Here is a 60,948-nt window from a genome sequence, read left to right on the forward strand (position 1 = left end):
AAATAATCTCATTTAGTATCATATTTGTTAAAATATTATAATGTTATTTTTTTCCATCTATGTTGAATATGAAAAGTGAACAGCACGAGTAAGATAGGATGCATTATATCGAGAGATGGATATGGAGTGGGTCAGACATGATTTTGACCACTTCATTACGTTTTGTTTAGTAGAAAACCTTTCTTTAAAGTGAATTTCGTTTTCTATAAATTGTATCATAATTTTAATCAATTTTTCATCAACCAATTGCCTGGATTTAAAGTTTTAAGTAAGAGAAAACTTTTAAGTAAGAGAAGCAAATATAACAGACACTAATCATGGAGGCGCCCGCGCGGTCACTTGCGTTGCACGTCAGCTGGAGCGCATCTCATCCTCCTAACTTAACGAAACTCAGCGTATGCCTCACACAGACATGATAAATACATCAAATACACAAAGCTTGAAATGTCTTCAAACGAAATAATTCAAAACGAAAAGAAAAAGGCTACTCTCTGATTATGTCTATATGTGCATAATTGTGATAATTCAAATAATTGAAAATTAAATATTTAGTGGCCAAGTTTTGCTAATTTATTATATAGGCTATTATGCCTATTGCCTATATTAAGTAGGTCATATTAAGACAAGGCATATATTAGTTATTTTAGCTGTTATGAGAAAAATAAATCTAACGAAATCTAAAATCTAAATCTAATAAATCAAAAAAAAAAAAATCTAACGCCAATTCAACATGCCAGAATAAAACCTGATTTTTGAACAATGCGTAACGCCACTCGGCCTGGTGTGCCAAAACACTACATTTTAAACTTCAATGTTTAATTCAAAACAATCTCAAAACGCGTTGTGACATTTTTTTTAAAGCAGTAGCCTAGCCTATATACATTAAGGGCATTGAAACCAGGATCTTAACTAAAACGCGTTCCGAGTAATCTCTCAAAAATTATGCCACACTACTCAATGTATTATTTTTTTTTAAGGACTGCTTTTGAAATCACTATAAATTACTATGCAATTGTATCGCTCACGAGAGCTCTTCATTTATCTAATTCCTCAATAGAATAGTAAAAATATTCCGCGTCATTGCTCCTAATATCGTCTCTATTTTTAACTTTTGATTCTATTTTTTTCAGTTCAAAAATTTATTCTATCTTTGGTTCTATTCTGTTGTAGCCTAATAGGCCTATTTATATATATGAAAAATATGCCTATTAGGCTTAGGGTTTTATATTTAACCCACTTACATTTTAAAATGCGGCAATTGCTGCTGTTTTGCACAATGTCCCTTTGCGCCACCTGGCGGTCATTTCGGGAACGACTTTGAAATGCGGCTGGTTTATTTTCGCCGCGGTGATTTCGGCGCGGCGGTAATAGGCAGTTTGGTTGTCCACCATCTGTAAAAACATTAGGAATAGGTCATTTACCTTGGATTCTCTGTGTGCAGCGATAGATTCCCACATGGCTGCATGTTTTTCTCCTCTCTCACTTTGCACTCGGGCCTGTTTGGCCTCACGTTCAGTCACTGCTTTTGCAATGCTCTGTTCCTCATTCTTCCTCAGAAGATTGATTTCTTCCATCTTCTGCATGTCTAACTTCTGTATAACAGTGTCTCTGGGTCTTTGACGCTCTCTAAAGCAAACATAAAGTCAAATACAAGCCCAGTTCTGAGACAAAGCAAGCAGTGGAAAGAAGTATACTTTCTCTTCAGGCTTCCCACACTGATTTCAATAACCTTCCCAGTTAGATGTGATTCATGAATGAGCAAGCTGTAAGAATGTGGATGTCAAATGGTAGCAATCTTTTGAATTAGTTTATTTTGAATTTAGGTTTATACACTAATTTATTTACATTTGTATAAATGTTCCCAAAAGACCTTTCACAGACAAATGAAAGATTGGAACTGGTTTGCAAGCAAGTTTGAATTTGAAACTAACACTCAGAAAGAGCAGTTTCTAGTTGGTTAAATACACTGTAAACCCGAATAAAGTTGGCAAAACTCACATAATTTGAGGTAATCAGTAACATCAAATTGTTTAAGTTAAGAAATTGAATGTTTAAGTAAGCAGAGCTTGCAGATTTTTGTTTTGTAATCATACATTTTAATTGCTCTTAACTTAAAATATTTGAGTAAGATCATTCATACACAACTTAAAATTGTCATGTAATCTTCAGTGTTTTTAGTAGTGGAAACTTGGCTAGATTTAACCAGCTAATTCAACAAGTGCTACCTTGCTAATTGGTGACACGATGCTTTGACAGCATCAGCATATCATAGCACTTGTGGAATGAGTACAGCAACTTAAAACATTTAACACACACTGTTCTCAAAGCAAGCTCATGCTCCACTCGTCACCAGCCATGATGGCGACTCAAAAAACCCAACATAACAGAAACTCTTCTAAACTAGCATAGCAAAACATTAAACACTACTAAATCTCCCACAAAAAATCCCAGCCTAGTTTCAGTTAAATTTAAGTTTGTCAAAATTAAAAGAAACAAGTACATAGAACTCAAAACAACAAAACAATTCAACGTACTTAAAATGTGTCAGTTTTGTGAACTCAAAAGAAAAAAGAAAGTTTTAAATACTCGTAACATTTTAAGTATCTTTTGTTAATTTGATGGAACTAATTTGTATAATTTGAGTTGGCCCTACTCAATACAATGAATTATTTTGAGCGTTAGGGTTTACTGTGTTGTGAAGCTAAAAATAAAAAATACAAATATTAGATGAGACATTAGATGAAAAACTTAAACCTTAAAGGAGAACTCGGTAACTCTAGCGAACTCTAGTCACTTCTTCGCTGATTTTCCCTTTTGTTGTCGTGTGTTTTCCCCACGAGCTCCCCCTACAGCTGTGGGAGGGCGTATATTTCACAACACAGTCGTAAATAACTCCCTTGCGGCGCCTCCTCCCCCTCTCTACCGCTGCTCATGTGCGTGTGTTTTGATCGGAGCAAGCCAACTGTATCGTGTGGAGCTAGGTCTACCGAGGTGGGTAATCTGGTAATACATCATACATGCGTGTGTGTTTATGTCGAATTGCCGTAAAGCAATTTGTGTTTCGCGCTCGTTCTCGTTCTAGTTCTCGCTTCTCACGAGACTTCCCATTTCTATCTTGCCGGGACGGTAGTGCCCAAGTTGCAAGGTTGGTTTTCCGCCTGGGAACGCTGGGGGGAGCAGGGAAAGTCACCAGTATCACCAGAACAGGTTGTTTAACCATCCAACAGGGTTTATGCAGGAATCATAGAGATGAATTTACTACCTTTTACTACCTCCACAATATTTTTTACTACCAACACGACATCAAGCAGCAGCCCTTTTTTTGGGGGTGTGGGAGGGGTATGCAAAGCACCACTTACTACTTACTATAAGGTATAAGTGTGACACTGTCACACCCATCATACATATTAGTTTTATCCTTGCCACACGCAAAACTTTTGGCTATATTGGAGTCAGTGAACATGTTTTCGAACAATTCCCCAATGCCCTCATTCGAATTATATTAATGATGGTTGGCTGCGATGTTCAGGCACCAGAGAACCCTGAGGGCTGATGTTTGTGACGGTAAGGTCTGCTGTCTGGCTATCGCTGCCGTGGTGGTGCAGGTGGCACTGGTTTACGACAGCTGACCTCAAATTAGGGCTGGGCGATATGGACCAAAAGTCATATCCCGATATATTTAGGCTGAATATCGATATACGATATATATCCCGATATTTTTTCCGCAAACTGAGGGCAAATGTTCAGTCAAAGTCAAAGCCAAATATGACATATCACAAGTAGTTTTATTGAAACCAGCTATTTCAGTGAACAGTTGCAAAATCAAATGAATAAATAATAAACAGGTTTCTTCACCTTAGGGCTGCACGATTATGACAAAAATCATAATTGCTGATTATTCCCTTGGAATTGGAATTGTGATTTATTAATTATGATTATCAAAGTTTACATTGAATATATATAAACAAATTTTGTGTAAACATGTTATAATTTGCCTATATATACACATACATACATATACACACACACACACACATATACATATATATATATGAATATATATATATATATATATATATATATACATATATATATATGAATATATATATATATATATATATATATATATATAAAAACACACAAGTACTGTCCCCCTTTACTTAACATAAATTGTAAGAATATGACTAATAGTAAACTAGTATTAATAAATAAACATTAGGCCTATGCTAAAGCTATTAAATAGCAGTCCCAAACTAGTTTTTGTTAATATAATGTTGGTATGAGCCACTACAGTCATTTAAAAATATAAAAAAATAACACAAAGAAAAATAAATTGGTATTTTGGGGTTAATATGGAAACGACAGTTGCCATGGTGAATACACAATATTAACAATAACTGTTAATGAAACATGGAAACTGCTCCTGGTGAATAGAATGAAAATCATACCTGCATTACTTTTAATTCGTGTAATTTACAACGTAACGGCGTTGCATGCTCGTAGTTTCTTTTGCACTTTATATACAGTGAGGCGATACACAGCGCGCGCCGCCGCATTTGCGTGTTCAATTGAAGAGTGTGCGCTACGAGGATAACGGCTGACAGGACAAGAAAGTCCGTGTTTCTGAGGTGAAAAACTTTATTTCAGCGTACACTTATGTCACTGCCTGGTAGTTCCTATTGTGCTGGGTTTTCTGAAGTAGTCATGATTCGCCTCTCATAACATAACGCTCTAAACACGCAGGCAGAGTGGAAAAGGAGGGGCGGGGACGCGGGGAGCAAGGATCACAGCGCAAGTTTGAACTATATCGATATATGCGATATGGTCTAATTCCATATCGCATTTCAAAAATATATCGAAAAATGGAAACTCATATATTGAGGTGGTGATGAAAAATTTACCGCCAAGCTAAGGTACCAGCTTGAACCGCCCAACGTACACATCGCGTGACGTCATTCCGTTCACTCAGGTCCGATCTTTCTTTTCCCTGTCTTTGGGTCCGACTCAAAATAAAAATAAATTCATGGAAGTTTAGTAAGGAAATAGGCCTGCACACGTAAGTTACCCTAAATGAAAACCATATAGACCCAGTTAGATGGGGCTTCGAAAATTTACTACCTCGTCAGATGACGTTTACTACTTTTTACTGGCCTTAATTTGGCAAAATTTAATTTACTACCTTTTACTACCTTTTACAACCCCGCGGAAACCCTGATCCAAATGATTTCTAGACAGTTTTATTAAGTTAAAAAAGTTACCAAGTTCTGCTTTAAACTTACAAATGTTGCCTTGGCAACTAACTGAAATAACATTTCAATTTGTAAGTTGAAGTACTAAAATTACTAAAACTAAAACTGAAATAAATATAAAATAAAGCTCAAAAGAAAAAGACGAAAAAAACGAATAAAAAAAAAATGACAGAAGCACATACTCACAATTCCTAAAACTTAAACAGAAAACATAACAATAAAAGGTCATTCAAACCATTGCTAAATACTGTATACTATAAATAATACTAAAATAACAGCCCATGATCTCTAGAGATTCACAGTTTTTAAGTAACAAAAATGCCTAAAATGCGCCCAAAGTTATTTTATCTGTTGTCTAGCATTTAATATATCAAGTTTAGTATGGATTGGAAGTGTTTAACATAAATAATCAGCATGCTGTGTGTTTTATACGTGCTAGCCCTCATACATGTAAAATTTAGCAGGAAGCAAAATAAAGAAGTTAATTTCTGGCACTAATGAGAATCCTGTAATCTCCAGCACAGGACGCATTTGTCTGATGTAGAGTACCTGAGTATTCCCTCCTGCTTCTCCTTCCACACTCTCTTCTCTTCCTCTCTCTGGCTGGTGATCTGCTTTTTTCTCTCCTCCTCTTCCTCCTGCCTCCGAGCCTCCGCTGCTCTCTTCAGCTCTCTTTCGGTCAGAAGGTCCTGATGGAAGACAGAAGAAGGGATTTCTAAACCGCATCTGATTCAGTCTGCTTTCACAGTGTGAATGTTGTCCAACAACCGCCTTACCCGAAAAGCTTTCGTCGAGCTCCTCTTCTCTTCGTGTTTCTTGCGCTCTTTCATGGCCCGTTCCATCAGAGCACACTCTCTAATTCGCTCTATTTCTACAGCCTCCCTCCTGATCTCCTGCCTCTTCTGCTCTTTCTTCATCTCATGATCCTGACACCTAATAAAGCGGGAGACGTCAGACACCTTGTGCTTTAAGGGAATTCCCAGCTGACAGGGAATGTTGTCAGAACCTCAAAGTTACGAACAAACGGTCTTCTAGTAACGTTAATAGAATGTTCGTTCAAAGTTATCAAAGTTAATCATGTCCTCAAAACATTCACACAAAAACATTATTTATACATCATTCCTGGAGTGTTTTTTTCTTTAATGAATTGCTTTAGTTGGACAATCGTCTAACATTTCTTGAATGTTACTAATTATTTCAGCGCGTTCAGAGAACATTCACAAGCAGTGTTCGGGGTATCGCATTACTTTATCAGATTACTTTTTTCAAGTGACGAGTTACTTTACATTTACATTACTTTTAAATTTACCACAAAATATCCGAGTCACTCTTTCAAATAAGTAACACAGGTTTTCCCATTTCCGGACGGATAGCTCTCCTGTCCCCATGTTGGGAGAGATCGGCAGTAAGTGCAGAGGCGTTTGTGTGTGAACATGAGGGTTATTGCATCTCACTTGCACAAAAACATATTCAGCATTCCTCAAAATGAATAAAAAACTCAGAATATGGTAATATCTATCTATTAGGGCTGTGCCATATCATACCGTCCACGATAATACCGGTATATTTTTTTACATGATAAAAAAGTGTCATATCGCGATATCAATAGCGACGCGATGACGTATGGCGCATTTCCCTTGCGACAACAACACCTGTCTGAAAGTAAGTCAGCAGTAAATGAATCAACACAGATTATAAAGTCAAATCAATCATTTTAAAACTATCTGAGAGACACAATTTCACAAACAGCTTGAGTGTTCAGCGGTGCTGCGTCATCTTCTCTCTCTCTCTCTCTCTAAATGGGTTGAACAAGGCAAACGTCAAGCGCGCTGCAGGCGCCGATACTAGACTCTTGCATTTAAGAGTCGGGACATGACGGAATTGGCACAATCGGGCCAGCATTGTATCCTAACAAAAGTTTATAATTTTAACGTCTTTTTAAGTCTTATCAGTTTAAACATTCAAGCGATTTTAAACTATCCAGTACTCGCGCGCTCTCTGAGAGATGGTTTTCTCTGCGTGCATACATAGGCCTACAGTAAAGCCGCCTCACAAACAGCTCGCGAGTAACAAAAGTTATTTTTCGCGGATTATATGTGTCAAAATTCCGGTATTGGTTAGTATACTCGTAAACACAGACGGTTATGTATAAAACTCATGTGACAGTGTGACAGGCATGAAAACAGTAATGGATCCATGCACTATAGCTCTAAAAGTGACAATATGTGTCTGACTGTCATTAATGTTGTCGTCAAAACAACAAAACATAGCATTAATTATAAGGAATCAGAATTAATAGCAGCATATGTATTTAATTTAGTCAGGACTCAGGACTAAAAGACATTTAGGACTAAAAGACTATCAGATTTATTTTACATTTGATTAGTTTATTCAGTTTCTGTAGTAGTTTTTCTGAATACTAGTGTTATACCTACCCAAAAACTTTTGTCTTTATTTGCATCTTTATTATTTTGTGTACATTTTTGTTACTTTTTTCAATTTAATTCAAAGATTGAAATCAAGCTTCCATGTGTTGTGTAAACTCTTAACAACAAAATTACCACATTGTAAAAATGTAATGAATGAGCAAACATTTAGGTGAGATAAATGTAACAAGAACATTTCCCCCCCCAAAAAAACCCTATATTGTCATAAATATCATTATCGCAAATGTTCTTGAAATATCGTGATACAATTTTGAGGCTATATCGCCCATCCCTACTATCTATAAATTACAGAAACGTTGGTCTGTCTGTCTGTATGTCTGTCTGTCTGTCTGTATGTCTGTCTGTCTGTCAGTATGTCTGTCTGTCTGTCTGTCAGTATGTCTGTCTGTCTGTCTGTCAGTATGTCTGTCTGTCTGTCAGTATGTCTGTCTGTCAGTCTGTCAGTATGTCTGTCTGTCAGTATGTCTGTCTGTCTGTCTGTCTGTCAGTATGTATGTCTGTCAGTATGTCTGTCTGTCTGTCTGTCTGTCAGTATGTATGTCTGTCAGTATGTCTGTCTGTCTGTCAGTATGTTTGTCTGTCTGTCTGTCAGTATGTCTGTCTGTCTGTCAGTATGTCTGTCTGTCTGTCTGTCTGTCAATCAGTCTGTCAGTATGTCTGTCTGTCTGTCTGTCTGTCAGTATGTCTGTCAGTATGTCTGTCTGTCAGTATGTCTGTCTGTCTGTATGTCTGTCTGTCAGTATGTCTGTCTGTCTGTCTGTCTGTCAGTATGTCTGTCTGTCTGTCTGTCTGTCAGTATGTCTGTCAGTATGTCTGTCTGTCTGTCTGTCAGTATGTCTGTCAGTATGTCTGTCTGTCTGTCTGTCAGTATGTCTGTCAGTATGTCTGTCTGTCTGTCTGTATGTCAGTATATCTGTCTGTCTGTCTGTCTGTCTGTCTGTATGTCTGTCTGTCAGTATGTCTGTCTGTCAGTCTGTCAGTATGTCTTTCAGTATGTCTGTCTGTCTGTATGTCTGTCAGTATGTCTGTCAGTATGTCTGTCTGTCAGTATGTCTGTCTGTCTGTCTGTCTGTCAGTATGTCTGTCTGTCTGTCTGTCTGTCTGTCAGTATGTCTGTATGTCTGTCTGTCTGTATGTCAGTCTGTCAGTTTGTCTGTCTGTCTGTCAGTATGTCTGTCTGTCTGTCTGTCAGTATGTCTGTCTGTCTGTCAGTATGTCTGTCTGTCTGTCAGTATGTCTGTCTGTCTGTCAGTATGTCTGTCTGTCAGTATGTCTGTCAGTATGTCTGTCTGTCTGTATGTCTGTATGTCAGTATATCTGTCTGTCTGTCTGTCTGTCTGTCTGTATGTCTGTCTGTCTGTATGTCTGTCTGTCAGTCTGTCAGTATGTCTTTCAGTATGTCTGTCTGTCTGTATGTCTGTCAGTATGTCTGTCAGTATGTCTGTCTGTCAGTATGTCTGTCTGTCTGTCTGTCAGTATGTCTGTCTGTCTGTCTGTCAGTATGTCTGTCTGTCTGTCAGTATGTCTGTCTGTCTGTCTGTCTGTCAGTATGTCTGTCTGTCTGTCTGTCAGTATGTCTGTCTGTCAGTATGTCAGTCTGTCAGTATGTCTGTCTGTCAGTATGTCAGTCTGTCAGTATGTCTGTCTGTCAGTATGTCTGTCAGTATGTCTGTCTGTCTGTCTGTCAGTATGTCTGTCTGTCTGTATGTCTGTCTGTCAGTATGTCTGTCAGTATGTCTGTCAGTATGTCTGTCAGTATGTCTGTCTGTCTGTCTGTATGTCTGTATGTATGTCAGTATATCTGTCTGTCTGTCTGTCTGTCAGTATGTCTGTCTGTATGTCTGTCAGTATGTCTTTCAGTATGTCTGTCTGTCTGTCAGTATGTCTGTCAGTATGTCTGTCTGTCAGTATGTCTGTCTGTCTGTCTGTCTGTCAGTATGTCTGTCTGTCTGTCTGTCTGTCAGTATGTCTGTATGTCTGTCTGTCTGTATGTCAGTCTGTCAGTTTGTCTGTCTGTCTGTCAGTATGTCTGTCTGTCTGTCTGTCAGTATGTCTGTCTGTCTGTCAGTATGTCTGTCTGTCTGTCAGTATGTCTGTCTGTCTGTCAGTATGTCTGTCTGTCTGTCTGTCAGTATGTCTGTCTGTCTGTCTGTCAGTATGTCTGTCTGTCAGTATGTCAGTCTGTCAGTATGTCTGTCTGTCAGTATGTCAGTCTGTCAGTATGTCTGTCTGTCAGTATGTCTGTCTGTCTGTCTGTCAGTATGTCTGTCTGTCAGTATGTCTGTCTGTCTGTCAGTATGTCTGTCTGTCTGTCTGTCAGTATGTCTGTCTGTCAGTATGTCTGTCAGTATGTCTGTCAGTCTGTCTGTCTGTCTGTCTGTCTGTCTGTCTGTCTGTCTGTCTGTCTGTCTGTCTGTCTGTCTGTCTGTCTGTCTGTCTGTCTGTCTGTCTGTCTGTCAGTATGTCTGTCAGTATGTCTGTCTGTCTGTCTGTCTTTCGCATATCTCTCGAACCGTTAGTGCGATGGACTTCTAACTCGACAGGTGCCTCGCTATGGGCACGAGTAAGTGCACAAAAAACTTGTGACTGGCCTAACCAGTCGAGAACCACTGCATTAGAGCACAGGCAAAGTTATCATTACCTATCCATATAGCAATGTTTATTATGGAAATATATTACAGTAATCAGTATTGTTACATAACAAATTGTGCTGCAATAAAGAAGGTCTAATTTAACACTGTTTATCCTCCAGAACAGAGAGTGTAGAATGGCCAAAAGGTTTGGGCAAAATCCGTTAGATGTATTTCTTTAAAAAAAAAAGCCTAAATTGAAAGATGAGGAAGACGGATATGAGGACAAGGAGGAGAGCAACTGAGAGGAAGGGTTAGAGATCACATGAGATGACAAAAGAATGTCTGCATTTGGAAGTTTAGGCTGTATAGTGGATATAATGAGTTGCATTTGTGGGTGTTCTTACAGCTCACCCCGGACCGCACTCATGTTCTAACCCTGGTTACGGCCTCGTCATCAATTACTTTTAAAAGGAACTTTCCCATAATGTTTGGAGAATTCCCAAATGAAATGAAAAATAAATAAAAAACATTTTAAAGGTTGTCGACACTTTGAATGTTTAGAGAACATTCGAAAATAACATTTATATGTTAATTGGAACGCTAGCAAAAGGTTGTTCGAGCATGTTGTTGTCAGCTGTGTGTGCACTGAAGCATAGATGACTTCTCCTTACTGTAGTCTCCAGCTCTCCGAGACGGCCAGGCGGTCTCGTCTCCTACACAGGGCGTTCTGCTGATCCCGCTGGACCGCCTGCTCTTCCCTGCGAGCCCTTTCAGCAAAGAACTCTCTGTCTGCTTCTCTGCTGGCCTTCAGCCTCATGCGCTTCAGCTCGACCTGAGCCTCCCTATCCTTCTGGACCTCCGTCAGCATCAGAGCGCTCTATAAAACAAGAGGATCGTTTCTACAACACTTCACCACAGAAGAAGATTTGTGATCTGATACCGTAAGACACGCACATGGAAGGCTCTCACTCGGTCGGTCTGGTAGAACTGCAGGGTTTGAGCTCTCTTGATGGCCTCCTCTCGTCTCTGGGCCTGGTGTTCTGCTTCTTGCAGGTCCAGCTGTTTCCTCCTCTCTTCGATCAGCGCCTCTCGCATGGCTTTCGCCTCTAGCTTTTTACTTTTCTTGAGAAGTAAGATCGACACTGAAGCGTTCGGCGATTTGCACTAACTGCTCCTTTGTACAACTCTCAAGCAAAGCTTCTGACGGACACGCAAAGAAATCTTCGACCACCGAAGACATTTTGTTCGTATATGTATACGCTAGGGGTGGGCGATATGACCTAAAATTAATATCACGGTATTTTTCATCTTTTGAACGGTGACGGTATAATATCACGGTATAACTTTTTTTTGGTACATTTTGGGAGGAGTAGCCTGTCCTGTCTCTCTTTAGTATGTGAATAAAGTTAATATTTTTATAATATAATAAGTAAATGGTAGGTATCCTTATCAAAAAGAGACATGGGAGAGTATTATGCATTCTCAACATTTATTTTGCAAAAAACCTAAAGATCTTACTTAACAGTGTACAACAAAACAAAAATTAGCAGTGTAATAACACAAGAACAGTGTAATAATGTAATTGCCCTTGAGCCAAAAAGTTTGCCCACCCCTGCTATATAGGCTACAGGCCCGACCTTTCTTCACGATGTTTCACCAGTCGTTTAATGGCCACTCCGCTTTTACCTACCACGTGCAAGGCTGATACAAATGTGTTTTACTTTTTTATTTACAACAAGATATATAGTATAAGGACAGGTATTCAGACCACAACTGAACGTTTGAAGAAAATTTAATGCCTTATTATTTAGAATTAGATATTATTGATGTAAATTAGGGCTGTCAACTTTAGTCGTTTAGTCGACTAATCGGTCGATGCCGTCTTGGTCGACTGACATTCTCATTGGTCGACCAGTCGCATAATTATTATTTTTTTTTTTTCACCAATAAAGAAATTTTCATTGATTTACTCCTTGATATTTATTCCTTTATAAGCAGTTATATATTACTGTATTCTAAATATAATTAGCCTATGTTTTATCCACAACTTTAAATGCTTTAATTTAGGCTATTTTGTAACAGCGCCACAGTTTAGCGCACCACGTAGAACACTCGGGAACCGCACCTGTGGCTGGCTGCACTGCTGCTTCGCGCTCAGTAAGGAATATAGGTAGTAATCTCTATGTGTCTGTCCGTCCGTTTGCATTTTGATTATTTCGAGAACCGTTCATCCAATCGACTTCACAAGGGAGTGCAGTGTCGCATTTGGTGCAATATAGACAGACACGTGAGACGCGACACGTTCAGAATTAATAGTAAACTACAGAACAGCGCAAGCGGGAAGCGGCGCACCTCACGCGAGCAGGGCTTAGGCTATATTCTCCGAGAACGGACACTGCACTAGTGATATAAAACGCACACAGTCTGTTAATTAAGCAATACTTTTAAGGTAGTCTAATATTTTTCTGACTAACAAATTACTGACACAGTAAAGGGTAGATTTAAATAAAGAAAAACGAAATTTAAATAAAGAAAAACGAAATTTAAATAAAGAAAAACGAAATTTAAATAGGCCTAAAGAAAAACTAAATTTAAATAAAGAAAAAACGAAATTTAAATAAAGAAAAACGAAATTTAAATAGGCCTAAAGAAAAACTAAATTTAAATAAAGAAAAAACGAAATTTAAATAAAGAAAAATGAAATTTAAATAAAGAAAAAAACGAAATTTAAATACAGAAAAAATGAAATTTAAATAAAGAAAAACGGAATTTAAATAAAGAAAAACGAAATTTAAATAAAGAAAAAACAAAATTTAAATAAAGAAAAACGAAATTGAAATAAAGAAAAAACAAAATTTAAATAAAGAAAAACGAAATTTAAATAAAGAAAAAACGGAATTTAAATAAAGAAAAACGAAATTAAGTTTGCCTAAATTAAAAACGAGATTAATTTAGATTGATAATAACGGGTAAAAAGTCTAATACATTTTGTTTATTCTATTTTCCACAATGTCAAAGCAACAGCAGCAATACAAGCTCAGGCATGCACTTCGGTTCATACAAACTCCGCTGTTCTGCGCTCTAGCCAGAGAACACTCTTGTTGCAGGAACACTCAGGCGTCGGTTCTATTTCTAGCATGAACGCGTTTTCCGCGTGGCTCGAGCCGCGCCTGAGACGCGTGTCTCACGCAGGCAGTGTGTAAACTCCAACCTTTTAACATGGGAGCCGAAATAAAAACAGACACCCAACGCAGCTGAGACTCTCACGCCAGCAGCCAGTGTGTCGCCGGCCTTATTCAAGCGCGAATGAGAACCGTTTCGCGGGGGATCCCAGGTGTCAATAAAACAAAAACAAAAACGTTTTTTCGTTGTTGTTTTATAAATGCTCTGACAATTGTTTAATAAATGTTCAATCAAAATGCAAAACATCGCGTCTTTTTTTTATTTTTATTTTTATTTTTTTTAGTCGACTAATCGTTGTGCAGGACAGGACTTTGGTCGACTAAGCATTTCTTTGGTTGACTACAGCCCTAATGTAAATGCAGCCGTTCAAGGAACATAATTGATTTATTACGGTATTGACGGTATTAGAAAATCCATGTCGTGGCGCAATGTCACACCGGTGATGACTATGACACCGGTGTACCGCCCACCCCTAGTATACGCGCAATAACACAAACGAAACTACTACACGTGAGACGCTGTTTACCCGAAATACAACTCCCATAAGCCACTACTTCAAAAAGGAACTACGTCACCATATTACGCAACCTATGCTCATTCACAAAAACTCCCGAAGACTTCCCACAAGTCAAAACACAGTGTAAGCGCCAGAATAAACCGCACTATACACACGAACACAATGATTTACCTTTACTTATTTTTGTTGAATGGATTTACCGTTTACAATATGAGAAAACTCCAGCTCCTAACTCAGAAAACACTAACTAAATCCTACCTGGTCTTCAGAGATGTACCGGGCTCGGGGCGGCATTAAACGCTGAGCTCCGCGACAATCAGTCAGACTGAAGGTCCGGAAGCGTACCCCCTACAGAGAGTGAATCTCCACCCAGGATAACCTCCAAAAACAAGAAAGGCAAAATAACAAAACAAAACAACAAACAGTGCTCCGTCGGAAGGGTTGTATTCACAATCCAGCTGGAAACACTCTAACTAACCAGAGTTCTCATTTATAAAGGTAACCATTCACAAAAACATACACACATACAACCCATACTTACCAACGTTTCCTACCCCCATAGGATCGCGGACGAGACACCCAATTTATGTTACGGCCAGCTCGTTCTCCACCGTACATAAAATATACAAGTACACTTCAGTAATGACTTGCAAGATTTTATTAGTCTTCAAACAAACAGATAACTTAATATAACGAAGTCTAGGGTTCAAAATCAAAGGGGAAAAATCATAATCCAGATGGGGAGGAGAAAAGGTTGGTATGGGCTGTAGACAAAATAAAGGTTCGCAACAAGTGACTTCTCCAGAGGCTGTCAATCCCCTGGACGAAGTAAAGAAGAGTGGTGGAGGCCAATGTTTTATCCTCTCCTTGATTAAGTGGTGAACAGGGAACAGGTGTGTGCAATCTCCTGCGCTCTCATGGAAGAACAACGCCACCAGCAGGCGAGCAAGTAAAACGCAGGGTCGTAACATGCGGTCCCGAGGACTTTTCTATCGCTTCAGAGGTGTGTGTGTGTGTGTGTGTGTGTGTGTGTGTGTAACGTTATGTGTGTGTGTGTCTAAAATGTAACCCTGACCGTTTTACTTGCCTTTTGTTAAATAATCACTCGTTATTAAAATTTAGATATTTCGATAATACCTCAATTGTATGGAACGTATGCTTAATTTGTGCAAATTTCTGTCACTGTCCATCTGTATTATGTGGGTTTAGGGGGCGCGTAGATCTAGGCTATGTACGGAAAGTTCAGGGCTCCAGACTAACTTTTTTATTTGGGTGCACCTAAATTTTTCCTCGGATGTATCACCTTTAACGCCACAATTTTAAGGTCACCTTTTTATCACGCTCTATACCGTATTTTCCGCACTATAAGGCGCACTTAAAAGCCTTTATTTTTTTCAAAAAACGACAGTGCGCCTTATAATCCGGAGCGCCTTATATATGGATCTGGCGCCTTATGTTAACGTCTGTTAAACAACCGCTGACTTAAACCTTGTTTATACTTTCGCCTGACACCGGAGCGCGAGCCTCCGCTGACTGCGCGCGCACCTCCCCAAACAGACGAGGCATTTATACTTGACGCAACTGTTTTGTTTTAGACTGAACACCAGACCATACAACTGATTTAGACGCGCAAACTGGGTGCCGGTGTGATGAGATGTACTACTAATATCCGTCTGCTCGGGCAGATTCGGCTCAAAGTCATGCATCTTCGGATTCAGAGGCGCGCGCGCTGTTAAGCCGAATCTGCCTGAGCAGACGGATATTATTTTTTTTATTAACTTCGCGCTCATGCGGACGCGTCGAGTATAAACAAGGTATCTTGGTTTACATTTGGACTTTGGATGTGATCTTAGGCTTGAAAAGGTTGGTGACCACTGCATAACGCAAATCCAGTCAAACGTTTGACTGCAGTATCTTCTATTCTATATGCGCCTTATAATCCGGTGCGCCCTATATATGAAAACAGTTCTAAAATAGGCCATTCATTGAAGGTGCGCCTTATAATCCGGTGCGCCTTATAGTGCGGAAAATACGGTACACATTCCTATATATTATGTAAATGAATTTAAACAAGAAGGTGTAAGTAAAAACTTTTATTTATTTTTTGAAGCACAATTATTAACGGTATTCCTACTCTTACCGATACTGCTTATCGATACAGTACTTTAACTGTATTCTTATGGTTCTTTTTGTTTTATATATAATAAACAAAGATAAACAATAGATAAACAAAAGATAAACAATTAAACAAAGATACACTTTATATAGGCCTACACAGTGCTTTAATTTCAGGAAGGCCTACTACTGTTCAGGCATGGTCTAAAAAGAAATCTAATAAAGTAATAAAATGTAAAATAACACTGTAAAATTTATCATAAATAGATTAATGCTTATTAACCCTCTGGGGTCTGAGGTGTTTTTGGGGTCCTTGAGATGTTCTGACACGCCCTGACATTTGTGCTTTTTTCAGTTGCTTATAAACATATTAATGGCAAAAAAAAATTACACACTATTTAGCACAAACAGGGCTACCATAATATGTGAGCAACAAGAATGTACATGTCTGCATTTTTGAGAGAATAATGTTTATGCGTGGTTATTGAAAAAACTAAAAACTAAAGTTTCTGAAATAAGGCCATAAAACACATACTAAATATGTGCCAATAAGACTTTTGTCTAATAGATGTCATCGCCTAGTGTTTTTTCTTCAAAATGATGTGAAAATCACCCTGCCTAATCCTTCACATAACACAATACATTGATTTGAATTTTGCAAAGCACTTTCTGTTTGGAAAGGCAATATGCGGAGTGGGCGTCACCGATCATGCATATTTAGCGGTTCACACCTCAGGAGACAATGGGGCCTGCATACTTAATTAGCCATTCATTCAGGTGAGTCACTGAGCCACAAGAATGCAAGAGCAACAGTTGGAAGCATCTCAATTCTTTTTTATTTTTCCACATATTGTGCTTGCAATTTGGCCTATAATATCCAAGGAAAACATGTCTAGTAATTGTGCAGTTAATTCTCATACTGTATTTTCAGTTTTGGAATATTTATCCTCTCCCCAAATTTGTCACTAATAAAACACAATAAAAATTATTTAAAGAAAAGGCTTATATTTACCTTTTAATAGTTTGTTTACATCTACCTTGTAAATATATTTTTTTATTAAAAAGGTTACAATTACAACAACAATTCAAGTGTAATCTTTCTTTGTAAAAACTAAAGTATACATTTTATCATACATATTTCAAAGTTAAAAAGGTTACAACAACAATAATTACAATTTCAACAATATTTCAAGTGTACTCTTTTTTTGTAAAAAAAAAAAGATTATAGGCCTACATTTTATCTATGTATTCATTACTTTGAATATAGCCAACATTGGAACAGCTAACATCTTAGTTGATGACTTTATTTTTGACAAAAATAGTAGGCTATTTTATATATAGAAATTGCTAAACAAAAGCTTATTTGATGTGGCAGTATATTCTACAGTAAAAACTGTACCCAAATCTAAACAAAATGTTGTCTTTCATATTTCGCCTGACTGTAACGTTGTTTTCATGAAATATTAGTGCATATTGTTAATTTGCCGTTTAATACGTTGCTTATACAAATAGCCTACATTTTATTTAAACATATTTCAGTTGATTTTTACTCATCTCAGTATAGCAATACAGTTTGCTAAAACAACATAATTCATTCACACACGCGATTTAAATTTAACTTCTGGCAAAGATGAAGTTGATGATTGACTCGCGATCTTCGCAGTAGGCTAGTGAACGCACCGGAGAAATGCACATTTATTAGGCTACATAGTTTTTTTTGTTTTGGATGGTTTTGTTTAGAACCAGCTTTCTGTAAATATATTTAAATTTTTTTAGACATGTGAGGCGAGTAGGCTACGGGTTCATGATGATCTCCAGTTCAGACCTTATGTTGTGATTGCTAGCCTATATTTACTTTAAATCCAGGAAATTTGTTAATGAAAAAATTATTAAAATTAAGATACAATTGATACAAAACGAAATTCGTTTTAAAGAAAGGATTTGTACTTTCTGTTTTGAGGTCTCTGTGAATGTTTTAAAGTCTTTTAGTGCTTAGAGCGCTCGCGTCCATAATGGAGAACTGTCACGTAATATTGTTTTTTTCCTCATAAATGCGAACACGAAAAATAAAAGACAAAAGACTTTAAAGTAAAACTTACTCCGAAATTGTGTCCTCGGCGGAATTCGCTCTTCAATATGCTGCCGTTCGTCGTCTGTTACAATCTTCCTCTGAGGAAACAACCCGGTATCGTGCATTCTTCCTCGCTGTCCAGAATCATCTGAAGGGCGTCTTTATTACCGGAGAAGCGTGCCATACTCAAAACGCGATGAACTATCAGTAAGTCTGATAGAAACTGTGTTTTTATGGCATTGATGCGATGCATACTAGATCACCTAAACTATTTACATGTGAATCGCGCCGGGGGCGGGGCGGCCGCAGCTGATTATAAAGATAATGAGGCAGAAGGAAAAACGGTACTTCTCCTTGCTTTCAAACGGATTACATGAGTTGAAAACATTTGTGTTTTATATAAATTACTTCATTTAAAAGAAGAGATTTCAAGCTTCATAAAGACATAACTCACATGCCTGTGTGAGAAGTATTCGCTGAGTTATGATTCATTTTCGGATGCGTTTCAGAATGGACTACACGGACAGAGAGAAGGCAGAACCTAGCTTCCAGTTTATTTTTCTTTATTTGGCAAAAAGCACCACACTTTGTTTTTATTGTGAGTATACACAAAAATAATACACATTTAACAGAATCGATTGATGTATGAAACTCCTATGGAAAATCAAAGTCAACAGAGTATTTATGAGTTTCTTTTACACTGATAAAAAAAAAGCGAGCTGGTATCGCCGGCGATACCGCCGACCTCAGGGGGTTAAAGCTGAAGTTATTCTTTCGAGAGCTGTGAGTGATTTTTCTCTTGTTGTTTGATTTGCAGTAATGGCGCAATCGTCAGCATGTTTATTAGACTGCGGCCCCTTTAAGACCGGGTGCAGATCTAATAGGCTACTGATGCACCATATTCTCCCAACTATTTCCATAACTACGTAGCCTGACGTCGTCATACTCAGATTCTAGACAGAATGTGAGTCTGAAACTGCTCCATAGAGATTTGATTATGGGGTGTGTCTCAACCGAACCAGGAAAAAAAAAAACTCTGCACTCAATTGGATAGACCTACAACCAATCAGAGCAACGGAGTAAATGACGCATGTTCTTCATTCATATTTTCAACCAACAAAATGTCGCGGCTCTCTGTTCCTCTTTTAAAATGAATGCGCTGCCGATATCTTCTATAACAGACGCGATGGCGGAATCTACACACGATGTTTCATAAACAAAGTTCGGGAGGAGCTCGTACAAATAATCAATCCAATATCAACTTGTCATCAAACAATACCATGTCTAACGTTACCCTATCTATCAGCATGAGGAAGCATATTCACTCTGTCAACTTACCTAACACTCCTTGACAGTTTTTCAGCATCCCTCCACCACCCCGAATCCTCACTCTTGTCTTGTTCTCTCACAACCAGGAATACGGGGGAGCATGGCTACCGAGCCCACAGCCCTCTCCTCGGACAGCACGTCATATACGCATTTATTCTATCGACTTATTTGTGTGAAATCTTATATACGCATTTATTCTATCTGAAATGTGAACTCGTGAAATCTCAATTCTCCAGCAGCAGTCGTCTTTGTTGTAAACTAATTCAAATCAAGCGCTCTTTGGTGACGTGGATGATTACGTTACCGTTGCTCATCTGTCCATCATTGTATAAAGCCCGCCCTGACAATTTTATTGGTCCGAACAATTTTTGTTCGGGCATAATAGCTCCTCAACGGAGCGAGTCCAGACCGAACTTCCCGACCAAAAAAATTTGTGGGCGGGGTTCGGGCTGGCACCCAGGCTAATAACTACGTCCATTTAAGACATAAACTGTTTTTAGTGAATCTCAAAGCCGGTAATTTTGACACGCTTTTGTGTACAATTGATCGTTTAGACGCGCACAATCTGCACATGAAACCGAAAGTATAATTTGCTTGTCTCGGACTGTTTCGGAGCGCGCGCCGCCATGCGAACAACATCTCTTGCGCAGATTTTTGTGTTTTTAATAGCTCGTCCCGCAATTTAGCAACAGTAGCTAGACTGCATTTACAACAATCACCGATCATGCTGATTCTGATTCTGAGTTTTAGGGAGAAATGACAGCGTAATGCTGCGAAGGGAAGAAGTTGCGCGTAGTTAGATAGTTTTTAATGGTTTTACCTCAATATATTATTTTTTATAATCTTTGGAAGCCGAAATTTAAAATAAAATCAGACTAATATAACAGACCTTAAGTGTAACCAGGCTACGTTTGAATGTTTAATTCTGTCCTCCGTCGTCACTCATTAAGCAGGGCTGTCGTGTTGTGCGAGCTGTGGCATCGCGTGAGAGAAGAGTGTGAGTTCCGTCAAAGGAGAACAAACGCCAACAAACGTTCGTGGAGAGGCAGCGGATGCGAGGACGTTAGGTGCACCGGTGCGACCTAGGAAAAATGTTAGTCGCACACTTACAAAATTTGGTCGCATATGCGCATATGTGCATTTATATGTTTTAAATACAATTATAAGGTGTCAGTGTATTTCATTAGACTTTAACTTTGCCAGCTATAAAAAAATCTAGCATTTCCTCTCGTTTTACCACTGATTTTTAGTGACAGTCGATATGCATGCATGGGCCACTGGCGATGACAGTTCCCCCCCCTCCCCTCTCCCCTGCCGTGCCACACCACACCCACTCCCCGCCCTTCTTCTCACAGCCACCACGCCCAATTAAGTTGCATTTTTCAAAAAGATTGTGAGCTAGACTTGAGCTGAAAGAGGGGGGTGTCATGACCCTTTAAGCGCAACGGAGCAACTGTGTCTAAAGTGCTGGAAAAGAGAGAGTTAAACGTTTCTGTTGTAATATCGAGTTCTGCTAAGCTATCTGGGATACTGAGATGATGAAACTGATCAGGAAGATTATTAATAAAGCAATCTTTAGTGGCAGAAGTGATAGGTCAAACATATTTGTAACACGGAGTCTGCTTTGCAGCTTTGGCTAAATGAAGTTTACACGAGACTAGATAATGATCTGAGATGTCATCGCTCTGCTGCAGAATTTCAACGGCATCAACATTGATTCTGTGTGATAATATTAGATTTAGACTAGAGTATGATTACGACAATGAGTAGGTCCTGACACGTGTTGTCTAACTCCAATAGAGTTCTGAATGTCTTTAAATGCCAATCCCAATGCATCTTTTTCATTATCTACATGTATATTAAAATCACCAACAATTATGACTTTATCTGCAGCCAAAACTAACTCTGATAGAAAGTCAGCAAATTCTTTGATAAAGTCTGTATGGTGCCCTGGTGGCCTGTATACAGTAGCCAGCACAAATCTCAAACGTGATTTTTCATTTACACTATATATTGCTATATTAAGCACCAACACTTCAAAAGAATTATATTTGAAACTAGACTTCTTAGTAATTCTAAAAATATTACTATAAATTACAGCAACACCTCCCCCTTTGCCTTTCAGATGAGGTTCATGTTTATAACTGTAATCTTGCGGGGTGGACTCATTTAAAGTAATGTAATCGTTTGGTTTTAGCCAGGTTTCTGTCAAACACAGCACATCTAGATTATAGTCTGTAATCATATCATTAACAATAAGTGCTTTTGAAGTAAGGGATCTAATATTCAGCAACCCAAGCTTTATCATTTGCTCATTTGTATTATATCTGTTTTTTATTTGTTTGAACATCCAATTAAATTTTTACCCTTAGATGGGTTTAGGAGTTTTTTGTATGTCCTAATTCGGGGAACAGACACAGTCTCTATATGATGATATCTAAAACTAACTCTGATAGAAAGTCAGCAAATTCTTTGATAAGCAGAGAATCGAAAATAGCCTTACCTTGAGTCAAATAGTAAAGTGACCAACAGGAGAACTGGATATTAAGAAGAAAATACTTGCGTGCTCTTGCCGTTTCCACGAAGTGACCGCTTGTTCTTCAGGAGAGGGGAGACGTCTCTCTCGGCCTTCTGGGCTGTTTCGAGGACTTGTTTGGCATATTTCTGGAACTGGTTTTCCTCCTCAGCCATGAGAGCGATGTTCTTCACCACCAAGTCTTCCTGTTCTTTTCTCGTACGGAGATCACTTGCACGTTTTTCAGCCTTTACAAAACCAGTGTTGCATTAGAGAGAAATTATGACTTCAATGCATAAAATAAAACATATTAAAATAATACCCACCATTTGTTGTCTGTAGCTGTCTTGCAGTGCTTTTCCTTTAGCTTTAGCTTTTTGAGCTTTAAGTTGTTCCTTTTCCCTGAAGAGTTTATCTGCTTCCTTCAGTGCATTCAGCGTCTCCAGAGATTTCTGTTTTTCATCCTCTGCCTTTTGTTGCAGCTCTCGCCTCTGATATAGAGTTGAGAAAAATGTTTAATTCAATAAATGCATTTCAAATGTATAAATGCATTTCATAACAGTGTGATGCTCTAACCCAGCATCACTGTGGTAAAATGAAGCCATAAGGCCCAGCACAGCCGTGTGTTACAGTGGAGCGGCTGAGGGGCGATGTGAGGCACGACGCGGAGCGCAGATTTAAACATGTTTACATGTATACAGATGGTGGACAACCAGAATGAGACTTTTACCGCCGCCGTTCCCGCGGCGGCAAAATTGGGATGTGTATTTGCTGCCTTTTACCGCTGAGTGGCGCTGTAATCACAGACTTTGAAAAGTGTCAGTTTATTCTCTTTATGACGTAATCTGCCGCGGCAGTAATCTGAGCTGAGGCCACAGATAAATTCAAGATAAATATTGTGGTTAAACGAATTCAAATGCATTAAATTTAAACAAAGTAGACACGTTAAAATTGTGTGCCCAGTTTTTCTATAATTTAGAAAGGCTATGTCAATAGGTTACTTGTCATTTACTTACATAAAATTAAAACATTTTCAGGACTTGCAGTTACTAACCGATGTTAGTCGGCTTAAGCATTCTTTGTTATATTCAGAATTAAATAGGCTTACATGTTGTTATGATTATCAATTGAATTATTTAATAAATAATCAACCACAATGCCTATTACTGCCGCAGCAAAAATAAACCAGTCCAATTTCAAAGTCGTTCGCGAAATGACTAGGCTATACCGGGTGGCGCAAGTGACAGGGCAAAACAGCAGCAACTGCGGCATTTTAAAAGGTAAGTTTCCTATCTGTTTATTTTAAAAAAAAAATTGAAAAAAAAGAAACATGGCGCAAGATCTTGTAAAAAAAAAAAAAAAAAAACTTTTTTCATTATTTGAACAAAAATGAGACTGATTGAATATGTAAAAATATAAACAAACAAAGCAGAGAATAAAACAAACTTTTAGGGAAAAAATATAGGCCTATTATGCTACAACAGAATTGGTTAATTTGCAGAATTTTAACAAGCAAAATATGTAAAAATACATTTAAAACAAAATAAAACAAAACAAATCCGTGGCCGAATTCAAATCGGTTCAAATCCCGAACAAACAGTAGTAGACCTAGGCTATTCAGACGATAGCTCTGTGGTCAATGCATTAACAATAGCCTCTCGGAGCTTCAAACGATCTGAGATCGAATCTCAGTGTAGCCGACAGTGTTTATGTTTTTCCGTTCTTGATGCTTAAATATGCATCTGTTTATTAAAGTCAATCGTCTTGTTTAATCATCAATTGTACATTACAACATAAATTTGCAACATTCCAGTTGTGCCGCTGCAAAGACGACACTGATGAAGGAAGAGGAAGACTATCAGCCGATTGCACCAGAAAATGAAGATGATGAAGCTCGTCTTTAATCTGCTAAATTATTTTTTTTGTGTGTGTGAATCATTCACGAGATTGAGATGACTGACAGTGATACCCGGCCATAGCAACGGAAGACATTTTTCAAAACAGATCGAACAAATCAGAAAAATACTTTCAATACAGTATTACTTTCAATTAAAAAATAAACAATGAAAATGAAAATGTAAAAGAAAAAGAAAATTAATTAAGTTTGAAAACCCATCGCACATTTCAAGGTATGAATAAAGTGTCGGGACAGTTTATTTATTTAAACAGGGTTGCATCGATAGAGTTTATTCCCTTTGTGATGCAAAATAAGAAACACAGAATCTTATTCTTGCAACATTTTAAATTTCTATTGTCAAAGAAATTGCAGCTAAATAAAAAAATTAAAACGGTACAAAACGAAAAAAGTTCAAAGCAACATAAATTAAGAACAGGCGTTTTTCTTTGCCTCTCTCGCGCTGGATATTTTTTTACTAAGTTTGGTCTCCCTCACTGCGCGCGGCGGGTCTTTCTCGAAATTAAGCATTAATAATACAGCTGATAATACTGTATATGTCGCTGTGTGTCATCCACACAAATCACGAAAGAAAAAATTTGTTAATTTAATTTTTAGAGGATTTTTTTTTAACTCAAACATTAACACTGAAATAAATGAAACTAAATTATTGTAATTTTTTTGGCACACCACGACGAGTGGCGCTATGCATTGTTCTAAAGCCAGGTTTTATTCTGGCATGTTGAATTAGTGTTGGACAAACGCGGCGGCGCGTTCATTTGAATGAAGAGCGTTTGAGCGAACACACACTGGAACGTTAGGCCATGTCGCAACGAGTGAATCGTGGCCGAGTGGTTGAACTTACGTTATGATCATATAGATGACACGGGTTCGAATCCCGAACTAACTTGGACTACTGATATTTTTATATTAGCCTATTAATGCGTTTAAACGACAAACAATAAAATCAGAACCATTATTCTGTTGCGTTCATGGTTTCAGTGGCAGTAACAAATAGCTTTTGTTCCTTCAAAGATACAACATGCCTTGCTGAATTCACCTTACAATAAAACGAGGTGGGTCGCGAATTAAAGAGCTCTGTATCTGCTAAATTGAAATTGTGTGTGGAAACCCTTTAAATACAATCAATAAAACTACAATATATAATTTAATAAGATATAGGGCCTACTGTACATAGGCTATGGACTTTTGGAGATTTTGAGATTAATCCTTAAAAGAATTTAGCCTTTGCCTGCTCATCAGGCTGGCTCCGACACTCTCCATATGAAAGACGGAACATTAACACCTCTGTCCTGCACCCCCACGATAAAGCAACTATTGCCTTCTCCAAACCCCCCACAGGCTAGCTGAGTTTGCAAAACAAAACAAAGAGTTTGCCACTCGTCGTGGTGTGCCAAAACACTTAATTATAAACTTCAATATTTCATTCAAAACAATCTCAAAACGTTTTGTGACATTTTGAAAAGCCATGGATGCATTACTGCCACTGAGAACGCAACAGAATACTGGTTCTGATTTTATCGTTTGTCGTTTAAACGCATTAATGCATTAATAGGCTAATATAAAAATATCAGTAGTCCAAGTTAGTTCGGGATTCGAACCCGTGTCATCTATATGATCGTATCGTAAGTTCAACCACTCGGCCACGATTCACTCGTTGCGACATGGCCTAACGTTCCAGTGTGTGTTCGCTCAAACGCTCTTCATTCAAATGAACGCGCCGCCGCGTTTGTCCAACACTAATTCAACATGCCAGAATAAAACCTGGCTTTAGAACAATGCATAGCGCCACTCGTCGTGGTGTGCCAAAAAAATTACAATAATTTAGTTTCATTTATTTCAGTGTTAATGTTTGAGTTAAAAAAAATCCTCTACAAATTAAATTAACACAAAGTCGGCTATAAGAATCCTTTATAGGCTACGTAAAAAAGCAAAGGGCTTACAGTCTTAACATTTAGGCTACTTTGCTTAAATTCGATACATTTATTTTCAGTAGGGCCTAATAAATTTGTAGGGATGTAATTTCAGTATGCTTTACCAACGCTATGTATTCAATTAAAGTTCCAAGAGGTCTGGTCTCTATATTTCCTTCCCAGCTGACACTAATATGCAAGTGCACAGCAAAATTCTATTCTAAAAAAAAGAAAGTCTATAGGCCTACTATACTGTTGTAGCCATTAAATAATCTCATTTAGTATCATATTTGTTAAAATATTATAATGTTATTTTTTTCCATCTATGTTGAATATGAAAAGTGAACAGCACGAGTAAGATAGGATGCATTATATCGAGAGATGGATATGGAGTGGGTCAGACATGATTTTGACCACTTCATTACGTTTTGTTTAGTAGAAAACCTTTCTTTAAAGTGAATTTCGTTTTCTATAAATTGTATCATAATTTTAATAAATTTTTCATCAACCAATTGCCTGGATTTAAAGTTTTAAGTAAGAGAAAACTTTTAAGTAAGAGAAGCAAATATAACAGACACTAATCATGGAGGCGCCCGCGCGGTCACTTGCGTTGCACGTCAGCTGGAGCGCATCTCATCCTCCTAACTTAACGAAACTCAGCGTATGCCTCACACAGACATGATAAATACATCAAATACACAAAGCTTGAAATGTCTTCAAACGAAATAATTCAAAACGAAAAGAAAAAGGCTACTCTCTGATTATGTCTATATGTGCATAATTGTGATAATTCAAATAATTGAAAATTAAATATTTAGTGGCCAAGTTTTGCTAATTTATTATATAGGCTATTATGCCTATTGCCTATATTAAGTAGGTCATATTAAGACAAGGCATATATTAGTTATTTTAGCTGTTATGAGAAAAATAAATCTAACGAAATCTAAAATCTAAATCTAATAAATCTAAAAAAAAAAAATCTAACGCCAATTCAACATGCCAGAATAAAACCTGATTTTTGAACAATGCGTAACGCCACTCGGCCTGGTGTGCCAAAACACTACATTTTAAACTTCAATGTTTAATTCAAAACAATCTCAAAACGCGTTGTGACATTTTTTTAAAGCAGTAGCCTAGCCTATATACATTAAGGGCATTGAAACCAGGATCTTAACTAAAACGCGTTCCGAGTAATCTCTCAAAAATTATGCCACACTACTCAATGTATTTTTTTTTTTAAGGACTGCTTTTGAAATCACTATAAATTACTATGCAATTGTATCGCTCACGAGAGCTCTTCATTTATCTAATTCCTCAATAGAATAGTAAAAATATTCCGCGTCATTGCTCCTAATATCGTCTCTATTTTTAACTTTTGATTCTATTTTTTCAGTTCAAAAATTTATTCTATCTTTGGTTCTATTCTGTTGTAGCCTAATAGGCCTATTTATATATATGAAAAATATGCCTATTAGGCTTAGGGTTTTATATTTAACCCACTTACATTTTAAAATGCGGCAATTGCTGCTGTTTTGCACAATGTCCCTTTGCGCCACCTGGCGGTCATTTCGGGAACGACTTTGAAATGCGGCTGGTTTATTTTCGCCGCGGTGATTTCGGCGCGGCGGTAATAGGCAGTTTGGTTGTCCACCATCTGTAAAAACATTAGGAATAGGTCATTTACCTTGGATTCTCTGTGTGCAGCGATAGATTCCCACATGGCTGCATGTTTTTCTCCTCTCTCACTTTGCACTCGGGCCTGTTTGGCCTCACGTTCAGTCACTGCTTTTGCAATGCTCTGTTCCTCATTCTTCCTCAGAAGATTGATTTCTTCCATCTTCTGCATGTCTAACTTCTGTATAACAGTGTCTCTGGGTCTTTGACGCTCTCTAAAGCAAACATAAAGTCAAATACAAGCCCAGTTCTGAGACAAAGCAAGCAGTGGAAAGAAGTATACTTTCTCTTCAGGCTTCCCACACTGATTTCAATAACCTTCCCAGTTAGATGTGATTCATGAATGAGCAAGCTGTAAGAATGTGGATGTCAAATGGTAGCAATCTTTTGAATTAGTTTATTTTGAATTTAGGTTTATACACTAATTTATTTACATTTGTATAAATGTTCCCAAAAGACCTTTCACAGACAAATGAAAGATTGGAACTGGTTTGCAAGCAAGTTTGAATTTGAAACTAACACTCAGAAAGAGCAGTTTCTAGTTGGTTAAATACACTGTAAACCCGAATAAAGTTGGCAAAACTCACATAATTTGAGGTAATCAGTAACATCAAATTGTTTAAGTTAAGAAATTGAATGTTTAAGTAAGCAGAGCTTGCAGATTTTTGTTTTGTAATCATACATTTGAATTGCTCTTAACTTAAAATATTTGAGTAAGATCATTCATACACAACTTAAAATTGTCATGTAATCTTCAGTGTTTTTAGTAGTGGAAACTTGGCTAGATTTAACCAGCTAATTCAACAAGTGCTACCTTGCTAATTGGTGACACGATGCTTTGACAGCATCAGCATATCATAGCACTTGTGGAATGAGTACAGCAACTTAAAACATTTAACACACACTGTTCTCAAAGCAAGCTCATGCTCCACTCGTCACCAGCCATGATGGCGACTCAAAAAACCCAACATAACAGAAACTCTTCTAAACTAGCATAGCAAAACATTAAACACTACTAAATCTCCCACAAAAAATCCCAGCCTAGTTTCAGTTAAATTTAAGTTTGTCAAAATTAAAAGAAACAAGTACATAGAACTCAAAACAACGAAACAATTCAACGTACTTAAAATGTGTCAGTTTTGTGAACTCAAAAGAAAAAAGAAAGTTTTAAATACTCGTAACATTTTAAGTATCTTTTGTTAATTTGATGGAACTAATTTGTATAATTTGAGTTGGCCCTACTCAATACAATGAATTATTTTGAGCGTTAGGGTTTACTGTGTTATGAAGCTAAAAATAAAAAATACAAATATTAGATGAGACATTAGATGAAAAACTTAAACCTTAAAGGAGAACTCGGTAACTCTAGCGAACTCTAGTCACTTCTTCGCTGATTTTCCCTTTTGTTGTCGTGTGTTTTCCCCACGAGCTCCCCCTACAGCTGTGGGAGGGCGTATATTTCACAACACAGTCGTAAATAACTCCCTTGCGGCGCCTCCTCCCCCTCTCTACCGCTGCTCATGTGCGTGTGTTTTGATCGGAGCAAGCCAACTGTATCGTGTGGAGCTAGGTCTACCGAGGTGGGTAATCTGGTAATACATCATACATGCGTGTTTGTTTATGTCGAATTGCCGTAAAGCAATTTGTGTTTCGCGCTCGTTCTCGTTCTAGTTCTCGCTTCTCACGAGACTTCCAATTTCTATCTTGCCGGGACGGTAGTGCCCAAGTTGCAAGGTTGGTTTTCCGCCTGGGAACGCTGGGGGGAGCGGGGAAAGTCACCAGTATCACCAGAACAGGTTGTTTAACCATCCAAATGATTTCTAGACAGTTTTATTAAGTTAAAAAAGTTACCAAGTTCTCCTTTAAACTTAAAAATGTTGCCTTGGCAACTAACTGAAATAACATTTCAATTTGTAAGTTGAAGTACTAAAATTACTAAAACTAAAACTGAAATAAATATAAAATAAAGCTCAAAAGAAAAAGACGAAAAAACGAATAAAAAAAATGACAGAAGCACATACTCACAATTCCTAAAACTTAAACAGAAAATATAACAATAAAAGGTCATTCAAACCATTGCTAAATACTGTATACTATAAATAATACAAAAATAACAGCCCATGATCTCTAGAGATTCACAGTTTTTAAGTAACAAAAATGCCTAAAATGCGCCCAAAGTTATTTTATCTGTTGTCTAGCATTTAATATATCAAGTTTAGTATGGATTGGAAGTGTTTAACATAAATAATCAGCATGCTGTGTGTTTTATACGTGCTAGCCCTCATACATGTAAAATTTAGCAGGAAGCAAAATAAAGAAGTTAATTTCTGGCACTAATGAGAATCCTGTAATCTCCAGCACAGGACGCATTTGTCTGATGTAGAGTACCTGAGTATTCCCTCCTGCTTCTCCTTCCACACTCTCTTCTCTTCCTCTCTCTGGCTGGTGATCTGCTTTTTTCTCTCCTCCTCTTCCTCCTGCCTCCGAGCCTCCGCTGCTCTCTTCAGCTCTCTTTCGGTCAGAAGGTCCTGATGGAAGACAGAAGAAGGGATTTCTAAACCACATCTGATTCAGTCTGCTTTCACAGTGTGAATGTTGTCCAACAACCGCCTTACCCGAAAAGCTTTCGTCGAGCTCCTCTTCTCTTCGTGTTTCTTGCGCTCTTTCATGGCCCGTTCCATCAGAGCACACTCTCTAATTCGCTCTATTTCTACAGCCTCCCTCCTGATCTCCTGCCTCTTCTGCTCTTTCTTCATCTCATGATCCTGACACCTAATAAAGCGGGAGACGTCAGACACCTTGTGCTTTAAGGGAATTCCCAGCTGACAGGGAATGTTCTCAGAACCTCAAAGTTACGAACAAACGGTCTTCTAGTAACGTTAATAGAATGTTCGTTCAAAGTTATCAAAGTTAATCATGTCCTCAAAACATTAACACAAAAACATTATTTATACATCATTCCTGGAGTGTTTTTTTCTTTAATGAATTGCTTTAGTTGGACAATCGTCTAACATTTCTTGAATGTTACTAATTATTTCAGCGCGTTCAGAGAACATTCACAAGCAGTGTTCGGGGTATCGCATTACTTTATCAGATTACTTTTTTCAAGTGACGAGTTACTTTACATTTACATTACTTTTAAATTTACCACAAAATATCCGAGTCACTCTTTCAAATAAGTAACACAGGTTTTCCCATTTCCGGACGGATAGCTCTCCTGTCCCCATGTTGGGAGAGATCGGCAGTAAGTGCAGAGGCGTTTGTGTGTGAACATGAGGGTTATTGCATCTCACTTGCACAAAAACATATTCAGCATTCCTCAAAATGAATAAAAAACTCAGAATATGGTAATATCTATCTATAAATTACAGAAACGTCAGTCTGTCTGTCTGTATGTCTGTCTGTCTGTCTGTCAGTATGTCTGTCAGTATGTCTGTCTGTCTGTCTGTCAGTATGTCTGTCTGTCTGTCTGTCTGTCTGTCTGTCTGTCAGTATGTCTGTCTGTCTGTCTGTCTGTCTGTCAGTATGTCTGTCTGTCTGTCTGTCTGTCAGTATGTCTGTCTGTCTGTCTGTCTGTCAGTATGTCTGTCTGTCTGTCTGTATGTCTGTCTGTCTGTTTGTCTGTCTGTCAGTATGTCTGTCTGTCTGTCTGTATGTCTGTCTGTCTGTTTGTCTGTCTGTCAGTATGTCTGTCTGTCTGTCTGTCTGTCTGTCTGTCTGTCTGTCAGTATGTCTGTCTGTCTGTCTGTCTGTCAGTATGTCTGTCTGTCTGTCAGTATGTCTGTCTGTCTGTATGTCTGTCTGTCTGTCAGTATGTTTGTCTGTCTGTCTGTCTGTATGTCTGTCTGTCTGTCAGTATGTCTGTCTGTCTGTCTGTCAGTATGTCTGTCTGTCTGTCAGTATGTCTGTCTGTCTGTCTGTCTGTCTGTCTGTCAGTATGTCTGTCTGTCAGTATGTCTGTCTGTCTGTCTGTCTGTATGTCTGTCTGTCTGTCTGTCTGTCAGTATGTCTGTCTGTCTGTCTGTCAGTATGTCTGTCTGTCTGTCTGTCTGTCTGTCTGTCTGTCAGTATGTCTGTCTGTCTGTCAGTATGTCTGTCTGTCTGTCAGTATGTCTGTCTGTCTGTCAGTATGTCTGTCTGTCTGTCAGTCTGTTTGTCTGTCTGTCAGTATGTCTGTCTGTCTGTCAGTATGTCTGTCTGTCTGTCAGTATGTCTGTCTGTCTGTCAGTATGTCTGTCTGTCTGTCAGTATGTCTGTCTGTCTGTCTGTCTGTCTGTCAGTATGTCTGTCTGTCAGTATGTCTGTCTGTCTGTCTGTCAGTATGTCTGTCTGTCTGTCAGTCTGTCAGTATGTCTGTCTGTCTGTCTGTCTGTCAGTATGTCTGTCTGTCTGTCTGTCTGTCAGTATGTCTGTCTGTCTGTCTGTCTGTCTGTCTGTCTGTCTGTCTGTCTGTCTGTCAGTATGTCTGTCTGTCAGTATGTCTGTCTGTCTGTCTGTCTGTCTGTCAGTATGTTTGTCTGTCTGTCTGTCTGTCAGTATGTCTCTCTGTCTGTCAGTATGTCTGTCTGTCTGTCAGTATGTCTGTCTGTCTGTCTGTCTGTCTGTCAGTATGTCTGTCTGTCTGTATGTCTGTCTGTCTGTCAGTATGTCTGTCTGTCTGTCTGTCTGTCTGTCTGTCTGTCTGTCAGTATGTCTGTCTGTCAGTATGTCTGTCTGTCAGTATGTCTGTCTGTCTGTCTGTCAGTCAGTATGTCTGTCTGTCTGTCTGTCAGTATGTCTGTCTGTCAGTATGTCTGTCTGTCAGTCTGTCTGTCTGTCTGTCTGTCTGTCTGTCTGTCTGTCTGTCAGTATGTCTGTCTGTCTGTCAGTATGTCTGTCAGTATGTCTGTCTGTCTGTCAGTATGTCTGTCTGTCTGTCTGTCAGTATGTCTGTCTGTCTGTCTGTCAGTATGTCTGTCAGTATGTCAGTATGTCTGTCTGTCTGTCTGTCTGTCAGTATGTCTGTCTGTCTGTCTGTCAGTCTGTCTGTCTGTCTGTCTGTCTGTCTGTCTGTCTGTCTGTCTGTCAGTATGTCTGTCTGTCTGTCTGTCTGTCTGTCAGTATGTCTGTCTGTCTGTCTGTCTGTCAGTATGTCTGTCTGTCAGTCTGTCAGTATGTCTGTCTGTCTGTCTGTCTGTCTGTCTGTCTGTCTGTCTGTCTGTCAGTATGTCTGTCTGTCTGTCTGTCTGTCTGTCTGTCTGTCTGTCTTTCGCATATCTCTCGAACCGTTAGTGCGATGGACTTCTAACTCGACAGGTGCCTCGCTATGGGCACGAGTAAGTGCACAAAAAACTTGTGACTGGCCTAACCAGTCGAGAACCACTGCATTAGAGCACAGGCAAAGTTATCATTACCTATCCATATAGCAATGTTTATTATGGAAATATATTACAGTAATCAGTATTGTTACATAACAAATTGTGCTGCAATAAAGAAGGTCTAATTTAACACTGTTTATCCTCCAGAACAGAGAGTGTAGAATGGCCAAAAGGTTTGGGCAAAATCCATTAGATGTATTTCTTTAAAAAAAAAGCCTAAATTGAAAGATGAGGAAGACGGATATGAGGACAAGGAGGAGAGCAACTGAGAGGAAGGGTTAGAGATCACATGAGATGACAAAAGAATGTCTGCATTTGGAAGTTTAGGCTGTATAGTGGATATGATGAGTTGCATTTGTGGGTGTTCTTACAGCTCACCCCGGACCGCACTCATGTTCTAACCCTGGTTACGGCCTCGTCATCAATTACTTTTAAAAGGAACTTTCCCATAATGTTTGGAGAATTCCCAAATGAAATGAAAAATAAATAAAAAACATTTTAAAGGTTGTCGACACTTTGAATGTTTAGAGAACATTCGAAAATAACATTTATGGGCCATTCTACAGAATTGGTGCAAACTGCTGTCCCTCATCCAAAAAACACATTTGAAAAGCATTTAATTATTAAAATCTTAGATGTTTACTAAGATCCTTCAATTATCTATTGAAACCCACAATAATATTTAAGATATCAGTAAGCTTTATATATATAAAATCATAATTTATGGGCTACTTTCAATTAGGAGGTGGCTGTCCCAAACCCTAACCCCTAAATTTCAACTTGTGAAAATGATATTGAAAAAAATTTAGCAAATTTTTCCATTCTTGTTTTAAAAAAAATGTTTTTGTTTTTTTAAAAAAAATGAAGTTAAAAAAAAAAAATTATTTAATATTTTATTTTTAAATCATGAAACTTTATCAAAAAAAAACATGTCCCGCATTTTCATGTCACTACCAAAACAGTGAATGTTGTAGTCCATTGGCTGAGACTGATTTTAACCACACTCCTACATTTTTGATCAGGAAATATTCCTGTGTCCCTCTCTCTCATGTGCTATATGGTGAGTAGATTGATCCCATCATTTTGAGGTAAATGTGTTCTAAAGTCTAAAAATCTGTGTGTAACTTTAAGGAATGTCACTACCAAACTCATTTTTTCTGCTATTGAGAATTTTTTTTTGGATGTTATTCCATAAAATTTAGTTGTTATATGTGTTCAACTGTTCTGACCAGTGATTGCTAACCATGTGCTGATTAGCATCTTCGAGCTAGGCTCAAAAGTATCTAAAATTGTCACTACCAAAACAGTCACAACCGAAACATTTTCTTGAAGTTTCGGTTGTGACATTATTGTTTTGGTAGTGACAAAAGGGAACACATAATCCTTTATTTGGAGGAATAAACTACATTTTAGTACAGTTATGCAAATAATTACTACTGTAGTATGTTTTAGTAGTGTTTTAGTATGCAATATTCTGTTAAAATTCTGTAATGTGATGAGGTTACAATTACTTAAGGTTGCAGTCCATGATACTAGCTTAGGTGTAAGGTTGTTGTCAGTAATGTTAATTTATATGATTAACTTGACAGGGAGAATGACATAAAACACCAACATGCCTAAAAAAAATAGAAAAACTACAACAGAGAGACAGAGAGAATACAAACAAAGGTTGAGGGAAGACCCAGTGAAGTACGAGGAATACTTAAGGAAAGAAAGAGAAAGAAATAAGAAACGAAGGGAAGAAGGAAAGTTGAAGAGTATCAGTGAATTACCTGACAGGGAGCAAAGAGATGTCAGAAAAGCATGGAGGAAAAGACACAGGATGATGGTGAAAAGACAAAAAGAGGTGGAGACATTTTGCAGGGCTTCCACACCACCTAGCACTTCCAGTGAGGGTGATCAGACACCAGTACACACACACACACACACACACACACACACACACACACACACACACACACACACACACACACACACACACACACACACAGTTCAGTGGTTCTGGAGATTTATCTGAATGAGGAAAATTATTCTGAAATTAATGTTTTATGTACACACACACACACACACACACACACACACACACACACACAGTTCAGTGGTTCTGGAGATTTATCTGAATGACTCAAACAAAATGTTGAAAATGTGCAAATAAAACAAAGTGGTTCTGAGTCTACATTGTAAGTTGTTGTTTTTTTGGGAAGAAAAATCTAGGAGCATACCTCTTCTCACTTGCACCTCAAGACCCAAAGTATAGAATAGCTCTAGGTGTTCTTATAAGATATTTACTGTCAGATGTGTGTCTGCTATATGTACTGACTGCATATGTGCATCATAGTTATTTATTTATATTAACATAAAATGTGGACAGTCTGATTCAGCCATGGCAAACTAATTATTGTGGTCACTACCAAAACATTACTGTCACTACCAAAAATGTGCAGTCACTACCGTAACATGGGATGTTTTGTCAAAAATAAAGTATATTGAATTATCAACTAAGATGTTATGATAGTGTTTGGTTCAATGCATATTCAAACTAATGAATCCTTAACTTTGAAATCAGTACGATAAACTTTATGCCTTCTACAAAGAAAGATTGGGTTCAAAATACAACAAATCTCATAAATCACACTTAAAATATTATTAAAATTATAATCTTTATTGATTTAACCAGTACAAATATTTTTTAAAAATAGAAAAAATATATATTTATAAGGTAGATGTAAACAAAATCTTAATAGGTCATTATAAGCCTTCTTAATAAATTATTTAATATTGTGTTTCGGTAGTGACAAATTTGGGGAGAAGGAAAATATTCCAGCATTTTCTGAAAATACAATATGAGAATTAACTGCACAATTACTAGAAAAGCGTACCTTGGATATTATACAATTTGCATACATGCAAAATTTGTGGGAAAAACAAAAAAATTTCAAGATGTTTCCAACTCTGACTTTGCACCAATTCTGTAGAATGGCCCTTATATGTTAATTGGAACGCTAGCAAAAGGTTGTTCGAGCATGTTGTTGTCAGCTGTGTGTGCACTGAAGCATAGATGACTTCTCCTTACTGTAGTCTCCAGCTCTCCGAGACGGCCAGGCGGTCTCGTCTCCTACACAGGGCGTTCTGCTGATCCCGCTGGACCGCCTGCTCTTCCCTGCGAGCCCTTTCAGCAAAGAACTCTCTGTCTGCTTCTCTGCTGGCCTTCAGCCTCATGCGCTTCAGCTCGACCTGAGCCTCCCTATCCTTCTGGACCTCCGTCAGCATCAGAGCGCTCTATAAAACAAGAGGATCGTTTCTACAACACTTCACCACAGAAGAAGATTTGTGATCTGATACCGTAAGACACGCACATGGAAGGCTCTCACTCGGTCGGTCTGGTAGAACTGCAGGGTTTGAGCTCTCTTGATGGCCTCCTCTCGTCTCTGGGCCTGGTGTTCTGCTTCTTGCAGGTCCAGCTGTTTCCTCCTCTCTTCGATCAGCGCCTCTCGCATGGCTTTCGCCTCTAGCTTTTTACTTTTCTTGAGAAGTAAGATCGACACTGAAGCGTTCGGCGATTTGCACTAACTGCTCCTTTGTACAACTCTCAAGCAAAGCTTCTGACGGACACGCAAAGAAATCTTCGACCACCGAAGACATTTTGTTCGTATATGTATACGCGCAATAACACAAACGACACTACTACACATGAGACGCTGTTTACCCGAAATACAACTCCCATAAGCCACTACTTCAAAAAGGAACTACGTCACCATATTACGCAACCTATGCTCATTCACAAAAACTCCCGAAGACTTCCCACAAGTCAAAACACAGTGTAAGCGCCAGAATAAACCGCACTATACACACGAACACAATGATTTACCTTTACTTATTTTTGTTGAATGGATTTACCGTTTACAATATGAGAAAACTCCAGCTCCTAACTCAGAAAACACTAACTAAATCCTACCTGGTCTTCAGAGATGTACCGGGCTCGGGGCGGCATTAAACGCTGAGCTCCGCGACAATCAGTCAGACTGAAGGTCCGGAAGCGTACCCCCTACAGAGAGTGAATCTCCACCCAGGATAACCTCCAAAAACAAGAAAGGCAAAATAACAAAACAAAACAACAAACAGTGCTCCGTCGGAAGGGTTGTATTCACAATCCAGCTGGAAACACTCTAACTAACCAGAGTTCTCATTTATAAAGGTAACCATTCACAAAAACATACACACATACAACCCATACTTACCAACGTTTCCTACCCCCATAGGATCGCGGACGAGACACCCAATTTATGTTACGGCCAGCTCGTTCTCCACCGTACATAAAATATACAAGTACACTTCAGTAATGACTTGCAAGATTTTATTAGTCTTCAAACAAACAGATAACTTAATATAACGAAGTCTAGGGTTCAAAATCAAAGGGGAAAAATCATAATCCAGATGGGGAGGAGAAAAGGTTGGTATGGGCTGTAGACAAAATAAAGGTTCGCAACAAGTGACTTCTCCAGAGGCTGTCAATCCCCTGGACGAAGTAAAGAAGAGTGGTGGAGGCCAATGTTTTATCCTCTCCTTGATTAAGTGGTGAACAGGGAACAGGTGTGTGCAATCTCCTGCGCTCTCATGGAAGAACAACGCCACCAGCAGGCGAGCAAGTAAAACGCAGGGTCGTAACATGCGGTCCCCGAGGACTTTTCTATCGCTTCAGAGGTGTGTGTGTGTGTGTGTGTGTGTGTGTGTGTGTGTGTGTGTGTGTGTAACGTTATGTGTGTGTGTGTCTAAAATGTGACCCTGACCGTTTTACTTGCCTTTTGTTAAATAATCACTCGTTATTAAAATTTAGATATTTCGATAATACCTCAATTGTATGGAACGTATGCTTAATTTGTGCAAATTTCTGTCACTGTCCATCTGTATTATGTGGGTTTAGGGGGCGCGTAGATCTAGGCTATGTACGGAACGTTTGTTTGTTTTTTTAAGCGAATTTTTATTTTATTTTCAAATATATGCATTTATAGTGTGTATATAAACAAATATATATTTTATAATGACATAATTATATATATACATGTGCATTTATATGTTTTAAATACAATTATAAGGTGTCAGTGTATTTCATTAGACTTTAACTTTGCCAGCTATAAAAAAATCTAGCATTTCCTCTCGTTTTACCACTGATTTTTAGTGACAGTCGATATGCATGCATGGGCCACTGGCGATGACAGTTCCCCCCCCTCCCCTCTCCCCTGCCGTGCCACACCACACCCACTCCCCGCCCTTCTTCTCACAGCCACCACGCCCAATTAAGTTGCATTTTTCAAAAAGATTGTGAGCTAGACTTGAGCTGAAAGAGGGGGGTGTCATGACCCTTTAAGCGCAACGGAGCAACTGTGTCTAAAGTGCTGGAAAAGAGAGAGTTAAAAGTTTCTGTCGTAATATCGAGTTCTGCTAAGCTATCTGGGATGCTGAGATGATGAAACTGATCAGGAAGATTATTAATAAAGCAATCTTTAGTGGCAGAAGTGATAGGTCAAACATATTTGTAACACGGAGTCTGCTTTGCAGCTTTGGCTAAATGAAGTTTACACGAGACTAGATAATGATCTGAGATGTCATCGCTCTGCTGCAGAATTTCAACGGCATCAACATTGATTCTGTGTGATAATATTAGATTTAGACTAGAGTATGATTACGACAATGAGTAGGTCCTGACACGTGTTGTCTAACTCCAATAGAGTTCTGAATGTCTTCAAATGCCAATCCCAATGCATCTTTTTCATTATCTACATGTATATTAAAATCACCAACAATTATGACTTTATCTGCAGCCAAAACTAACTCTGATAGAAAGTCAGCAAATTCTTTGATAAGCAGAGAATCGAAAATAGCCTTACCTTGAGTCAAATAGTAAAGTGACCAACAGGAGAACTGGATATTAAGAAGAAAATACTTGCGTGCTCTTGCCGTTTCCATGAAGTGACCGCTTGTTCTTCAGGAGAGGGGAGACGTCTCTCTCGGCCTTCTGGGCTGTTTCGATGACTTGTTTGGCATATTTCTGGAACTGGTTTTCCTCCTCAGCCATGAGAGCGATGTTCTTCGCCACCAAGTCTTCCTGTTCTTTTCTCGTACGGAGATCACTTGCACGTTTTTCAGCCTTTACAAAACCAGTGTTGCATTAGAGAGAAATTATGACTTCAATGCATAAAATAAAACATATTAAAATAATACCCACCATTTGTTGTATGTAGCTGTCTTGCAGTGCTTTTCCTTTAGCTTTAGCTTTTTGAGCTTTAAGTTGTTCCTTTTCCCTGAAGAGTTTATCTGCTTCCTTCAGTGCATTCAGCGTCTCCAGAGATTTCTGTTTTTCATCCTCTGCCTTTTGTTGCAGCTCTCGCCTCTGATATAGAGTTGAGAAAAATGTTTAATTCAATAAATGCATTTCAAATGATATATAAACAGTGTGATGCTCTAACCCAGCATCACTGTGGTAAAATGAAGCCATAAGGCCCAGCACAGCCGTGTGTTACAGTGGAGCGGCTGAGGGGCGATGTGAGGCACGACGCGGAGCGCAGATTTAAACAGGTTTACATGTATAAAAACATTAGGAATAGGTCATTTACCTTGGATTCTCTGTGTGCAGCGATAGATTCCCACATGGCTGCATGTTTTTCTCCTCTCTCACTTTGCACTCGGGCCTGTTTGGCCTCACGTTCAGTCACTGCTTTTGCAATGCTCTGTTCCTCATTCTTCCTCAGAAGATTGATTTCTTCCATCTTCTGCATGTCTAACTTCTGTATAACAGTGTCTCTGGGTCTTTGACGCTCTCTAAAGCAAACATAAAGTCAAATACAAGCCCAGTTCTGAGACAAAGCAAGCAGTGGAAAGAAGTATACTGTCTCTTCAGGCTTCCCACACTGATTTCAATAACCTTCCCAGTTAGATGTGATTCATGAATGAGCAAGCTGTAAGAATGTGGATGTCAAATGGTAGCAATCTTTTGAATTAGTTTATTTTGAATTTAGGTTTATACACTAATTTATTTACATTTGTATAAATGTTCCCAAAAGACCTTTCACAGACAAATGAAAGATTGGAACTGGTTTGCAAGCAAGTTTGAATTTGAAACTAACACTCAGAAAGAGCAGTTTCTAGTTGGTTAAATACACTGTAAACCCGAATAAAGTTGGCAAAACTCACATAATTTGAGGTAATCAGTAACATCAAATTGTTTAAGTTAAGAAATTGAATGTTTAAGTAAGCAGAGCTTGCAGATTTTTGTTTTGTAATCATACATTTTAATTGCTCTTAACTTAAAATATTTGAGTAAGATCATTCATACACAACTTAAAATTGTCATGTAATCTTCAGTGTTTTTAGTAGTGGAAACTTGGCTAGATTTAACCAGCTAATTCAACAAGTGCTACCTTGCTAATTGGTGACACGATGCTTTGACAGCATCAGCATATCATAGCACTTGTGGAATGAGTACAGCAACTTAAAACATTTAACACACACTGTTCTCAAAGCAAGCTCATGCTCCACTCGTCACCAGCCATGATGGCGACTCAAAAAACCCAACATAACAGAAACTCTTCTAAACTAGCATAGCAAAACATTAAACACTACTAAATCTCCCACAAAAAATCCCAGCCTAGTTTCAGTTAAATTTAAGTTTGTCAAAATTAAAAGAAACAAGTACATAGACCTCAAAACAACAAAACAATTCAACGTACTTAAAATGTGTCAGTTTTGTGAACTCAAAAGAAAAAAGAAAGTTTTAAATACTCGTAACATTTTAACCCTCTAGCCGCCACAGTCGAGTTTACTCGACAAGATGCGGCACTGAATAAAACGGCCGATTTTGTCAAACAGGGTGTCAAATTTCGTTCGACCTCCCCTCCACTAGTTAGCATACATGTCATACTTCATCCCCGCCTTAAAAAAATGTCATGTTTCTATACAAAATCTTCGAGCTAGAGCGCATTGAATCAGTGCGAACAAAAGCGGAGCTAGTGTGCGAGTGAGCCATTTTATCAGATCAATATTGTCAACGTCAGCGAGTATTTGCATTAGATTATTATTATTATTATCATCTAATGGCATCAATAAAGCTTACCCGCAATGAAGTGTTGGGTGTTCTATTCGCGGACCCTGATTCTGAAGGGGAATAACGTTATCTGCCTTCAGAAAATGACGGTGATTCTGAAAGTGAAAGTATAGCCCTACACCAAGCACAAACGGTGAATCATTTGCCCAATATATATGGTCCTTTGCCCAATGTCAGTGGTGGGAACAATGTTTCCCGGGGTCGGAGTGTTCATTGCGAAGTTAGCAGGCGTGTTAGTGTTGTGGGGAACGAGGCGGGAGATGTTTACCGCGCTCGCCATGGTGACCGCGTGCCTCTCCGCAATCGCGGCGACAGTATTGTGGTGGAGGCTTTGTCTAATGCCACTGGGTATGTTAGACGAGGTCGAAGTATTCATAGGACAGTTAGGGGGCAACGTGGAGGCAGGGTGGGGAGTCGCAATGACAAAGACAGTAGTCCGAGCTGTGCACACTCGGCGCGCGCGCGAGACAGATCTGGCCGCGCCCGCGCTGCTCGTAGCAGGAGCAGAGGCGGTGTGACACGGAGCAGAGGGGCTATTAGTCTATCGCAAGACCACACCATGAAACACTACAAGAAATGTCACCTGGATGGATAGGGAGTCATTATCTCTACAGCAAAAGCTCTGCAACATAAATTCTTTTTTTTTTTTTTTTGTCTGCCATTTATTAGTAATGATTTACACTGTTGATTTACTATCTATTTCCCTGACCATTTTAGTGTACAATATGTGTTCTTTTTTGTGTGTTCATGTCCTTATGATGTGTGCGTCTATGTCAGCTAAAACAACAACAACCAAAAAAAAAAAAAACACACACACACACAAAAAAAAAAACTAACATTGTCTCTCGTCTTGTCTCGTCATCTCACTCATGATCTGTGGCATGCCATGGCGAGTGAGCTTTTGAACTAAACAGGTTTTGTCTACTTGTGTTTGTGTGTCATATGAATAATATGTGCACCATACATGGAATCAGAGTGCCTACTGTATGTAGTAAATGGAAAATCTCTACAGCAAAAGGCCAATCGCTACATGCATTCAGTTTGTTTCTATTATTAGTAATGATTTACACAGTTTGTTCACTACTTACTATTTACCTGAGCATTCAGTATTGTGCAATATAGCATACAGAAGGTGAGGGACATTTTTGGGGGAAAGAAGTGCTGCATTTTATCTTTTAAACATGTGACTTTTCATGAAAATTCTATAATCCAAGATGGCCGCCACTATATGACGTCATAATATGCAAATTAGATGGGAAAATGTAATTCCTACATAAACTTTGGGTCATCCTTAATATTTCTCTAATTTACAGAAAGTCTCTATCTTTTATCACTTTTAATATATAGCCTTTTGAAATTAAGATGTCAAAATCGAACGTTTTAGGAAAAAACCTCTGGCGCCTAAAGGGTTAAGTATCTTTTGTTAATTTGATGGAACTAATTTGTATAATTTGAGTTGGCCCTACTCAATACAATGAATTATTTTGAGCGTTAGGGTTTACTGTGTTATGAAGCTAAAAATAAAAAATACAAATATTAGATGAGACATTAGATGAAAAACTTAAACTTAAACCTTAAAGGAGAACTCGGTAACTCTAGCGAACTCTAGTCACTTCTTCGCTGATTTTCCCTTTTGTTGTCGTGTGTTTTCCCCACGAGCTCCCCCTACAGCTGTGGGAGGGCGTATATTTCACAACACAGTCGTAAATAACTCCCTTGCGGCGCCTCCTCCCCCTCTCTACCGCTGCTCATGTGCGTGTGTTTTGATCGGAGCAAGCCAACTGTATCGTGTGGAGCTAGGTCTACCGAGGTGGGTAATCTGGTAATACATCATACATGCGTGTGTGTTTATGTCGAATTGACGTAAAGCAATTTGTGTTTCGCGCTCGTTCTCGTTCTAGTTCTCGCTTCTCACGAGACTTCCCATTTCTATCTTGCCGGGACGGTAGTGCCCAAGTTGCAAGGTTGGTTTTCCGCCTGGGAACGCTGGGGGGAGCGGGGAAAGTCACCAGTATCACCAGAACAGGTTGTTTAACCATCCAAATGATTTCTAGACAGTTTTATTAAGTTAAAAAAGTTACCAAGTTCTCCTTTAAACTTAAAAATGTTGCCTTGGCAACTAACTGAAATAACATTTCAATTTGTAAGTTGAAGTACTAAAATTACTAAAACTAAAACTGAAATAAATATAAAATAAAGCTCAAAAGAAAAAGACGAAAAAACGAATAAAAAAAATGACAGAAGCACATACTCACAATTCCTAAAACTTAAACAGAAAATATAACAATAAAAGGTAAATCAAACCATTGCTAAATACTGTATACTATAAATAATACTAAAATAACAGCCCATGATCTCTAGAGATTCACAGTTTTTAAGTAACAAAAATGCCTAAAATGCGCCCAAAGTTATTTCATCTGTTGTCTAGCATTTAATATATCAAGTTTAGTCTGGATTGGAAGTGTTTAACATAAATAATCAGCATGCTGTGTGTTTTATACGTGCTAGCCCTCATACATGTAAAATTTAGCAGGAAGCAAAATAAAGAAGTTAATTTCTGGCACTAATGAGAATCCTGTAATCTCCAGCACAGGACGCATTTGTCTGATGTAGAGTACCTGAGTATTCCCTCCTGCTTCTCCTTCCACACTCTCTTCTCTTCCTCTCTCTGGCTGGTGATCTGCTTTTTTCTCTCCTCCTCTTCCTCCTGCCTCCGAGCCTCCGCTGCTCTCTTCAGCTCCTTTTCGGTCAGAAGGTCCTGATGGAAGACAGAAGAAGGGATTTCTAAACCACATCTGATTCAGTCTGCTTTCACAGTGTGAATGTTGTCCAACAACCGCCTTACCCGAAAAGCTTTCGTCGAGCTCCTCTTCTCTTCGTGTTTCTTGCGCTCTTTCATGGCCCGTTCCATCAGAGCACACTCTCTAATTCGCTCTATTTCTACAGCCTCCCTCCTGATCTCCTGCCTCTTCTGCTCTTTCTTCATCTCATGATCCTGACACCTAATAAAGCGGGAGACGTCAGACACCTTGTGCTTTAAGGGAATTCCCAGCTGACAGGGAATGTTGTCAGAACCTCAAAGTTACGAACAAACGGTCTTCTAGTAACGTTAATAGAATGTTCGTTCAAAGTTATCAAAGTTAATCATGTCCTCAAAACATTCACACAAAAACATTATTTATACATCATTCCTGGAGTGTTTTTTTCTTTAATGAATTGTTTTAGTTGGACAATCGTCTAACATTTCTTGAATGTTACTAATTATTTCAGCGCGTTCAGAGAACATTCACAAGCAGTGTTCGGGGTATCGCATTACTTTATCAGATTACTTTTTTCAAGTGACGAGTTACTTTACATTTACATTACTTTTAAATTTACCACAAAATATCCGAGTCACTCTTTCAAATAAGTAACACAGGTTTTCCCATTTCCGGACGGATAGCTCTCCTGTCCCCATGTTGGGAGAGATCGGCAGTAAGTGCAGAGGCGTTTGTGTGTGAACATGAGGGTTATTGCATCTCACTTGCACAAAAACATATTCAGCATTCCTCAAAATGAATAAAAAACTCAGAATATGGTAATATCTATCTATAAATTACAGAAACGTCAGTCTGTCTGTCTGTCTGTCAGTATGTCTGTCTGTCTGTCAGTATGTCAGTATGTCTGTCTGTCTGTCTGTCTGTCAGTATGTCTGTCTGTCAGTATGTCTGTCTGTCTGTCAGTATGTCAGTATGTCTGTCAGTATGTCAGTATGTCTGTCTGTCTGTCTGTCAGTATGTCAGTCTGTCAGTATGTCAGTATGTATGTCTGTCAGTATGTCTGTCTGTCTGTCAGTATGTCTGTCTGTCTGTCAGTATGTCTGTCTGTCTGTCAGTATGTCTGTCTGTCAATCAGTCTATCAGTCTGTCAGTATGTCTGTCAGTATGTCTGTCAGTATGTCTGTCTGTCTGTATGTCTGTCTGTCATTATGTCTGTATGTCTGTATGTCTGTCTGTATGTCAGTCTGTCAGTATGTCTGTCTGTCTGTCAGTATGTCTGTCTGTCAGTATGTCAGTCTGTCTGTCTGTCTGTCAGTATGTCAGTATGTATGTCTGTCAGTATGTCAGTATGTCTGTCTGTCTGTCAGTATGTCTGTCTGTCAGTATGTCTGTCTGTCAATCAGTCTATCAGTCTGTCAGTATGTCTGTCAGTATGTCTGTCTGTCTGTCTGTCTGTCATTATGTCTGTCTGTCTGTCTGTCTGTCTGTCTGTCTGTCTGTCAGTATGTATGTCTGTCTGTCTGTCAGTATGTCTGTCTGTCAGTATGTCTGTCTGTCTGTATGTCTGTCTGTCTGTCTGTCTGTCAGTATGTCTGTCTGTCTGTCTGTCAGTATGTCTGTCTGTCAGTATGTCTGTCTGTCTGTCTGTCAGTATGTCTGTCAGTATGTCTGTCTGTCAGTATGTCTGTCAGTATGTCTGTCTGTCAGTATGTCTGTCTGTCAGTATGTCTGTCAGTATGTCTGTCAGTCAGTATGTCTGTCAGTATGTCTGTCTGTCAGTATGTCTGTCTGTCAGTATGTCTGTCTGTCAGTATGTCTGTCAGTATGTCTGTCTGTCAGTATGTCTGTCTGTCTGTCTGTCTGTCAGTATGTCTGTCTGTCTGTCTGTCTGTCTGTCTGTCTGTCTGTCTGTCTGTCTGTCTGTCTGTCAGTATGTCTGTCTGTCTGTCAGTATGTCTGTCAGTATGTCTGTCTGTCTGTCTGTCTGTCTGTCTGTCTGTCAGTATGTCTGTCTGTCTGTCTGTCAGTATGTCTGTCTGTCTGTCTGTCAGTATGTCTGTCTGTCTGTCAGTATGTCTGTCTGTCTGTCAGTATGTCTGTCTGTCTGTCTGTCTGTCTGTCTGTGTCAGTATGTCTGTCAGTATGTCTGTCTGTCAGTATGTCTGTCAGTATGTCAGTCAGTATGTCTGTCTGTCTGTCTGTCAGTATGTCTGTCTGTCTGTCTGTCTGTCTGTCTGTCTGTCTGTATGTCTGTCTGTCTGTCTGTCTGTCTGTCTGTCAGTATGTCTGTCTGTCTGTCTGTCTGTCAGTATGTCTGTCTGTCTGTCTGTCTGTCAGTCAGTATGTCTGTCTGTCTGTCTGTCTGTCTGTCTGTCTGTCAGTATGTCTGTCTGTCAGTATGTCTGTCAGTATGTCAGTCAGTATGTCTGTCTGTCTGTCTGTCTGTCAGTATGTCTGTCTGTCTGTCTGTCTGTCAGTATGTCTGTCTGTCTGTCTGTCTGTCAGTATGTCTGTCTGTCTGTCAGTATGTCTGTCAGTATGTCTGTCTGTCAGTATGTCTGTCTGTCTGTCAGTATGTCTGTCTGTCTGTCTGTCTGTCAGTATGTCTGTCTGTCTGTCAGTATGTCTGTCTGTCTGTCTGTCTGTCTGTCTGTCTGTCAGTATGTCTGTCAGTCAGTATGTCTGTCTGTCTGTCTGTCTGTCAGTATGTCTGTCTGTCTGTCAGTATGTCTGTCTGTCTGTCTGTCTGTCTGTCTTTCGCATATCTCTCGAACCGTTAGTGCGATGGATTTCTAACTCGACAGGTGCCTCACTATGGGCACGAGTAAGAGCACAAAAAACTTGTGACTGGCCTAACGAGTCGAGAACCACTGCATTAGAGCACAGGCAAAGTTATCATTACCTATCATATAGCAATATTTATTATGGAAATATATTACAGTAATCAGTATTGTTACATAACAAATTGTGCTGCAATAAAGAAGGTCTAATTTAACACTGTTTATCCTCCAGAACAGACAGAACAGAGAGTGTAGAATGGCCAAAAGGTTTGGGAAAAATCCGGATATGAGGACAAGGAGGAGAGCAACTGAGAGGAAGGGTTAGAGATCACATGAGATGACAAAAGAATGTCTGCATTTGGAAGTTTAGGCTGTATAGTGGATATAATGAGTTGCATTTGTGGGTGTTCTTACAGCTCACCCCGGACCGCACTCATGTTCTAACCCTGGTTACGGCCTCGTCATCAATTACTTTTAAAAGGAACTTTCCCATAATGTTTGGAGAATTCCCAAATGAAATGAAAAATAAATAAAAAACATTTTAAAGGTTGTCGACACTTTGAATGTTTAGAGAACATTCGAAAATAACATTTATATGTTAATTGGAACGCTAGCAAAAGGTTGTTCGAGCATGTTGTTGTCAGCTGTGTGTGCACTGAAGCATAGATGACTTCTCCTTACTGTAGTCTCCAGCTCTCCGAGACGGCCAGGCGGTCTCGTCTCCTACACAGGGCGTTCTGCTGATCCCGCTGGACCGCCTGCTCTTCCCTGCGAGCCCTTTCAGCAAAGAACTCTCTGTCTGCTTCTCTGCTGGCCTTCAGCCTCATGCGCTTCAGCTCGACCTGAGCCTCCCTATCCTTCTGGACCTCCGTCAGCATCAGAGCGCTCTATAAAACAAGAGGATCGTTTCTACAACACTTCACCACAGAAGAAGATTTGTGATCTGATACCGTAAGACACGCACATGGAAGGCTCTCACTCGGTCGGTCTGGTAGAACTGCAGGGTTTGAGCTCTCTTGATGGCCTCCTCTCGTCTCTGGGCCTGGTGTTCTGCTTCTTGCAGGTCCAGCTGTTTCCTCCTCTCTTCGATCAGCGCCTCTCGCATGGCTTTCGCCTCGAGCTTTTTATGCCGTTGTCCCTGTAAGGATGAAATCAGATTTGTTTGTTGTACTTTGTTACTGTACACATCAAGTCTCATATTAACCCTCAGAGACACAGGTATAGTTTTTTTTTCAAATGAATATCACATCAAGATGACATTCAAATTACAATTTAACATTATACTAAATTGTAACAAACTTAATATTATAATAGGGGCACAGACACGAGAAGTATAAACAAGGCTATATAATTAAAATAAAAAACAAAGTATCTGCTCAAAAGAATAAACAATGGTAACATTTGTTTGTATTGTGTATGTTCTTTTAGGTGTAGTTTGTGTTTTAGTTCTGTTCCCGTTAGCTTCCCAGTGTGTTTGACTAATCATTCCTCTCACCTGTTGTACAGTTAATCAGCTCTTTTGTGTGCTATGTGTATCTAAGCCCTCAGTCTGAGGTCGTTCCCTGTCCAGGATAGTCCGGATTGAGTGTAATGATTCTGTTTCTCCTGCATGTTCCCATCGGTGATTAAAGCACTCTTAGTTTATCTCTGACTCGAGCGTGTGGAACTCCATGTGACAGTCGTATAGTAAGTTCACCATTAGTTAAGCTAACCTAACCCTAACCCTAACCCTAACGACGGCTAACAGGAACTAACAATGAAAAATAATTCTAAAACATTTATTGATCTTAGTTAATGTTAATTTTATTAATACATTTTTTAAATCAAAAGTTGTCAGTCTGTTAATATTTAATAGACCTGAGCTAACATGAACTAACAATAAACAGCTGTATTTTAATGATTAACATTAACAAGGATGTAAGATATACTGTAACAAATGTGAATCTCAAATTAGTTTTACTTAATGCATTAACCAATATTGTAAAGTGTAACCTGAAAACATTCTAAACACAAACGGCATACAAAATAAACAGGAGTATTAACAAAATATTATAATACATTATACATACGAGCTAAAAAAGCCAATTTTTTAATAAATGATTCTTATTTCTTAATAAAGACTTATAGAAAGGCCTATTTTCTTCCTTAAAAGTGTTTAGTGTTTAGGTTAGATTGTGTGCACGATTTACTGATTCGCTCCCTCGATTTAGCCTAACGTTACTATTTCTGTCTTCCTGCGTGTCATGTAATTAAGAGAGCTAACTTAATGCAGTAATCCCAGTGCTCCCACTCACCTCGATGGTGTTGGGCCAGTGTGCGACGGCCTCTTTAGAGCGCATGTGCAGCGCCTCCCGCTGTTCAGCTGCTGTTAGGACACTTCTGCTCTGGGGATCCACACCGTTCACACTGTCCTGCACGCGCTGCCATTTCACTTCCGGACAACACTAACCCTTGACGAAGGTCTGCTTCGGGTTTCTCCATCTCCAGACTGCCAGCTGTATGCATTCGACAACATATTTCCAAGTTATTAAAAAAGCTCTAATTATTATACATTATTTTCAGATGTTTTTTTTTTTATAACAGTTTTTATACAAACACAAAACAAACAAAGTTGCACAAAATGTATACAAAAAGTATGTTGTACATAAAATAAACAAATCTTCTGATCTCAGAATGACCACATGATTTACCCTGATCTCAGAATGACCACATGATTTACCCTGATCTCAGAATGACCACATGATTTACCCTGATCTCAGAATGACCACATGATATACCCTGATCTCAGAATGACCACATGATATACCCTGATCTCAGAATGACCACATGATATACCCTGATCTCAGAATGACCACATGATTTACCCTGATCTCTGTGTAACACATCGAACAGGGTCTCTGAGGTGCTTTAGCCAGTGTGTAACACGTCGAACAGGGTCTATGAGGTGGTTTAGCCAGTGTGTAACACATCGAACAGGGTCTCTAAAGTGCTTTAGCCAGTGTGTAACACGTCGAACAGGGTCTCTGAGGTGCTTTAGCCAGTGTGTAACACATCGAACAGGGTCTCTGAGGTGCTTTAGCCAGTGTGTAACACGTCGAACAGGGTCTATGAGGTGCTTTAGCCAGTGTGTAACACGTCGAACAGGGTCTCTAAAGTGCTTTAGCCAGTGTGTAACACATCGAACAGGGTCTCTGAGGTGCTTTAGCCAGTGTGTAACACATCGAACAGGGTCTCTGAGGGGTTTTAGCCAGTGTGTAACACACCGAACAGGGTCTCTGAGGGGCTTTAGCCAGTGTGTAACACGTCGAACAGGGTCTCTGAGGTGGTTTAGCCAAACGCCAGTGTGTAACACGTCGAACAGGGTCTCTGAGGGGCTTTAGCCAGTGTGTAACACATCGAACAGGGTCTCTGAGGGGTTTTAGCCAGTGTGTAACACATCGAACAGGGTCTCTGAGGTGGTTTAGCCAGTGTGTAACACATCGAACAGGGTCTCTGAGGTGGTTTAGCCAGTGTGTAACACATCGAACAGGGTCTCTGAAGTGCTTTAGCCAGTGTGAAACACATCGAACAGGGTCTCTGAGGGGTTTTAGCCAGTGTGTAACACATCGAACAGGGTCTCTGAGGGGCTTTAGCCAGTGTGTAACACATCGAACAGGGTCTCTGAGGTGGTTTAGCCAGTGTGAAACACATCGAACAGGGTCTCTGAGGGGTTTTAGCCAGTGTGTAACACATCGAACAGGGTCTCTGAGGGGTTTTAGCCAGTGTGTAACACATCGAACAGGGTCTCTGAGGGGCTTTAGCCAGTGTGTAACACATCGAACAGGGTCTCTGAGGGGTTTTAGCCAGTGTGTAACACATCGAACAGGGTCTCTGAGGGGCTTTAGCCAGTGTGTAACACATCGAACAGGGTCTCTGAGGTGGTTTAGCCAGTGTGAAACACATCGAACAGGGTCTCTGAGGGGTTTTAGCCAGTGTGTAACACATCGAACAGGGTCTCTGAGGGGCTTTAGCCAGTGTGTAACACATCGAACAGGGTCTCTGAGGGGCTTTAGCCAGTGTGTAACACATCGAACAGGGTCTCTGAGGTGCTTTAGCCAGTGTGTAACACACCGAACAGGGTCTCTGAGGGGCTTTAGCCAGTGTGTAACACATCGAACAGGGTCTCTGAGGTGCTTTAGCCAGTGTGTAACACATCGAACAGGGTCTCTGAGGTGCTTTAGCCAGTGTGTAACACATCGAACAGGGTCTCTGAGGGGCTTTAGCCAGTGTGTAACACATCGAACAGGGTCTCTGAGGGGCTTTAGCCAGTGTGTAACACGTCGAACAGGGTCTCTGAGGGGCTTTAGCCAGTGTGTAACACGTCGAACAGGGTCTCTGAGGGGTTTTAGCCAGTGTGTAACACATCGAACAGGGTCTCTGAGGTGCTTTAGCCAGTGTGTAACACATCGAACAGGGTCTCTGAGGTGCTTTAGCCAGTGTGTAACACATCGAACAGGGTCTCTGAGGTGCTTTAGCCAGTGTGTAACACATCGAACAGGGTCTCTGAGGGGCTTTAGCCAGTGTGTAACACATCGAACAGGGTCTCTGAGGTGCTTTAGCCAGTGTGTAACACATCGAACAGGGTCTCTGAGGGGCTTTAGCCAGTGTGTAACACATCGAACAGGGTCTCTGAGGGGTTTTAGCCAATGTGTAACACATCGAACAGGGTCTCTGAGGTGCTTTAGCCAGTGTGTAACACATCGAACAGGGTCTCTGAGGTGCTTTAGCCAGTGTGTAACACATCGAACAGGGTCTCTGAGGGGTTTTAGCCAATGTGTAACACATCGAACAGGGTCTCTGAGGTGCTTTAGCCAGTGTGTAACACATCGAACAGGGTCTCTGAGGTGCTTTAGCCAGTGTGTAACACATCGAACAGGGTCTCTGAGGTGCTTTAGCCAGTGTGTAACACATCGAACAGGGTCTCTGAGGGGCTTTAGCCAGTGTGTAACACATCGAACAGGGTCTCTGAGGTGCTTTAGCCAGTGTGTAACACATCGAACAGGGTCTCTGAGGGGCTTTAGCCAGTGTGTAACACATCGAACAGGGTCTCTGAGGTGCTTTAGCCAGTGTGTAACACATCGAACAGGGTCTCTGAGGTGCTTTAGCCAGTGTGTAACACATCGAACAGGGTCTCTGAGGGGCTTTAGCCAGTGTGTAACACATCGAACAGGGTCTCTGAGGTGCTTTAGCCAGTGTGTAACACACCGAACAGGGTCTCTCAGGGGTTTTAGCCAGTGTGTAACACGTCGAACAGGGTCTCTGAGGTGCTTTAGCCAGTGTGTAACACATCGAACAGGGTCTCTGAGGTGCTTTAGCCAGTGTGTAACACGTCGAACAGGGTCTCTGAGGCGCTTTAGCCAGTGTGTAACACACCGAACAGGGTCTCTGAAGGGCTTTAGCCAGTGTGTAACACATCGAACAGGGTCTCTGAGGTGCTTTAGTCAAACGCCAGTGTGTAACACGTCGAACAGGGTCTCTGTTTCATCAGAGCACACTCTCTAATTCGCTCTATTTCTACAGCCTCCCTCCTGATCTCCTGCCTCTTCTGCTCTTTCTTCATCTCATGATCCTGACACCTAATAAAGCGGGAGACGTCAGACACCTTGTGCTTTAAGGGAATTCCCAGCTGACAGGGAATGTTCTCAGAACCTGTCTGTCTGTCTGTCTGTCTGTCAGTATGTCTGTCTGTCTGTCAGTATGTCTGTATGTCTGTCAGTATGTCTGTCTGTCTGTCAGTATGTCTGTCAGTATGTCTGTCTGTCTGTCTGTCTGTCTGTCAGTATGTCAGTATGTCTGTCAGTATGTCTGTCTGTCTGTCAGTATGTCTGTCTGTCTGTCAGTATGTCAGTATGTCTGTCTGTCTGTCAGTATGTCAGTATGTCTGTCTGTCAGTATGTCTGTCTGTCTGTATGTTTGCTTATAGCCCCCCAGCTCAGCCGCCATGTGTTGGAGTTAACCCCGGTGAACGAGAGGGTCGCTTCCCTACGCCTTCGGGTCGGGGATAGGTCTCTCACTGTCGTTTGTGCTTACGGGCCGAACGGCAGTGCAGAGTACCCGGCCTTCTTGGAGTCTCTGGGAGGGGTGCTGGAAAGTGCTCCGACTGGGGACTCCATCGTTTTACTGGGGAACTTCAACGCCCACGTGGGCAGCGACAGTGACACCTGGAGGGGCGTGATTGGGAGGAACGGCCCCCCTGACCTGAACCCGAGTGGTGTTCTGTTATTGGACTTCTGTGCTAGTTACAGCTTGTCCATAACGAACACCATGTTCAAGCATAAGGGTGTCCATCAGTGCACATGACACCAGGACACCCTAGGCCGGAGGTCGATGATCGACTTTGTGGTCGTTTCATCCGACCTCCGGTCGTATGTCTTGGACACTCGGGTGAAGAGAGGGGCGGAGCTGTCAACTGATCACCACCTGGTGGTGAGTTGGATCCGATGGCGGGGGAGGGAGCTGGACAGACTCGGCAGACCCAAACGTACTGTGAGGGTCTGTTGGGAACATTTGGCCGAATCTCCTGTCAGAGAGATCTTCAACTCCCACCTCCGGCAGAGCTTCGACCAGATCCCGAGGGAGTCTGGAGATATTGAGTCCGAGTGGACCATGTTCTCCACCTCCATTGTCAACGCGGCCACTCGGAGCTGTGGCCGTAAGGTCTCCGGTGCCTGTCGAGGCGGCAATCCCCGAACTTGGCTAGATTTAACCAGCTAATTCAACAAGTGCTACCTTCCTAATTTGTGACACGATGCTTTGACAGCATCAGCATATCATAGCACTTGTGGAATGAGTACAGCAACTTAAAACATTTAACACACACTGTTCTCAAAGCAAGCTCATGCTCCACTCGTCACCAGCCATGATGGCGACTCAAAAAACCCAACATAACAGAAACTCTTCTAAACTAGCATAGCAAAACATTAAACACTACTAAATCTCCCACAAAAAATCCCAGCCTAGTTTCAGTTAAATTTGTCAAAATTAAAAACAAGTACATAGAACTCAAAACAACGAAACAATTCAACGTACTTAAAATGTGTCAGTTTTGTGAACTCAAAAGAAAAAAGAAAGTTTTAAATACTCGTAACATTTTAAGTATCTTTTGTTAATTTGATGGAACTAATTTGTATAATTTGAGTTGGCCCTACTCAATACAATGAATTATTTTGAGCGTTAGGGTTTACTGTGTTATGAAGCTAAAAATAAAAAATACAAATATTAGATGAGACATTAGATGAAAAACTTAAACTTAAACCTTAAAGGAGAACTCGGTAACTCTAGCGAACTCTAGTCACTTCTTCGCTGATTTTCCCTTTTGTTGTCGTGTGTTTTCCCCACGAGCTCCCCCTACAGCTGTGGGAGGGCGTATATTTCACAACACAGTCGTAAATAACTCCCTTGCGGCGCCTCCTCCCCCTCTCTACCGCTGCTCATGTGCGTGTGTTTTGATCGGAGCAAGCCAACTGTATCGTGTGGAGCTAGGTCTACCGAGGTGGGTAATCTGGTAATACATCATACATGCGTGTGTGTTTATGTCGAATTGCCGTAAAGCAATTTGTGTTTCGCGCTCGTTCTCGTTCTAGTTCTCGCTTCTCACGAGACTTCCCATTTCTATCTTGCCGGGACGGTAGTGCCCAAGTTGCAAGGTTGGTTTTCCGCCTGGGAACGCTGGGGGGAGCGGGGAAAGTCACCAGTATCACCAGAACAGGTTGTTTAACCATCCAAATGATTTCTAGACAGTTTTATTAAGTTAAAAAAGTTACCAAGTTCTCCTTTAAACTTAAAAATGTTGCCTTGGCAACTAACTGAAATAACATTTCAATTTGTAAGTTGAAGTACTAAAATTACTAAAACTAAAATAAATATAAAATAAAGCTCAAAAGAAAAAGACGAAAAAAACGAATAAAAAAAATGACAGAAGCACATACTCACAATTCCTAAAACTTAAACAGAAAATATAACAATAAAAGGTCATTCAAACCATTGCTAAATACTGTATACTATAAATAATACTAAAATAACAGCCCATGATCTCTAGAGATTCACAGTTTTTAAGTAACAAAAATGCCTAAAATGCACCCAAAGTTATTTTATCTGTTGTCAGAATCAGAATCAGAAAGAGCTTTATTGCCAAGTATGCTTGCGCATACGAGGAATTTGTCTTGGTGACAGTAGCTTCCAGTACACATACAATATAAAGTGACAAGACAAGTAACATAGGTATAAATAAAAAAAAAATAGAAAAAAATAAAATAAAATAAAAATAAAAAGATTATAAATTATAAATATATATAAAGTTATAAGGTGCTATAATGAAATGTCTGAGGGAAGTATTGCACATGTTTGTTCCACAGTAGCGGAACATTTAAGTGTTCATGAGGTAGATGGCCTGGGGAAAGAAACTTTTCCTGTGTCTGGTTGTTTTTGTGCTCGGTGCTCTGTAGCGTCGACCAGACGGTAACAGTTCAAACAGAAAGTGTGCTGGGTGTGACGGGTCCAGAGTGATTTTGCGAGCCCTTTTACTCACTCTGGATGAGTGCAGTACTTTGAGTGTGGGAAGGGTAGTGCCAGTGATTCGCTCAGCAGTCCGAACTATCCGCTGTAGTCTACGGAGGTCGGTTTTGGTAGCAGAGCCGAACCAGACGGTGATGGAAGTGCAGAGGATGGACTGGATGACAGCTGAGTAGAACTGTACGAGCAGCTCCTGTGGCAGGTTGAATTTCCTCAGCTGACGCAGGAAGTACAGTCTCTGTTGGGCTTTCTTCACAATAGAGTCTATGTGAGTGTCCCACTTCAGATCCTGAGAGATGGTGGTGCCCAGGAACCTGAATGACTCTACTGCAGTCACAGTGCTGTCCATGATGGTGAGTGAAGGGAGTGCAGGGGGGTTTCTCCTGAAGTCCACGATCATCTCCACTGTTTTGAGCGTGTTCAGCTCCAGGTTGTTATAACTGCACCAAAGAGCCAGCTGCTCCACCTCCTGTCTGTACGCAGACTCGTCACCGTTCCGGATGAGTCCGATAACAGTAGTGTCGTCCGCAAACTTCAGGAGCTTGACAGAGGTGTCTTTAGAGGTGCAGTCATTTGTGTACAGGGAGAAGAGCAGTGGTGAGAGAACACATCCCTGTGGAGCACCGGTGCTGATGGTGCAGCTGTCGGACGGGATTTTGCCCATTCTGACTAGCTGTTGTCTGTCTGTCAGAAAGCTTGTGATCCATTGACAGACGGAGCTAGGGACAGAGAGCTGGGTCAGTTTGGTCTGGAGCAGTGATGGGACGATGGTGTTGAAGGCAGAACTAAAGTCCACGAACAGAATCCTTGCATAGGTCCCTGGTTTGTCCAGATGTTGTAGGGTGTAATGCAGTCCCATATTGACCGCATCATCCACAGACCGGTTTGCTCTGTAGGCAAACTGCAGGGGGTCCAGCAAGGGTCCAGTGATGTCCTTCAGATATGTTAACACCAGTCTTTCGAATGACTTCATGGCCACAGATGTTAAGGCAACAGGTCTGTAGTCATTGAGTCCTGTGATCTTTGGTTTCTTCGGGATTGGGATGATGGTGGAGCGTTTAAAGCAGAAAGGGACTTTGCACTGCTCCAGTGATCTGTTGAAGATCAGTGAGAAGATAGAGGCCAGCTGGTCAGCGCAGGTTTTCAGACAGGCTGGTGAAACACCGTCTGGGCCTGGTGCTTTCCTTCTCTTCTGTTTCCTGAAGATCTGACGCACATTATCCTCACTGATCTGAAGTGCAGGGGGGGAGGGGAGGGGGATGGCTGGAGGTGTTGATGGCTGTGTAGAGAGATGGTCAGGGCGGGTATGGGGTGTCTGATCGGGGGTCTCAAATCTACAGTAAAAGACATTCAGCTCGTTCGCAAGATGCTTATTGCTGTCGATGCTGGGGGATGGTGTCTTGTAGTTGGTAATGTCTTTCAGGCCTTTCCACACTGATGCAGGGTCGTTGGAGGAAAACTGGTTTTCGAAGCTTTTTGGCATAGCTCTTCTTAGCCACTTCAATCTCCTTTGTCAATGTGTTCCTGGCCTGATTATACAAGATCCTATCCCCACTCCTGTAGGCATCTTCTTTGACCTGACGAAGCTGTCTGAGTTTTGGTGTGAACCATGGTTTATCATTGTTGAATGATAAGTAAGTCCTGGTAGGGATGCATAAATCCTCACAGAAACTGATGTATGATGTTACAGTCTCTGTGAGCTCGTCCAGATCGCTGGCAGCAGCTTCAAAAACACTCCAGTCAGTGCATTCAAAACAGGCTTGTAAGACCTGCTCTGTGTCGTTGGTCCATCTCTTTACAGTCCTTATTACTGGCTTAGCAGTTTTAAGTTTTTGCCTGTAAGTTGGTAGAAGATGAACCAGGCAGTGATCGGAAAGTCTGCATTTAATATATCAAGTTTAGTCTGGATTGGAAGTGTTTAACATAAATAATCAGCATGCTGTGTGTTTTATACGTGCTAGCCCTCATACATGTAAAATTTAGCAGGAAGCAAAATAAAGAAGTTAATTTCTGGCACTAATGAGAATCCTGTAATCTCCAGCACAGGACGCATTTGTCTGATGTAGAGTACCTGAGTATTCCCTCCTGCTTCTCCTTCCACACTCTCTTCTCTTCCTCTCTCTGGCTGGTGATCTGCTTTTTTCTCTCCTCCTCTTCCTCCTGCCTCCGAGCCTCCGCTGCTCTCTTCAGCTCTCTTTCGGTCAGAAGGTCCTGATGGAAGACAGAAGAAGGGATTTCTAAACCACATCTGATTCAGTCTGCTTTCACAGTGTGAATGTTGTCCAACAACCGCCTTACCCGAAAAGCTTTCGTCGAGCTCCTCTTCTCTTCGTGTTTCTTGCGCTCTTTCATGGCCCGTTCCATCAGAGCACACTCTCTAATTCGCTCTATTTCTACAGCCTCCCTCCTGATCTCCTGCCTCTTCTGCTCTTTCTTCATCTCATGATCCTGACACCTAATAAAGCGGGAGACGTCAGACACCTTGTGCTTTAAGGGAATTCCCAGCTGACAGGGAATGTTGTCAGAACCTCAAAGTTATGAACAAACGGTCTTCTAGTAACGTTAATAGAATGTTCGTTCAAAGTTATCAAAGTTAATCATGTCCTCAAAACATTCACACAAAAACATTATTTATACATCATTCCTGGAGTGTTTTTTTCTTTAATGAATTGTTTTAGTTGGACAATCGTCTAACATTTCTTGAATGTTACTAATTATTTCAGCGCGTTCAGAGAACATTCACAAGCAGTGTTCGGGGTATCGCATTACTTTATCAGATTACTTTTTTCAAGTGACGAGTTACTTTACATTTACATTACTTTTAAATTTACCACAAAATATCCGAGTCACTCTTTCAAATAAGTAACAGGTTTTCCCATTTCCGGACGGATAGCTCTCCTGTCCCCATGTTGGGAGAGATCGGCAGTAAGTGCAGAGGCGTTTGTGTGTGAACATGAGGGTTATTGCATCTAGCTTGCACAAAAACATATTCAGCATTCCTCAAAATGAATAAAAAACTCAGAATATGGTAATATCTATCTATAAATTACAGAAACGTTAGTCTGTCTGTCTGTATGTCTGTCTGTCTGTCTGTCTGTCTGTCAGTATGTCTGTCTGTCTGTCAGTATGTCAGTATGTCTGTATGTCTGTCTGTATGTCAGTATGTCAGTATGTCTGTATGTCTGTCAGTATGTCTGTCAGTATGTCTGTCTGTATGTCAGTATGTCAGTATGTCTGTATGTCTGTCAGTATGTCTGTCAGTATGTCTGTCTGTCTGTCTGTCAGTATGTCTGTCTGTCTGTATGTCTGTATGTCTGTCAGTATGTCAGTATGTCTGTCAGTATGTCAGTATGTCTGTCTGTCTGTCTGTCAGTATGTCTGTCTGTCAGTATGTCTGTCTGTCTGTCTGTCAGTATGTCTGTCTGTCAGTATGTCTGTCTGTCAGTATGTCTGTCTGTCAGTATGTCTGTCTGTCAGTATGTCTGTCTGTCTGTCTGTCAGTATGTCTGTCAGTATGTCAGTATGTCTGTCTGTCAGTATGTCTGTCTGTCTGTCTATCTGTCTGTCTGTCTGTCAGTATGTCTGTCTGTCTGTATGTCTGTCTGTCAGTATGTCTGTCTGTCAGTATGTCTGTCTGTCAGTCTGTCTGTCAGTATGTCTGTCAGTATGTCAGTATGTCTGTCTGTCAGTATGTCTGTCTGTCAGTATGTCTGTCTGTCTATCTGTCTGTCTGTCTGTATGTCTGTCTGTCAGTATGTCTGTCTGTCTGTCTGTCTGTCAGTATGTCTGTCTGTCAGTATGTCTGTCTGTCTGTCTGTCAGTATGTCTGTCTGTCAGTATGTCTGTCTGTCAGTATGTCTGTCTGTCTGTCTGTCAGTATGTCTGTCTGTCTGTCAGTATGTCTGTCTGTCTGTCTGTCAGTATGTCTGTCTGTCTGTCTGTCTGTCAGTATGTCTGTCTGTCTGTCTGTCAGTATATCTGTCTGTCTGTCTGTCTGTCAGTATGTCTCTGTCAGTATGTCTGTCTGTCTGTCAGTCTGTCAGTATGTCTGTCTGTCTGTCAGTATGTCTGTCTGTCTGTCTGTCTGTCAGTATGTCTGTCTGTCTGTCTGTCTGTCTGTCAGTATGTATGTCTGTCTGTCTGTCTGTCTGTCAGTATGTATGTCTGTCTGTCTGTCTGTCTGTCTGTCAGTATGTCTGTCTGTCAGTATGTCAGTATGTCTGTCTGTCTGTCTGTCTGTCAGTATATCTGTCTGTCTGTCAGTATGTCTGTCTGTCTGTCTGTCTGTCAGTATGTCTGTCTGTCTGTCTGTCAGTATGTCTGTCTGTCTGTCTGTCTTTCGCATATCTCTCGAACCGTTAGTCTGATGGACTTCTAACTCGACAGGTGCCTCGCTATGGGCACGAGTAAGTGCACAAAAAACTTGTGACTGGCCTAACCAGTCGAGAACCACTGCATTAGAGCACAGGCAAAGTTATCATTACCTATCCATATAGCAATGTTTATTATGGAAATATATTACAGTAATCAGTATTGTTACATAACAAATTGTGCTGCAATAAAGAAGGTCTAATTTAACACTGTTTATCCTCCAGAACAGAGAGTGTAGAATGGCCAAAAGGTTTGGGCAAAATCCGTTAGATGTATTTCTTTAAAAAAAAAAGCCTAAATTGAAAGATGAGGAAGACGGATATGAGGACAAGGAGGAGAGCAACTGAGAGGAAGGGTTAGAGATCACATGAGATGACAAAAGAATGTCTGCATTTGGAAGTTTAGGCTGTATAGTGGATATAATGAGTTGCATTTGTGGGTGTTCTTACAGCTCACCCCGGACCGCACTCATGTTCTAACCCTGGTTACGGCCTCGTCATCAATTACTTTTAAAAGGAACTTTCCCATAATGTTTGGAGAATTCCCAAATGAAATGAAAAATAAATAAAAAACATTTTAAAGGTTGTCGACACTTTGAATGTTTAGAGAACATTCGAAAATAACATTTATATGTTAATTGGAACGCTAGCAAAAGGTTGTTCGAGCATGTTGTTGTCAGCTGTGTGTGCACTGAAGCATAGATGACTTCTCCTTACTGTAGTCTCCAGCTCTCCGAGACGGCCAGGCGGTCTCGTCTCCTACACAGGGCGTTCTGCTGATCCCGCTGGACCGCCTGCTCTTCCCTGCGAGCCCTTTCAGCAAAGAACTCTCTGTCTGCTTCTCTGCTGGCCTTCAGCCTCATGCGCTTCAGCTCGACCTGAGCCTCCCTATCCTTCTGGACCTCCGTCAGCATCAGAGCGCTCTATAAAACAAGAGGATCGTTTCTACAACACTTCACCACAGAAGAAGATTTGTGATCTGATACCGTAAGACACGCACATGGAAGGCTCTCACTCGGCCGGTCTGGTAGAACTGCAGGGTTTGAGCTCTCTTGATGGCCTCCTCTCGTCTCTGGGCCTGGTGTTCTGCTTCTTGCAGGTCCAGCTGTTTCCTCCTCTCTTCGATCAGCGCCTCTCGCATGGCTTTCGCCTCTAGCTTTTTACTTTTCTTGAGAAGTAAGATCGACACTGAAGCGTTCGGCGATTTGCACTAACTGCTCCTTTGTACAACTCTCAAGCAAAGCTTCTGACGGACACGTAAAGAAATCTTCGACCACCGAAGACATTTTGTTCGTATATGTATACGCTAGGGGTGGGCGATATGACCTAAAATTAATATCACGGTATTTTTCATCTTTTGAACGGTGACGGTATAATATCACGGTATAACTTTTTTTTGGTACATTTTGGGAGGAGTAGCCTGTCCTGTCTCTCTTTAGTATGTGAATAAAGTTAATATTTTTATAATATAATAAGTAAATGGTAGGTATCCTTATCAAAAAGAGACATGGGAGAGTATTATGCATTCTCAAC

At 40.1% G+C, this 60,948-nt stretch overlaps 3 protein-coding genes across 4 annotated transcripts in view; all 3 read right to left on the bottom strand.

The window, feature by feature from the left end:
• The window catches only part of LOC311279650 (cilia- and flagella- associated protein 210-like), a gene marked incomplete at its 3' end in the record, with an annotated part of 23,255 nt that extends 8,074 nt beyond the window's left edge, over window positions 1-15,181 (bottom strand). The window contains exons 1-5 of the mRNA XM_084391278.1: window positions 11,224-15,181; window positions 10,941-11,146; window positions 6,026-6,182; window positions 5,799-5,938; window positions 1,422-1,626 (exon numbers count right to left, since the gene is read on the bottom strand). Coding sequence (XP_084247404.1) covers window positions 1,422-1,626; window positions 5,799-5,938; window positions 6,026-6,182; window positions 10,941-11,146; window positions 11,224-11,364 — 849 coding nt within the window. The 5' untranslated portion in view covers window positions 11,365-15,181. The remainder of the gene's footprint in view (window positions 1-1,421; window positions 1,627-5,798; window positions 5,939-6,025; window positions 6,183-10,940; window positions 11,147-11,223) is intronic.
• An 11,150-nt stretch (window positions 15,182-26,331) lies between these two features.
• On the bottom strand, window positions 26,332-36,490 carry LOC311279651 (uncharacterized protein; the record flags this gene model as incomplete). The annotated part of the gene is made up of 6 exons (XM_084391279.1): window positions 36,215-36,490; window positions 35,932-36,137; window positions 30,117-30,273; window positions 29,890-30,029; window positions 27,512-27,716; window positions 26,332-26,343 (listed from the first exon to the last, which is right to left on the bottom strand). Exons 1-6 carry the CDS (start codon window positions 36,353-36,355, stop codon window positions 26,332-26,334), a joined length of 861 nt encoding a protein of 286 aa, XP_084247405.1. The 5' UTR covers window positions 36,356-36,490.
• Window positions 36,491-38,147: 1,657 nt separating this feature from the next.
• On the bottom strand, window positions 38,148-60,652 carry LOC311279272 (cilia- and flagella- associated protein 210-like). 2 transcript variants are annotated; one of them, XM_084390647.1, is made up of 9 exons: window positions 60,133-60,269; window positions 48,790-48,990; window positions 47,460-47,633; window positions 47,177-47,382; window positions 43,802-43,958; window positions 43,575-43,714; window positions 39,470-39,674; window positions 39,082-39,246; window positions 38,148-39,003 (listed from the first exon to the last, which is right to left on the bottom strand). In XM_084390647.1, the coding sequence occupies exons 2-9, from the start codon at window positions 48,832-48,834 to the stop codon at window positions 38,785-38,787; spliced, it is 1,311 nt and encodes a 436-aa protein (XP_084246773.1). In that variant the 5' UTR covers window positions 48,835-48,990; window positions 60,133-60,269; the 3' UTR covers window positions 38,148-38,784. The 2 variants fall into 2 exon arrangements, with proteins under 2 accessions (XP_084246773.1, XP_084246774.1); XM_084390648.1 differs by lacking the exons at window positions 38,148-39,003; window positions 39,082-39,246; window positions 39,470-39,674; ... (3 more) ...; window positions 47,460-47,633; window positions 48,790-48,990 and adding exons at window positions 55,720-56,881; window positions 57,117-57,256; window positions 57,344-57,500; window positions 60,416-60,652 and having other exon boundaries at window positions 60,133-60,338.
• Between the last annotated feature and the right edge of the window lie 296 nt (window positions 60,653-60,948).

The sequence above is a fragment of the Rutilus rutilus genome (genome assembly GCF_951802725.1).
Source record: "Rutilus rutilus genome assembly, chromosome: 20".
NCBI lineage: Eukaryota > Metazoa > Chordata > Actinopteri > Cypriniformes > Leuciscidae > Rutilus > Rutilus rutilus.

Excerpts from the sequence above, each read along its gene's own strand:
- LOC311279272 (XM_084390647.1), bottom strand. The coding sequence starts at position 48,834 with ATGCGCTCTAAAGAGGCCGTCGCACACTGGCCCAACACCATCGAG. Across the intron at positions 43,959-47,176 it reads TCGGAGAGCTGGAGACTACA|GTGTCAGGATCATGAGATGA; the intron begins GTAAGGAGAAGT and ends CCGCTTTATTAG. Across the intron at positions 39,247-39,469 it reads CTGCACACAGAGAATCCAAG|AGGCGAGAGCTGCAACAAAA; the intron begins GTAAATGACCTA and ends ACTCTATATCAG.